This window comes from Urtica dioica, chromosome 3, assembly GCF_054948205.1.
Source record: "Urtica dioica subsp. dioica isolate 48M chromosome 3, U.dioica_male_clone48M_v1_H2, whole genome shotgun sequence".
NCBI lineage: Eukaryota > Viridiplantae > Streptophyta > Magnoliopsida > Rosales > Urticaceae > Urtica > Urtica dioica.
In genome coordinates this window covers 47684073-47749026 of record NC_142758.1, presented here as the reverse complement: position 1 = coordinate 47749026, position 64954 = coordinate 47684073, and the positions used below count along the sequence as shown (strand labels likewise).

Sequence of the window (64954 nt, the reverse complement as noted above, 5' to 3'; positions counted from 1 at the left end):
CTGAAAGGTTCAACAGAACAATTTTGGAGAGAGTAAGGTGTATGCTGTCTCATGCCAAATTGTCTCACTCCTTTTGGGCTGAGGCTGTTAAAACTGCCTGTTATCTCATAAATAGATGTCCCTCTACTGCTATAGAATTGAAAACTCCTATGGAAATATGGTCTGGTCATAAAACTGATTACTCTAAGTTGAAAGTTTTTGGATGCACTGCATATGCTCATGTGAAACAAGAAAAACTTGATCCAAGAGTCATCAAGTGTATTTTTGTTGGCTACCCGGATGGTGTGAAGGGATACAAGCTGTGGTGCACTGAAACAGGTCAAAGAAGGTGCATCATCAGCAGAGATGTGACCTTCAATGAAGAAGATTTTCATAACAGGAAAGAGTCAGACACAGACTCTTTCTATTCTCAAGATCAAACTCCAAATGTTCAAGTTCAGGTGGAGCTGCAACCTGAAGAAGCTCCAGACGAAGACCAACATGTCCAACAAGACCCTCACCCTGATCCTGAGTTATGTCAGGATGAAGATGCACAACATCTAGGTGGAGCTGCTAATGATCCATCAGACCAACCTCAAGAAAATGTGCAGTGTCAGACAGACTACAATCTTGTCAGAGACAGGGAAAGAAGAATCTCAAAACCAACTCAGAGATTTGGATATGATCTCACTGTCTATGCCTACATGATAGGATCTGAGATCCTTGAAGAAGAGCCAAGGAATTACAAAGAAGCTTGTCAAAGCAGGAACAAGGAAATGTGGAAATCTGCAATGGCAGAGGAATTAAATTCCTTGAAGCTAAATCACACTTGGACAATTGTGAACAAGCCTCTTGGCAAGAAAATCATTGGTTCAAGATGGATATTCAAGGTGTGTGGAAAAGCCAAGGTACAAGGCCAGATTGGTTGCCAAGGGGTACTCACAACAAGAAGGCATTGATTATAATGAAATCTACTCACCAGTGGTTAAGCATCGATCCATCAGAACTATCCTATCCCTAGTTGCTCATTTCAACTGGGAACTAGAGCAAATGGATGTCACCACAGCTTTCCTATATGGTGATTTGGATGAGGACATTTACATGCAGCAACCAGATGGGTATGAAGAAGGAGATACCAGATCTAAAGTCTGCTTGCTTCACAAATCTCTATATGGTTTGAAGCAGTCTCCAAGACAATGGTATCTGAAATTTGATGAATTTATGATTGAACACTAGTACATGAGAAGTGAATATGACTGGTGTGTCTACTACAAGCATGTATCCAACAATGTTATGATTTATCTTCTCTTATATGTTGATGATATGTTGCTAGTATGTCAAGATAAGTCTGAGATTTGCAGGTTAAAGTCTCAACTCAAAGAAAGGTTCAAAATGAAGGATCTTGGACCAACAAAGAAAATACTGGGAATGGAGATAAAAAGAGATAGGCAAGCACACAAGCTCTGCCTTTATCAAAGCAGCTACCTATCCAAAGTACTTGATAGGTTTGATATGGGAGCATCAAAACCTGCCACCATTCCTATGCCACACCACTACAAACTCTCTACCTCTCAGAGTCCAAGAACTGAAGAAGACAAAAAATATATGGCTAAAATACCTTATGCAAGTGTTGTTGGCAGTCTAATGTTTTCTATGATTTGTACTAGACCAGATCTAGCATATGCAATCAGTCTAGTCAGCAGGTTCATGTCTGACCCTGGCAAAGAACATTGGAGTGCTGTCAAGTGGGTCCTAAGGTATTTAAGAGGTACAGTTAACCATGGCCTTATATATGGTAAAAATGTCTCTAACTCAGTGCAGGTACAAGGCTATGTGGACTCAGATTATGCTGGAAGTATAGACACCAGGAAGTCTATAACAGGATACATCTTTACAGTGTGTGGAGGGGTTGTGAGCTGGAAGTCTACTCTTCAGTCAGTTGTTTCCCTCTCAACAATTGAAGCTGAATATATTGCTATGACTGAAGCCGTGAAAGAGGCTTTATGGATGAAAGGCTTGCTGTCTGAGCTAGGCTTTAAACAGGAACAAGTGACTGTCTTCAGTGATAGTCAAAGTGCACTGCATCTAGCCAAGCATCAGGTTTTTCATGAAAGGTCTAAGCATATTGATGTCAAGATGCATTTTGTCAGAGACGTGGTCAACACAGGAAGTGTCAAGGTTTTGAAGATATCTACTGAAGACAATCCAGCAGACATGATGACCAAGCCTCTTCCAAACACAAAGTTTCAACATTGTCTGAAGATAGTCAATGTTGAAGATAGCATCAAGGACGAGTAGATTGATCCGGGGGTTTATGATCTAAGTGACTTGAGATGATAAAGATCAAGGTGGAGAATTGTTGTTTGGTGATCTTATCAAGCAATGACGTGGAGGTGACGTGAGCGAGCTGGGCGAGCTAAGAAGTTGAGCGAGCTGCGAGCTAAGTTGAGCGAGCTGCGAGCTAAGGACAGCAGTGCGTTGGCCGTTGGATCTTCATGACGTGGCGTGCAAGCAATCTTCGCCCGGGTCTTTAAATAGGTCTAGACTTAGTGGTTTATGTATGGTGTTCCATTCCTCTCTTTCATATGTACTTGTAGTGTGAGAAAGTTCTTGAGAGAAACTAGTCTAGAGAGATAAATTGGTTTCGGCATAGAAAGACTTGTAATCTGTAAACTGCAAGAGATCTTCGAGTCTCATCGATAGTGAAAGAAACCCCCAAGGCTGGATGTAGGTCTTTTATGACCGAACCAGGATAAATCCGGTGTGCTCTTTTCTTTTTTCACTGTTTTGGTCGTATTGTGTCTATGTGTGTGTGTTGCTTGTGATGCAAGTTTCGTCTGGTTTTGAATTGTTTCTTCAGCAGACTTAAAGAATTCACAGGATTTTTATAACAGTTTCTCAACGGAAACTGCGGTGAGTTTCGACTTAGAGGAAACCCTCTCTTTCTACCTTTTTCCTTATTTGTTTTATTTATTTGCAGTTATTGAATAAAAGGGTGGTCTTCACCATTGTCATTGTCGTCATTGACGATATTAATCCATTGTCGCAATCGGTGGGTGTTTCCATCCCTGACAAGCCTAGAAGCTTAGTCCACAATGCTCCTTTTGTGTGGTCTCAGTGGTCGGCTCTGCTCGGCGATGATGGAAACGTCGGGTTGCAAGATGATGCATAGCGGAGGGTCTGATCGGCTGCGGGGTTTGCTTGGTGGTGGTCTCCCCTTTGGAGTCGAGAAGATCTGCTTTCGTTTCTCTCCGGTATTTTGGAGATTTTTGCTGATTATTTTCTTTTATCTCTCTTTTTAGTTGGTTGTATAATTTAATTTGGGATTGTTTGTTTGATGGTTTGATTTTGATGGGAAACGGATTAGTTGTCATCTTTGTCCCGTTATGGGTTTCCTGTTACATGTTAATTTATACAGACTGAAGATTTAAATTCTTCATGGTGATCGGACCTCGGTTGAATGGCTTTCCACCAACTATTATGAGTATAGTATGTTGAAAGAGCCGCATGAGTGCTTTAATGTTAATGTGCTATTCGGTTTTTCCATTGTCGGAAACGTGCACAAGATGAGCAATTATTTGTATTCACTTCGATTCAGGTCTTTGATATATTATGGAAGTTGTTTTTCTCTTGTAATCATAGCTTTGTGCATTTAAAATATATATATATATATATATATATATATATATATATTGACACGTCAGCACGGATAGAAGAAAAAAGAAAATAAAGTAGAGGCTGAAACTGAAGACTCAATGTTCTGTATTCGACCAAATAATACCAAAATTGAAATGAGAAAATTTCTCCGCCTTTCGTCCCTCTCTATTTTATTATATTTATTTATTTTATTGTTATTATAAGTCTGGCCCAAAATCATTTTACCAAAAGTCCAAAAATCAAGAAAAAGACAAATACATAACATGGCCCAAGTAATGGCTTAGTATCATGTGGAATAGAATGGTTTACAATTACATACACGCCTTTCCAAAAGAATACGTAACAGAGATGGACAACTTTTTTTTTTAATCAAAGTATGGAATTGGTTTACCAACCACCACCGAACCGCGTGACATGATCAATAAATATATGGTTAGTGACTGAAATTAACGTGCTTAATGCAAATCATTAACCAATAGTAATGTCGTCAAAGATCAAATCTTTGAATTGAGTCTATAGACTAAATAAATAAAAATAACAAAATAACTAGGTAACTAGTCAACTAAAATATTTGAGATTGTTATATAGTTAACGTTTTATAAATTTTAGGTAAATAATTATAAATATGACGTGATATTTTTGGTTTATTAAAATAAAATAATAAGGTATTTATATCAATTTACGCGTGTAAATACATAAATGTGATCGTTTATCTAAAATTTATTAAACGTTAATTATATATTTATATAGCAATATAAAACTGTATATTATTTTATATCTAAAAACAATGATTGATTTCTACAACTTTCCGCCGAAAATAAATTTAATAATAAAAAAATCACCATCACAAATCTTATAGATCACATCACAGGGACACTCTAACGTGGCCCACGTATCACTTCTATATTTATTCTTACATTTATTAATTCTATTATCACATTTCAAATGTCATGATACGTATATAGAAGAAAAAACAACACTAATAACTCAAAAGGCTATAAAATAAGCTATATATTTAATTAATCGACCGTTGAAGGGATCGGGGTAATAGGTCATATAGTATGTAATGATAATATTAATACATATATAATTTTTATTTATGATGCATTAAAAAAAAAAAAATCTTACCGACTTAGTTAACAAGCAAGTATTTAATTTGTTTTTTTTAATAACAGTTGCTCGAGGCTTTCTAATAGAATAAGGGCATGACGCCCAAAAGTACAAACATTGTACATCTTTTGACAACAAATGATGATACCTCAAGATAATGATGATTCAAGACTAGAATCGTGTGAACGCACATCGTGTGTGGACTTCCCTCAAGCGGAAGATTTATCACAGTGAATTTCGAGCAACTTAATAGCTCTTTCAACATTCCCTCAGAGGTTATTGGATAAACCAAAACGCTCGAGGACCACCGATTGTGGACAAAGACGTTCGAGAGTTCATACCACCAAAATGCTAATAGGAAACTCGAACTCCTAACCCGTAAAGATACTAAAACCTCTTCGGGACACAAAAACCACTCAACAAAAGTGGACATAACAACAAATTCTAGATAAAACACAAGTTCAAAGTAAGCTAGTCTAAGCAAACCAACAACCAAATAGAGCAGAAAAATTAAAAGACTACTTTGACTCAAACCATCTCATTCCCGCCCCAAACCAGCCACATTTACGAAGCCTTCAATGAGCTAGGAAAGGCCCAGTGAGAACCTCCGCCACGTCCGGAGAGGTGCGTCGTCGTGGACCTCCGTATGGACTGAGCACCAAAGTTTCAACACCTTGTTGGGAAGCAACGTGAGACCGAGATCGGCGCGGCAGACAAACACTCCGAATCTTCCTCCGGTGGGAGTGGGGCTCCCCACCGAAAACACCAGAAAAAACACAATGGCCACAAGGAGTGTTGTAAAGAGCCCGCCAAACTAATCTGAAAAGGATATCCACAACAACAAGATGCTTTCGGGCTCATCCACGAGGAGAGGTGCACAAAAACTCACAGATCTCAAATCTTGAGAGGGACACGCCGGCGAGTCAGAGCATCACCGCAATAACATAACTGGAGATCTGGAGAAGTTCAAAGGTAATGCCGACAGCACTATCAAGGAGGCAGCGGTGGTCATGGTCGGAGGGGTGAAGAAGGAAGCCAGAAGAAAATAGAAAAAAAAACCCAAATTTGTTTCGCAGGAAAAGCTCCGAGTCCGAGAAGCACCAGAGATGGACGAGGCTCCCTCAGGTTAGAGTGGCGCCGCTGACGACGCCGGCAACCTGGGGGAAGCGGCAGCCGAGCTCGATGTAAAAGGGTTTGAAACCCTAGTAAAACTAGATCTGGATTTTTTAGAGAGAGAGTTTCTCGATTATTTTTATTTTTTGATCTCGATCATTACAACAAGTAATTTATTAACGATGTTTTGGCGTGAGATTTGAAGAAGAAGCTTGGTTTGACTTTGACCAACTATTAAGTATTTGATTACATACATGTGGTTACGTGGTTTCTTATCAATTCATAACCAAATGGGATTTGAAAAAAATAGCATACTAAGCGAATGATTATAATAAACTTAAGAGAAAGTACCATTTTTTATATAGACAAAGTATCATATTTGGTTAATGTTGTCGTTGAAAATTGAACAACGTTAAAAATTTTGGACGGATCGATCCAAAATCGGGTGTGCAGAACTCAAAAGTCACGAGTGTCGCTCTTCTAGCTCAAGAACGTTTTTTGTTCGTCGCGGGGACCTGAGAATAAGAAGAAGAATAAACAAGCTAGAAGAGCACAGAGACATTGCATCTGCACGCGCTCCGACGCTCAACATTAGTCTAATTGCTGCGATTGAGGTACAAGCGTCGTTATTCTTTAAGAATATTTGAGAGAATCGAGCTCGATCAGAGTGAAAGAAAATACGAAAGGTCCTCGGCAACATTTCACAACTCAGGAATCGAGTGATTGTGTTTAGACTGAATTGTGTATTTTTTTTTCCTTTGGGTGAGAGATCTATTTATATTGAGGAGAGAGCTGAAAAAGTCCCCCTGGACGAGTGCATGGCGCGTGTCGTGAGACGCGTGCGATAGACCTTCCGCACGCGCGCCTTTTTATGGGCGTAGGCGCGTCGTGCGGGTGTTGTGCGTCACGCACGCCTTGCAATGAGAGGCGGACGATCGATCAGCTTGTCGATGCGTGCGCGGCAGGCTTTGCTCTGTGCGCTGGGCTCTTTGTGCAGCGCACGTGACCGTGACACATTTGAGCGCGGGCTCGACTTGGGTCCACTTTGGATGGGTTTTTGACTCCTTTTGTGTCTATGATAGATTTTTCCTTGGCTCGGGCCGTTGAGCTTTTTTATGCGAAATTTGTTGCAAGTCGCGACGAATTTATTATTTTCGATTTTCTGAAGAAAAAAAAACGATAACAGTTAACAAATTGAATATGATTTAACACAGTTTAAACCTAGAATATAATCAATAAAAAGATAAACTCATATTATAATCCTTAAAAAGATTAAATAAAAACTCAGATTACACTATAGAATATTTTTTTAAAAACGTGTTTATGTATGTAAAATGAAAGTATTATAAGATCTCTCGCTTATTTTCCAAGGCATGAAATTGATAAATAAATTAATTAATTATAACAATACGCTTCATAATTAAAATTTTGTTAGAATATATTATAATAAAGTATTTGTTGCTTAGTGCCAAAGTTTCATTTTATTAGAAAAATAATTTATCAGGTCAAAATTAATTAAATTAATTGTTCAATTAATCAAACTGTTCGGCATAATTGACTATTTTTTTTTAATAAAATGAAACTTGATTTTTTTTTTTTTTTTTAAAGAGTAAATTAGTAGGCTATTGATCTCATTGCTCGTCTATCATAATAGACCATTCTTCTTCTAGACGGCATATTAAATGACGGTCAAACGGGGTAGATTATCAATTCTAAAAAACAAATGGGCAACATTTATAGGTTCGCCAATCACCCATACTATTATTTGATTTGGGAGGTGAACGAGTTTTTGTAATTTTCTAAATTTGGTGGCCTTCTTATTTTACGCAGTTAAACACGATATATGTATGTGACACGCTTTGGTCGTGCATGAATGTAATATTGTTACTTGGTGACCACAACTATATTCTCGTTTTCATTCACTTACGTTGCATCAACGCGTGATAACTTTTTTTTTTCTTTTGTATTTTTCTTGTGTGGATTCTTAGGAGTGGAAAAATATAAGGCATTAGTTTAAAATAAATATAATAATATAATGCATTAAAAATTAACTATTTTACCCGAGCTATTTTCTATTGTCATTATATTTTTCATTTTTTTAGTTTTCAACTAGTTTATTATTATTTTTTTGTTTTCAACTAGTTTATTATTATTTTATAGTAAATAAATTAAAATTATGTTATAATATAGACCATGTGACATGTAATTATTGGATGATGAGACCGATGAAATTAAAGTAAAAAAATTATTCATAGAATGTTTTTTTTTATTGTAAAATGCGTTGATATATAGTTGGAGTGAAACTAAAATATTGTAGCGTATAAATTACTGTATTTGGTGTAAAAATCATACCGAAATAAGGTTATGATTTTTTTTCTTAATTTTATTTATTATTATCAATTTTACATATATAAAAAAAAGAAACTTTGAATTATCCCCTACAATAATTTTTTTTTCATATTAGCTCCCCTTATATGAAAAAATTAGGACGTCTAGCTGCAAAATCTTAGATTTATTGCGTTACAAACACTGACGTTGAGCGCGTGAAATTAACACACACACACACACACACACACACACACACACATATATATATATATATATATATATATATATATATATATATATATATATATAAATGTTTGATAATTTCCAAAACCATTGATGTAATGGATAAGGGTTACCCAGTTGGTAGTTTGGTTTGATAAGAGAACCTTCCAGCTTAGCACCAGCGCAAAATTCCTGGAAATTTAAATAAACAAACCATATCCTTTACATATACTTAATTATTTATAGTAAGAAAATACCCTAGAATTTTCACTGAATTACCCTTTATATTTTTTTTAAAAAAATGTTCACTTCACAAAAACATTCACACTCTCACAAATTCCAAATTTGCTACAAAAATTAAATGCACAATTTTGGATCGATCTCGATTTTGGACAATTTTTCTTTGAGGTCCCACTCTTAAAGTCCATTTTTTTAAGGAAACTGTACGAGACACGTGTCACAAAAAAGCTAAAATAAAATTATGCTTTATTTATTCGAGGCCCGAGAGGGAAACAGTAAATATTATTTATTGTAATTATTATTATTTTGATTGGTTTATCTAAACTCTGTTGTCAGAGAAACTTCTTTATCAACCGAACGAGAGATTCGTATTTTGTTTTCTTTTATTTTCCAGAGACCTCTTTAAACAATTTTGAGGTCTCTGGAAAGTTTCTGAAGAGAACATTGATTATAGAGAGACGCAAATCAGAGTGTTTTTCATCTTCTTTCTCTTTATAGCAATTTTGGTATAATTCTCCGACGAGATGATCAGATTGTGGGTGTTTTCACTGCAATTGACAGAGCTGTGTGTGAGCTCTCTGGTTCACATGCTCTACGGCTTCTACATATTCAGCTCCGCCGTGGCCGGAGATCTTTCTCAGTCTCTAAACGACAGTTTTTTCAGACCCAGCGCCATCGCCGATGCCAAAAACGACGTCGTTTCGGAGGAAACGGTCAATGCAGATGATCTTCCTCCTATCGTTTTGGTTCACGGAATCTTCGGTTTTGGCAAAGGCGTATGTGGAGTTTATTATTATTATTATTATTATTTTAAAATTTATTTATGAATTGGATATTGACTTCTAAATGTGGATTTGAACTTCAGAAATTGGGAGGCTTGTCGTATTTCGGCGGAGCAGAGAAGAAAGACGATAGGGTTTTAGTGCCTGATTTGGGGTCATTGACAAGCATTTACGACAGGTCTGTGTAGTGACCTAAATAATAAATCTTATAATGCAAGCAAAATAAGAAGAAAAAAAAGTGAGCAAATTATGACTTTTTGTATTTTTGGGGGTTTTTCAGGGCAAGAGAGTTGTTCTATTACTTGAAAGGCGGGGCAGTGGATTACGGAGAAGAGCACAGCAAAGCTTGTGGTCATTCACAGTTCGGCCGGGTTTACGAACAAGGTTCGATATCATAATCTATATTCTTGTGTATCTTGTAATGGATTTCCTAATTCGTCTAAAAGGCTTATGCTTTTTAAGTGTGGATTGAATTTCTCAGGGAATTACCCCGAATGGGACGAAGAACATCCTATTCATTTCGTAGGCCATTCGGCCGGAGCACAGGTCGTTCGCGTGCTTCAGCAAATGCTCGCCGATAAGGTAAAGCCCAACTTGTAATGCTGTTCAGAACGATATCGATTCGATGAAAGTAAAGCGTCGTGAATTATTGTTGTTTTATCCTTTCGGAATCCCAGGCGTTTAAGGGATTCGAGAACACTAACGAGAATTGGGTGTTGAGCATCACGTCCTTGTCGGGCGCGTTCAACGGCACCACGAGGACCTACCTCGACGGGTTGCGGTGAGTTTCGTAAAACATTTTGCGTAAATGCGAGGGAAAAAAAAAACCGAGAATCTGCTGTGTTTTTCTAGCTTTGTTTTGGATCGAGAAAAATAAGATTGAGAAATTTGATTTTTCACCACCCAAAACAGACCGTAGGAAAAAGAAAGAGAAGAAATAAGAGAGAAAAACGAGAATCTGCTGTGTTTTTCTAGCTTTGTTTTGGATCGAGAAAAATAAGATTGAGAAATTTGATTTTCACCACCCAAAACAGACCGTAGGAAAAAGAAAGAGAAGAAATTAGAGAGAAAGACGAAAATCTGCCGTGTTTTTCTAGCTTTGTTTTGGATCGAGAAAAATAAGAGAGAAATTTTGATTTTCACCACTTCCAAGATTTTCCGTGTCCAAAGAGAAGAAGGGTTGAATCATTTTGATTGTTTTTGGGCAGACCGGAAGATGGGAGGACGATGAAACCGATATGCTTACTCCAACTATGCCGTCTCGGGGTGATAATCTACGACTGGCTCGACATTTCGTGGCTCAAGTCGTACTACAACTTCGGGTTCGACCACTTCAACGCGACTTGGAGCAACGCGGGAGTTCGGGGCCTCGTGGAGTCCCTCTTAGGGAACTCGGGCCCGTTCGCCTCCGGCGACTGGATCCTCCCGGACCTGACGATCCAAGGCGCGCTCCGGCTCAACACCCACCTCGAGACGTTCCCGAACACGTACTACTTCAGCTACGCCACCAAGCGAACGAGGAGGCTCTTCGGGGCCACCGTCCCGTCTGGGGTTCTCGGCATCCACCCGCTCCTCTTCGTCAGGGTTCTTCAGATGAGCCTCTGGCGTCACCCGCCCGATGTGTCCCCGCCTTACAAAGGCTATAGGTTTGTTTGTTTGGGAATTCTCGATTCTTTGTTTCTCGTAATTTATAAGTGTTTTTTTTGTAATAAATAGTTTGGGTTGGACATTTTATAGCTAATTGCATACCCAAGCCTCCTAAACTTTTGAAAGTTAGAATTTTTGCCCCCAATTATTGCGAGACCATAAGTTTCAAATAGCTAGGATTGTCAAGATTACGACGCTTTAGATTCCGAAAATAAATAGTCAGGGTTTCACATCTTTTAAAAAAAAAAAATTAGTTGCTCGAGTGTGTTGATTGCATACTCAAGTTCTGGGCTATTTTTGCAAAATCATAAGCTTTATATGGCTAGGATTGTCAAGCCCAGGACGCATGAGATTCCGAATAGTAATAATGATTAAAATATTGGTTATGTATGTGCAGGGACGAAGATTGGCAAGACAATGACGGAGCGCTCAACACCATATCGATGACTCACCCTCGACTCCCCGTTGAGCACTCAAGCCGATACGTTGTCAACGACTCAGATTGCCATCCCTTGCAGCCGGGCATCTGGTACAAACTTGATTTTTTTTTTTTTTCATTTTCTTTTATCGAGGATTGAAATGTTTGATTTACGAGAAAATTGGGGTTGGATTTGGAATATGCAGGTACTACAAAATTGTGGAAGGCGATCACATACTGTTCATTGTGAACAGGGAAAGAGCTGGGGTTCAGTTTGACCTCATATATGACAGCATTTTTGAACGCTGTAGAAAGCATGCGTTTAGGAAAACTCCACAAACACTCCCAAACCAGACCCACCATTGATTTATGAATCTCGAGTCTATGAACTGTGATTCTCTTCTTGTCAAACTCACATCTGTAATTGTAAGGAAAGGACTTTGAAGAAAAAAGAAAAGAAAAAGAAATCATCAATGCAAAGAGAATCACTACCACCAAGGCACCAACACGTTCTTGTCTTAAGTCATGCATTGAATTTCAGAAGGAAATGTAACTATCCCTGGATACGTCAAACAAAGAGTCCCGTAACTCCTCTTCAAAAAAAAAAAAAAAAAAAAAAAAAAGAAGAGTCCCATAACTCAATTTTTTTTTTTTTATAAATAATATGGACTTTAAAAAACCTCCAGCAATACCCTTTTTAAATTGAACCGTAAAATAACATTAAGAACAGTAATTGTAATTGGTTTTGTGGATTAAAAGATTGTGTTGGTATTTGTAGAACCGAGTTTCAAAAAGGTGTTATACAAAATAATTTATTCTATAATTAATGGACTTACGTAGGAAGTTCTCATTGTGCATTTCGAGCAAGGATTGAAATTATGAAGATTTCGGACAAAAACTGGACCGAAATTCGTTTTTTAGAGTCCAGGCACCGGTATGTATAAAACCGGAATTTTTTTTGGATTCCGAGGAAACCCAGACATGAATCTTTCCATTTTTCGGTTTTCGACGTTTTCCGGGAAATCCTTCCACTTTACAACTGTCTTTAGGCAAATTCTCACTGCATTCCGACGAAAACTTACCGGTAAGTGGTCATATTCCGGAAATTATTAAAATCTGATGATATTTAGAGTTTTTCATTAAATTTGCTATTAGTTTTTTTTTATGATTTAGTTCAAATTCTTAGTTTATAACTCATTATTGGGTTTAATCGGAGTTTGTATCCAATTTTTTTTTTCTTACATCCCAAAATAGAGTTTAGATTTGAATGTGTTTTTGAGTTTATTTGTTAAATTAGTTGCATAATATGAAAGTTAATGTATAATTAGTTGATTTTTAACATGAATATTATCATTATTTTGATTTTGTACTTTGTATTGAACTATGTCATTAGGTTTGTGTTGAACTATTATTGTAGACTTTTTTTTTCCACTTCTATCATATGTTATGTATGAATTTTTTTAAATATTTATTCACTACATTCCTATCACTAAGTAAAGTATTTAATGGTATTTCTCAACGGTAACAATAACTTCGACGACACAGTTTACCCTCTACTTTCTGTATTTCACGATATACCATTGGCTTACTATCGGATACCAACAAAATCTGAGTCCCGAAATAGTAACAATATTTCGATCCTTGGTTTCGAGTTTAGTTTTGTGAGACCAAATGCTTCCATTCTGTTTCTACTCGATGGGTATTTTATCGTGAAGGGTTTAGAGTTTAAGGTTTAGGTTTTAGGGTTTAGAGAAATGTTTGACAGATGAAATGAAATAATTAGGAGGGAATATGAAGGAAAAGCTTATAAGGGATTTTGTATTTCTATAATTGTGAATGGTATGAAAGAAAGGAATGTATATGGGCGTTAAAGTTGGTTATATGGAATACGAGAAATGAGACCTCTAGTCCAATCCCGTATTTTTTAGGAAATGGGACTCATGGAACCGCAAAAAATGGTACCTGAAATTTCTAAACTATTTTTTACGATACCGAGATTTTCCGATACCAAACGGTTTGAGAGTTCAATATTTTATTATTATATTTATTCTTTATTAAATATTTCAATTTAAAATTAACTTACATGAGTATAAACTAAATATAAATTAAAGAAAACTAATATAGTACTAAATGGGTGTAACTAGGGATCCCAGTTCCGTCCCATTTTCCGGATGATACCAGGATAAAAATTCAGGTACCATATTTTAGAATATGATTTTTCCCAATTTTTCACATGGTACTAATAATACGGTATTTGGAATGGAATCCCATATGACTAGCTTTTCTGGATTAATTCAAGAAATAAATTTCTAACTTTTTTGTTTGTCCCTTTAATCTCCATCCAAATTTTGGCGGATCTAAAACTATCAATTAGGTTGGGTGGCCGATCAGCTTCTTGCCTTTCAAATGGGTTGGTTCAAACTAGGCCTAAAGCTAAGGCATGTCCACATTGTTGGAATTGATCTAGAGTTAAGAAAATATTTAACGCTTCGAGCAAGCGGCGGAATTTAAAAATTTTCTTTTAAACAACTAAAACGATACTACTAACCTAGACAAAGAGCAAGAACATGTTTATATTTAAAACTATCTAAAATCAATACTCGTTTACTAACCTTTGTGAAGCTTGAACGTTGAGAAGTCTTAGGAAGGTTGAAACGTTCGTCTCCCCACGCAACTCGTCTTTCTTCGTTTCTTCAGGAAAACTCGAGTAACCATGAAAGTTTCTATAACAAGAATCACTCGAGAAAGAAAGGAATTAGTGTGTGGACACTTTTAAACACGACGACTCAAGAACAAGTCTAAGAGTCGAAGAGCTAAAACGCTAGGTCAAATGTGGACCTAGGTGCCAAAACAAAAACGAAAAGAACTAGAGAGAGGGAGAGAGAGAGAGAGAGAGAGAGAGAGAGAGAGAGAGAGAGAGAGAGAGAGGGCGGCCACAAGGTCTAGAGAGAGAAGCTCTCAATCTCTAACTTATGTGAGATGGGAAAACAATGAGAATGAGGCCTCTATTTATAGGGGAGGGATTACCTTCAACAAAGTAGTTTCCTCTTCTATAGAATATCACATATTCATGAGCAAATATTGCATTTTCCTTCTCTCCCTTTGGACGTGCAAAGAGTTGCTTCTAGAAGCAAAATTGTTTCTTTTTTGATTGCCTTCTCTTGCCTTTGGCTGCCCACCTTAGTTTCCTCATAGAGGAAATTTGTTTCATCTTTTTCTTTTGGCAAGTATCTTCATGCATCAATGCACAAAATAATTTCTCTTTCTCTTGGGTTTGGGCGTGTACACCTTCTAGAAGGGGTTTCTAGATTTTTCTTCATTTGTTCATGACAACATAAGAAAAGCCCATTAAGAATTTTCAAGTAAAATTCCATGAAATGAAATTAATCCTCAAGGCCCAAATTCTTTAAGTTTGGCCGAGTGATATTTGTCATCATATGACAATGTCAAAAAATTTATTGACATTCATTTCATCCTATGTCCAAAAGGACAAAAATACCATTTAGACAATTTTCGTAAAACTTGTCTCGTTCTTGTTTTGACTTAGCTTCTGGTTTAACTATTTCTACTCGATATGATTTTTGACAGTGACCTCATGGATCCAAATGAACAAAGCTTGAGCTAACATACTTGGACTCAAAAGTTCACAAACCTTTTACAAGTTTAGCTTAATGTCAACTGACTCCGTTAAAGAGTTGACACTGAGAATCTCTCGGTTCAAATAAATTTATTTTCTACTCAAGAATTCAACTTAATTGTGATGAGTGGATCCACTGAATATTATCTATGCTTACCCTTCATGAATATCATCAGCTAGTCGGGATTTACAAAATTACCATTTTACCCTTCTAGCTGTTATTTCATCAACTCTTTTGTCGCTTGTGAATAAGTTAGAAACAATGTATTGACGAGGAGCTAAAAGTCACATTGATTCATCCAAAAGAGTCATGACTCAATTTGGACACTGAGTTCATTTATTTACATTCCAAGAAACAAAGCATGATGTGATATACATTGCATTTCAGCAATCTTGTACATGAATTCCATATCTATGAGATCATCGCAAAGTTACTCATGACATCTTCATAACTTAGTACTTCACCAATAGGTCCTATTCAGAATCACATAGTGAATCCGAACTTTGACTTTCTCAAATGAGAATACGTAAGCTATTAAATGACATGTCTCATTTTAGGATTGATGTAAGCATGATGCAATTCATACGTAGTGACTTCGAGACATAAGAGGTTAAATGGTTTGTTCTTGTCTCTAGAAGTGTACTGATAAATTCAGTACCTTCAGAAGATACCTAGAATAACTATAGTCTCCAACTCTCAAAGTCCCATAACCAGACATCATAGATTCTTCTAACAATCGTACTGAGATCAATAGTCTTTTGATCCTTAGATTGTGAATATGTAGTTTTAAGCAAACCATGAAGAGTTTGTTTATGCAAATCTACATTTGTCTCTTCATGTGTTGTTAGGTTTGTTTAAGGACTAAAAACTATAGATTATCATAAAGCTTCAAACAGACAAGGAAGAATGAATGAACGTTTCAACTTTTATTGATTATTCAGCAGTTACAAGCAAGAGTCTTCGTAAGACTATATGACATCAAATGTACATAAATAAACACTATTACTCTTCTTGTGGGCACCATTGACAACACACATACCCGAGCGCAGACATAGCCATATGATACATGTCGAGAACAAGCTTGACACATGCACACCATAGGACAACACGTATTCATCATTTTTTTTGTTTAACTTTTCCTTTTAGATATTTTTACCACGGAAAGTTTTTAACGAGGTAGTTAAGTTTTGTAACTTTTCTTATAACAATTGTCAATTTTTTTAATAAAAAATCTCGTAGTAAGTCCAAAAGAGCTCAAATATACTCTAAAAATGCCCTAAATAAGGCCCAAAACCAGATATAGACCAACTAACCAAGCATAGTCCTCATCCCAGAAGGTAACATGCTTGGGCCAGGCTGGGCCTAATGGTTCCAAATTTTACGTAGGCCCGACACGAGTTCATGGGTCAGCCAAGCTTACCACCGTGCTTTCCGTGGGAGTCCAACTGGCAATTATTGGTGGGTAAAAAAAATAGTGGGTCTCATGGATTTCAAATGGGGGAAGGGCTTAACTATGAGTGATTCAAAGAGAGTTTACAAAAATTTATAAAAACAAAAAATTTATCATACTATGAGTGGTCAAAGTTTGCCCCATCCGAATCAAAAGAGAGAGAAGAAAATATTTCATAATATAACCTCAATGGATATAAGCCCCATCCGAATCAAAAGAGAGAGAAGAAAATATTTCATAATATAACCTCAATGGATATAAGTAATTACATTTCTTTTATTTTCCAAACATGCACCAACCCAAAAAATACCAATCAACACCTAAAAGCCCTATTCTTTCTCCTCTATCACGCTTCACCCCTCTCTCTCTTTGCTCGGCAAGCCTTCTATCACTATTTTTTCCACTTCCCTTAGGTCTAGGGCCTCTCGCTTTGCTCGGCCAAAACTCACCGCCGCTCTTTCCTCTATTTTCTTTTCTTTTAGCTTCGTCCGACATCATTTTTTTCATTTTTCCGCGTTGACGGCTCTTTCTCTTTGCTCAGCCAGAACTCACCGCATGTCGTCTTCTTTTCTTTTAGCTTCGCCCTCGAACGTGTTGAAGTCTAGATCTCGTGGTTTATCTCGTGTTCATCACGTCTGCAAGAATACTTCCATACCAAGATTTATCAAGGTTCGTCTCCATTTATCCTGATTTATCTTTTGGTATTAAGGTTTGGAGCAATTTAAAAGATATAAGAATCTTTCTATCCTGATTTATCTACTACCCAAATAAAATAAAATAAATGTCGTCTAGCCTGATCTCTCTCAATTCTATGTAACCCATATTCAATTTACATAGTTTAGCCCCATCATGTAACCTGATTAGTTAAGCTCCACCATGTTTCGGTTTGGGTTCCTACTAATTTCTAGTTATCACTAAAACGATTGATTTAACGTTTAAGTTACGCCTTTGTAACTAAAACTTCAAACTGTGCCTCATTTTCGTTATAACGTTGTCACTAACCTGTATGATTTTACAGTTAGTAACAAATAGGTAACTACACGATGCACTAAACCCAGATTTATTTATTGATAAATATGTAGCTAAATATAAAAATGTCTCCCCGTTTTTAATGCCTCATATGTAACTAATCTAGAACGTTTTGATGTAATGTACTTGCAGTGATGAAAATAGATATTTTTACTTACGTCAAGCATAACGGTGTACGGCTCATAGATGAGTATTATCAGGCTGGTGTTACATATGCACTGCTTATACCGTTGTTGATCAACTTTGAAGATTTCATGAAGTTGTTGTTTGGTTTCTAATGGAAAGTTGAATCCAGAAACTCATAAGTTGGTGGTTATATACGAGACGGAAGGGGCGGTAAAATCAGTAACAATTAACTCTGACACGAGTTTGACATGTTATTTACATATTCGGAAAGAGAGACCGAATAAAATAAAACTTTCACTAGTTTTGGATATTTTGTCATTGAACCCAAACCCATCTTTTGCGCGAGATGGTTCAACTCCGAACACAGAGTGGTTGTCTTAGGACTGAACCAGCACAAGAACCGTCCATGCAATCTCATGTCGAGGAAGGTAGTCAATCTGATGCCACCAACGACGACAACGACTCTGTCACAAGCAGGAATGAGTCCTCATCTCTTTCTTCCAGCTCTGGTCCGAAATCCGGGGAACTGAGTAACAACCCTCCTAGTCACCCTACTACCACGAATGATGATTCCATCTGCCTTGACATTATGGATATTAATTCTCCAACCAGGATTTTTAAAGGAGGATTGTATGCTAACAAAGTTTCTCTGGATATATGCCATGAATGATCAAGCTACTCATGTACATATGAAAATAATTCCGAAAGTAGCATTTTGTTAAAAAAAATTCTGAAAATGACACTTAAAACAATAAATCCAAAAAGACTAACGGACTATATCGACTTGATGTGGCAGTCAAGTTGGTAACTCCACGTGTATATGAAGTGGCACTCTCTATATGAGTGAACACATACGTGCAAAGCACGTGCTTAACATGCTACTATATAGATTATTTCAATAAACAATGCTCTCAGCGGTTTTTATCAAACAATGTCAATCTCCTCAATAGAATCCATGATATGCGTTGTATTTTCCACATATACCTGTCTATTAATTTAGTTCTTTTTGTAGCACCAAAATCAATTAATATCCTAAAAACAGACGTCTCTTGGTTATTGGTATACTACTATTATTGACTTTCCTATATTTTATTCTATAAACCCCTTTTTCCCATCAGATAATATATTAACATTTACTCCTACGGATCATATTATATGCAGTGGAACAATGATATATTGGCATGATTGTAAGCTCTTTTGCCTAGCTTTGTTTGAAATGAGATATTAAATAATTGGCGACAAAATGATATTTATGAAATAGAATATCAAAGAAACTAAAAGTCAGAAGAAAAATCGGCTGTTCCATTACGTGAGATTCTGAACTTTGCGCACTTACATGATGCCTTATAATCATTATCACATGCACGATATCATGAGGTCGCACATGAATTACATGAGAACCATTTAGTGCAAGACATGGTCAAAAACCTTGAACATAAGGTTTTTGAATTAATTATAATAATATAGCTCTGTTGCAACATAAAGTATGGGTCGGCACGAAAATATTATTTATTTAGATATAAGTCAAAGCTTATAATCTTAGAATAAACCAATTCATTATTCACTTTCTAACGTAGAAGGAAGAGAGAGTGAATAATCACTTTGAACTTCGAAGACCTAGATAACTTAGAGTTAGTTTGTAAATCGTCGTAAAAAGCATTTTTCTAGCCATGTATCGAACTATCAATAATATCGAGAACAAGTGGTCGTAACATAGCAAAGAACACACATTCAAAATTGTTAGTACGTCAACAAATTCATAATTTGTTTTTGGATTTGTGACATAATCCACTTATAACATATGTTCTAACTATATTTTTGTTTGATTTTAGAAAAAAAATATTCAATTTTACTAATATTTTAGTCCAATTTCTCAACAAAAATAACAAGGAACACATGATATCATAATCTAGCTGGCAACCAATGTTAGAGTTTGGTCCTTAAAGCTCACGTACGTGCTAATGTATACATTGGCGTAACCAGAAATTGCATTTAAGCGGGGCGAATGTGATGATAAAAACTATTCTAAATTTTGTAAAAAGTGTGTAAGAATTTTTATTTATTTAAGCAGATATTATATATATATATATATAATTGATTAATAATTTTATGCTAAAAATATAAATATTAGAGTACACATTAATTTTCAAAAGCTCAAAGAGAGTATATTTCCCCTTGGTTCTTACGTGGCTCAGTGCACATATATACTGGTAAGCGGTTTCTCAACGCATATGTAAAGTGAAATTTTTGAAGTTGGTTGTCTCTTAACGCATTATGTAGTTTTCATTCCATCGATCAATACAATTATGACGATTAACCGTTACCGCCACCGCTCTTGTCATGGATCAATATAACTTTACATAATCTATATTGTTATGTGAAAAACGTATCTTTTCTAATATTTTGATCCTTATATTCTATGCATGATTAGAAATTTTGAATTGCGTAATTAGGATTATGATTATAATTTGTTTCATCTTGATCTATACCAAGGAAGGGGGAAAAAAGTATTTATTACTTGCTATTTAATTCTTGACGAAAAATCAATTATTGTTAGATATTCTTATTCTTGATGTTAATCCATACATCGAGTGTATATATATTCGACGAATCAATTACATCGAGTGTATATATATTCGATTGAATTAACATACACAAGATTTATAATCTCTATGTGATCAAATCCCGAGTTATCACGAATACTCTCACAAGTAATGATTTATTCGTAAATTAGTTATTTATGTTATTTATAAATTTTATATTTATTTGTAAATGAAATATTGATTTAACTATTTATTTATTTGTAAATCATGGCATATATGTATAAATGAAAACAAGATATGAATAAAACTCAAAGATGTATAAATGATATATATATATATATATATATATATATATATATATATATATATATCCTTTACAATAAATACAACTTAAATTTTTTAAGGGAGCATGTGAAAAAAATCTAAAGAGGGTGAATAAGAAAAGAAAAAAAAAACTATGTAATTCTAGATGATCCTGTTTTCATATATATAAAAAAAAAAAAATATATATATATATATATATATATATATATATATATATATATATACATTCTCCATGTTATAAACTCAAATTGGATTCTCCGAACTGTTTTGCTCACTAAAGTGGCAAAAGATAAGGACTGATTTTTCTTTGTAACATATAAATGGAAAAGAAACACCTTATTTACTATACATTGCTCTTTGTATCATTACCAGTTTACGAGACCTCGTTAATCTAAACCGCGTTATTAAACGTGCTAAACCAAGTTGATAAGATCCCTTTAAATGATTTGGATACAGAAACGGAGACATAAAAATACAACACGTAAAATGTACAAACCCTCTTATTGGCTTTAGTTTCCTTTTAGATCTACCTATTTATTAATTACCATTTCATTCCAAGGATTCTATGTTTAAATACCAAAGATAATACTTACAGATTTTTTTCTTCCGGTTATAAGGCTGAAAACTTTTTTTTTTTTTTCTACCTTTTATATTAAAAATAGGATAAGAACGCGTATATACACACACACACTCACACTATAATTAACAAACAAACAAAATCACCACAATTCGCTGATACCCTCCAATATCTATATATAAAAACCACCAAACCCCAAGTGCTAATCAAGATATTTTCAGAGAGAAATAAACCCAGCAAAAAAAAAAAAAAACCCTCCAGTCAAAAAAAAAGAAGAAAGAAAGAAAGAAAAAGAAAATGTGTGGCACTGAAAAACCATCTTCAAACCCAAACGATCTGAACAAAAGCTCAAATGGCATTGTGATCAGCAAAGAACATGTTGTGCTCAACCTTGACCAGTAAGTATATTTTTCATTTTATGTGTGTGATCATGATCATGATCATGATCATGACGATGATGATGATCAATATGTGTAGCGGCGATCCGACGGTGTACGAGGGGTATTGGTCGTCGGAGAAGATGGAGGACAAATGTACGGTTGTGATTAAAGGAAACGAGTTGATGGGCTACATCAGCGATTTCGGGAAGGCGTGTTGGTTCATGGAGACGGGGCTCGAGGCGGCGATTAGGAAGCTCCACCGCGTCACGGGGAACGCTACGGTGGACGGGCGCCACGTGGTAGTTGGGACGGGGTCCACGCAGCTCTACCACGCCGTCCTCTATGCCCTCACCACAACCACCACTAAACTCGCCGGAGACCGCCCCGTCAGCGTTGTCTCCGCCGCGCCTTATTACTCGGTACATACCTACATTTTTATTTAATTCATTAATTGATACTATTTTTTTTTGTGTGCTGAAAATAGTTTTTTTTTTTAATTATTACACAAGTGATATTTTAAATTATAGGGCTATTTTATTTATAAAAAAATTAATAAACATCAACTACTTAAGAAGCTTGAGATATATTCACGAACTTAAATAATTTGTTAGTTTAATATATATATAAAAAATACTTATTGTAATCCAATTTTAAAATATTGAAATAAAGATTAGAAAAATAAAAAGTTAAATCAATTTTGGATTGTTAGAGTAATATTGTGATTTGATGAAATGTATTTATATTATAAACTAATTATTTTAGTTTGTAGATATGTTTTAAGTTGTTTGAGTGTTAGATTTTAAAAAAAAATATGAAAATGAGTAAACATTACGTAACAATAATCGGATGACCATTTTACTCGCATAAACTCATGAATTATTTTCAACAAAAAAAAAAAAACAATAAAATCATGTTGATACTTGAATTTAGCACTTTTTATTTATTTATGTCAACTGGTTATGCTATTTTATTTGAATTCGAAGGAGGTGTAAGTTATTTTTTTAAGTATATGGGATTGAGACTATAGTCTTTATCTATTTGGGCAAACAAAGATAACTCAAGTGATATTAATCCAATGGGTTTGGCTGGGACATAAATGAGAGACGTTACATTTATTTTATTTTTGTCTAACCAATTTGGATCCAATGTGGGATTTCGAAACCAATCTGACAAATCAGTTTTGGAACAATACTAAGATTTTTTTTTTTTTTTTATATGTAGAACAATACTAAGATTCTAACTAGCCAATATTGCCTCTATATTTTTGGTCATTTGTAAATAATTAAACAAATACATCACATGCTTTTAAGCTAAAAATAAAATTTATTAATAAGGACGAATAAAAACCAAAAACAAAAACAAAAAAAAACCCTCCTCTGTTTTCTGTGCCTTAAACTGAAGCAATCTGATTGTGAAGTTGGCGTGGATTGCAAATTGGTGACACATTTATGAGACTGTCTTTCTAAACACAGACACACATGCAAATGTCTGCGCGGACAGAGCCACATACATGTTTTTCTTTTTCTTTTTTTGAATTCAAAATTTCCATTATTTTTTTTTTTAGAAAAAAGAGCATACATGTTTCTCAGGGAACATGTAACAGACACAACCACGTCCTAATCGATCATGTGTTTTGATTTTAGCAAAAATATTGCTTTGTGATTTGTGAACATGGCATGTAGATGAACATTATGATTTTCAACTAGTTGATTCATATTTTTTTATTTTACAAATTTCCAAGTAATTAAGTCTCTACAAATTTATAAATGATTAAATAGTTATGAAATATATATATAAAATTCGACCGTGTTAATAAAAATGCATGGTTATTTATTTACAATTAACGAAAAATTAGCTATATAACAATTTTATTATATTTATAGGGCTATTTTTCTAGTAAGTGCTTTATTTTATTTTGAAATTTTTTGCAGCAATTTCCAGATGAGACGGATTTTCTGCGATCGGGCCTATTCAAATGGGCCGGCGACGCTCACGCTTTTGACGGGGAAGGCCCGTACATCGAGGTGGTAACTTCGCCGAACAACCCCGATGGTGTTGTTCGCCGCGAGGGCGTAGTGAACAAAAAATGGGCCGATCAAGGAAATACCTTTTATGATCTCGCTTACTATTGGCCACAATACACCCCAATTACCCACGCGGCCGATTATGACATCATGACTTTCACATTTTCCAAGAGCACCGGACATGCCGGGTCTCGGATTGGGTAAGAACATAAACAATGAAAAATTTGGTTTTAAGTCTTTATATTTTTTTTTTAAAAAGGACCAAAAATCTAGATCGGACTACCGATGTTTTTAAATATTTTATATGTAATCCGATTACGTTAGATTTTTAACCAGTCTCAAGCTCAACCAGCCGTTTCTGGTTTAAAAAATTGAGAATTAGACCGAACCGGAGTGGTTCCAAATTTTATAATTTTTATAATCTTAAGGCATTTAAGTCGAACATGTGGATAAAATAGAATTTTTTGTGTTAATATTGCGAAATTTAATTTTTTGAGTTATTTTTCTAGTTAAATTTAGGATAAGACCATCTAAAACGATTTGGTCAGGTTGATTTGTGTTCTTCTTTTATCGTATCGGACCTCAAATTTATTTTAACCACATCTAAAACGCTTCAGTTCAGTTTGTAGACCTGTTTGAGATCAGACTGAGACTTAATAAAATATTGATTCGGAGTCTATGGTTTTGGTTTTTGAAGTTGGGCAATTGTGAAGGACGAGGAGATTGCTAGAAAGATGACTAGGTTCATAGAGCTTTGCTCGCTTGGAGTGTCGAAAGATTCCCAAACCCGAGCCGCTAAGATCATGGGAGTGATTTGCGACGGGTACCAAGATTTCAGCCTCAAGAGCCCCGAGAATTTCTTCGAACACGCTCACGAAGTCATGGCTGGACGATGGAAGAGGCTGAGAGAGGCCGTCGCGCAAAGCGGTGCCTTCACTCTTCCAAACTACCCCAAAGAATATTGCCTCTTCTTTGGAGAGTTTGCCGAGTCAAACCCCGGTACTAATTGAACTCTCCCCCGTTTTATTTTTTTTCTTTCGTATCAACATTGATTTCCGAAACTTTGGATTTTAATAATTAATTTTTTTTGTTGTTGTCCTTATTCCGAGAAAACAGGGTTTGCGTGGCTGAAGGTCAAAGACGAAGTGGAAGTAGATTGTGAGAAGCTTTTGAAGGAGTTCAACATTGTGGGACGGGGAGGGAAACGGTTCGGGGCTGATCCGAGCTACGCTAGAGTGAGCATGCTGGGCCGGGAGGAGGTGTTCGAGGCGTTCCTCGAGAGGCTTTCGGGGATCAAAGGAGTCGATAGAAATGGGCATTGCTGATTGGTTCACAATTGTTACAAGGGAATAAGTACTGAAAAGACGCATGAAATTCATTTTGTAGTCATTTGAGTTAGGTCAGCCCTGAGAATGACTAGGCTTTTTGTCTTAAGCCATTATCATTCATCTGGTGGTTGAATTTGGTGTAATAAATTTTTTATTTATATCTGCTCATAATAAAAGATTTGGTCATTCAGTTATCTTATTGATGCACAAAAGTGGTGGCAAAAAATAAATGCAATAATACAAGTGAAGTTTATGGTGTCTTTATATAACCCCAAATTACTTTCAAATACATTGGGACCAATGTAAAGAATGATAAATAAAAAATGAAAATAAAAATATTGATTACTTCGGAATTCAACACAATTGAATCTTTCTTTTCTGAAAATGAGAAGCTTACACACTCATGGATGATGTAGTCACGAAAACAGACGAGCAACAATATTATGTTCTGTAAAACGCTACCGGGAAAGAAATTTAAACACAAGCTCTCTCTTGTCAAAAGATTAATTTAGCCGCCATTTTTGTTCCGGACCCGAGTCGATCAAAGTGTAGATATATATAACTTGCAGAATTGCCTTTATATAAGTCGAAGTTCGTACTCGCCGGCCATTGTTATGTATCTCACCCATGGAAGAGCCTGGTATCCACTTTTCTCGATAATCTTCAGATAGCGAACCTGGAAGAGAAAAAAATAAAAATACCACAATTTTCACATCACATATCAGGCCATTTGTTCTCCACACATCTTTATTTATTCCCCCAATTTTATTTTTATTTGGACCTGAATGCTAAATTATCTTCCTCTTATCACAAATCACTATGTGCTTCCTTATTCATTTCTTTTCCTCTCTTTACTATAATAAATATCGTCTGATATAAGTTATAACTATGAAATGATTCCTTGCCAAAAACGAAATACCAATACTCTAAAATGCTGGCAAAATATTGCAACGAAAATCACGATTATTTTTAAGCGTACCTGTATTCCAGAAACAGTGAAATATGGAATCTCAAACTTGACCCGAATGGGAGCTTTCCTCTCGGGAGCACCTTCTTCTGCTGTTATGCTTGGAAGGCGAAACTCTGCTCTCAACATATACTCCTGAAAAAAAAATTACAAAGCAATTATAACTAGTAAGAGAAATAACACCGAAAAATTGATATCAGACGTGGCTTAAGAACAAAGTAGCTTCAAAGTTTGTACCTTTCCTCCAGGAAAAGATCTTATCTTCCAAACCAACGCATCGCTTTCAGGTGCATATGCTGCGGATCCCATTGATGTTCGAACATCTGGATTTGTGGCATCACACGGAACAGGTAATTCAATCTCGACATTTGTAGCAGTACTGCAAAATTACAAATCCATAAATAGCAAGTTTTAAATAAACAAAAAAGGACTTATAGACTATCTGGAGAAACAACGATCAGATTATATATAGATCTCTCAGTACCTGCGCTCCTTGAACTGGCTCCTGGCTTTTACCGTAATCTCAACACGACTCTTTGAATGCCTTTCGACTTGAGCTTCCACCCAAATCAGGGGTTTTACCTGCAAGTGAGACGATAGAGTTATAAAATTTTACTCGACAACAAACTCTCGAGAATGAAACAAAAAAGCACTGCCAGTGTAAAGGACATGTGTAACCTGAGTGCTGAGTCTATATGTCATGAGATCGAAAGCACCATCGGGTGGTACGAAGGATATCGTACGGTCATTTTCAAATCGGGCCAAACGCACGCACCTACAACCAGAATAGTGTAACAGAAATTATCTATTTTTAGAAAAACCCAAAACCGTCATTCAAGCAGATCGCAGATTTAAGTTTGCATACTGATGAAACTTGATGTCTTCCAAATCAATTGCCTTTCCTTTTGTCGCTCGTCCTTGGGCTTCTAGCAACACTCGATCATTGAGCCCAAGCTTGCATTCAGGCATACCACTGCAATGAATAAATTAACAAGTTCTAGTTTAGCCAGATGATAAGCCAGAAATCTTGTCAATGGGAAATGCTTTGGAAGTCGATTCAACAGCTTAAGAGTGCATTTTATTGGGGTTTAAGTGAGGGTAACAAGACTACATACTCGCTAGACCCATAAAATAATATTGAAAGCCTTAAACAGTTGGATGTTACAAACACTAATTATAGCTTTAAAAAAAAGAGCCGACAATATTAATTTGGACACACCATTTCTAGCAAAAAACAAGACGAACCAAAGTAGAGAGGTAAAGATATCAACTCACGTCAAATAAGTTCTCATCTTCAATGCCCCCACAACATCAGACCTAACTATCTGTCCATTACTGTTAACAAGGATATTAACGTTCTCAACCACATCCAAGAAAACCTGTTAAACAAAAGAATCTTATCAGCGCTTCACCTGGTTTATAATTACATAATTACTTTTTTCGGGTCAAATAAAAAAGAAAAGCAACTGACTTCATTTTTCTTGTAACGAATTCCTTCACTGCGCCAAGAGACAGCATTCGTGACAGCCATTGGGGGCCTCTGATTGGCTTCCAATCTATAAGCATCTGTTTTTATAAACTCACTAAGAATCTTCGCTTCAGTGAACTGAGGGTAACCGAAATCCATAATCTCATCAAGCAGCTCATACTGCATAGAAGAAAAATGACATCAGCTTGAATTACAAATTATTACAATAACACTTCCAGATAAACACAATAATAATGGGCTCAACCACATTCTTACCACAACCACAAAGTTATCCCTAAGGGATTCCTCTTCTAGCTCTTCAAAATAATGCTTGAAGACCTGCCAACAACAACAAAGTTACAATGGTTGAAAATCCGATCAATTTTAACAAAATGCTTCTTCTGGTGATCATAGAGGTTTTTCCAACACTAAAATACTACCAATCGTGCTTACATCGATCACACGGTGTAGAAAAAAGATAATGCTAGCAGCGTTGCAGTTCTGCCGGGACGCTGCCATGAAGAACACGTTGTTATGCTGTATAAACATGTACGATACGCCATTGTCGTGAACAATTGGATCTGCGGACTCTGGATCGCCCTGAACCACATTACATAATTGCACACATTGACACGTAAAACAAAAATCCAGACTTGTAAATGAAAGCTTAACTAATAACTCTTCCATTGCTAGTTTGTTCTTTTTTAATCATCTAATATACAAAAACAGAATATTATTAATAAGAAAGGCAAAAAGTTTTAACAGAATATTCATAAATTTCATCTCTTTGTTTTCTCCAAACTCGTTTTCTTGGGAAACCGATTACCCAAAACTTAGTCTGATTGCTAAATTCAGAGAAATGAAGAACAAAAAACAGCATTCCAACTTTTACTAAGCTCTAAAGATGATTCTGTAGATATAAGTCGAGACTTTGCATTGTTTTTAATCTCGACCACGATCATTTTATCATGGATTCCTAGCTATGAGTGTTGATTCCATGAATAATTGCTACGAGCAGACAAAAATCGCCACTCGAACCTAACTCAATTATGCAGAATTTCATTCCAGTAGAAGCGAAGATTGGTAAATCACAGGGATTTCTCAGTTTTAGACTCAACTAGTCGTCTCGGAACTTAAATCAATCAAACACCCAACCGGATCGGATCAACAAGTTCTTCCAGAAATCCAAACCGAAGAGAGCAAAACGAACCTCTTTTTCGATGAGCTTAGTGAAGAACCGCTCGGCCTGAACCGCCGTGACATCGCCGCGATAATCGCGCCAGATCAGGACTCGGCCTTTGATGTCGAGAAGGAACAGCGCTGAGATAGCTCCAGCCATCTCGCTCCGCCGCGTCGTCCTCCGTGAGCTTTCCGACGATCGATCAGATCGGCGTCGCAGAGATCAATAACAAATTTCAATTTCGATTTTAAAGATTTCTAGGGTTACGTCGTCAATGGACGAGTCACTCTGTGATTTCAATACTCTTTTCGATTAATTGCTCGTCTCTTTTTCTCTTCTGTCACAGTTTGTAAACGACATTTTCAGATTCAGAGCAACGGACTATGCTTTGGGGTCTTTATGATACGACGCCGTTTACGTGGTATGTTTCTATTTTTAATTTTATTTTCATTATTTTCAAGTTTTCATATTTATATTGGGTCAATTAGAAAAATATCAAACTTAAACGTTTGATATCGCTAAATAGCCAACATTTGGTAAATTTTAGATAAATACCATTTTCATATATTTACATAAGTAAATCTTAGATAAATAGTCACCTCTATATACTAAATCACGTCATAATTTACGGTTATTTACTTAAAATTTACTAAACATTGGTTATTTAGCAATGTCAAACGTTTAAATTGACTATTTTTCTAATTTTCTGTATTTATATTTGGCACTGATTTATATTTGTGGAATATATATTACATTCATGAAAGAAAAAAAAAATGAGCGTTTGAATTGAGCGTTTGAAATAGTGCATTAAGTTTCATTAACTTTATCTTTAAGAACACTCACGGAGGTGGGTCTATTGACAAATAAGACCCACATGCTCTCTCACAAGTCACATTAGCGTCGCTGATCGCTAATTTTTATCATTTTAAACATAAAAGTTAGGGCGTCGTAGCTATTTAACCAATTCAAACTTGATTTTAAAAACTAACCAACGTTCAGTTATTTTGGTAAATTAACCATTTACCAAAATTAACGTGTAAAAATTTTATGAACAATCATGTAAAATGCTACTTGATTAATGGCTAGATTTTAAACATGTTTAAAACGTTGGCTAAATTACAAATCTAATCTTTCAAGTACTAGTCGGTGAGATTTTTTAAAAGTTATATACATAACCCACAATGGAAAACTTGCATAACTTATTCCACGATAGGAATGATAGTGGAGTGTTTAGTTATATAAATTATGAAAAATGGGATTCTCTTATCTCATCTTATATTTTGCGGAAAAGTAAACTTTTGTAATCATGAAAATCATGCCATAACATTTCATATGCATTTTTCACATGACCAAGAATTTCCGAACCATTCTCCACCGTCAACTCCGCTGGCTCGGCACCTCCACTTGCTTCAGGCCCAGAAACGTCAACTCGATATGGCTCAAGCCGTTCAACAAATTCTCCGCTTTGATATGAACTCGTCAAATGGAGTTCTCTGAAGTTCAAATTTTTAGAGGACTGTCTATAAGAAAATTTTGATATAGACAAAAATTTTGTGCGAGAAAGCTTTCGAATTAGGATGGATTAAATGATGTCATGAAAAGTTGCACAAACCCCATCAATAAATTAGATGAACGACACAAAATCTTTAAACACACACAGTTTTTACAGGAGGGCTCGACTTTCTTATGTAGAAGATCTCTTAATCCATCATCGTCCACGCAATTCTCCAACGCTTCTCGTTAATCGGAAGCGTTGTTCCAAGCTCATATTTATCTCAATTACCTTAAAACTGAAAAAATGGAAGATAAATTTCTTACGAGGGTTTCGGGTGGTCTGAGACGGTTTTTGGGTCGGAGCCGATGCCATTAGACGATGGCCATGGCCAATTGCCTAAGAACTTCGTCATTGGTAGCCTGTAAAACCTAACAAAACCCTAACCCGCGAAAGATTCATCATCTTTTTCTTCTTCTTTTTTTCTTTTGTTTTTTCAAATCCGTGGATTAGTGTACCATTGGAATTCAATTACTCCTTTATATATATAGTTGCTATTACGTGATCTGCAAGTCAGTCTACATTGTATATTAATATATACATATTATTATATATATATATATATATATATATATTTAAAACTATACTAATATATAATAAATATAAGTATTAAGCTACTAAATAAATATAGTTTAAAGTAGTTTGAACTTTGAAATTTAAACAAACTTATAGTATGATGATATTAAGCTACTAAATAAATGATCGTCGTGATAAAAGTTCATAAAAAGGATTATTGACGATATTTAGTATGTGATTTTAAATATATAGTAGTTTTTTTTTTTGGGCCGTTAAATACTATATGTGGTTATTTTATAATTATTTTGTTTAGAATGAAGCTATAATTTGGGTTTCTCACTTTTGCAGCATCTACCTACTATTCAATATTAATAATTTATATCGGGGAATGAATCACATGATGATATTCAAATTAGTACCTCTACAAGATATATATCTATCTGTTAAATATAATAAAAGTACAATATAAAGAATCAGTTTTCAAATAAATAAGGGAAATTAATTCAATATTTTTTAAAACGACCAAATATTTCGTATTTTACGCTTATTTTTGGAATTTTTTACTTCTCTAATTTTAGAATTTTCAAAATGGGTAAAAAAAAAATTAAAATTTATTGTAGTGCTCTATAATCTAGAGTTTCTCAAGTTTGGTCAATAATTCAGTTTTAATCCAAGTAGAAAAATAAATTGTAACGCCAACTATATAAAATAAAAATATAAATAAAAGAAGTCCGGCTCAGATTCTATATAAGGAAACAATATTAGTGTACCATTTCAAACATTTGTGAAACGAAAAATTGGGAAAAAAAATGCCATTCCCATATCTACCACTTCTTTCGAGATAAAGCAATGACTGGTTACGTAACTCGTAACCATAACAACAAAACTAAAATTAGGACCCAAAAGCCTAATAATATACCAACGTAAATAACTTTTGTAACAAAACAACCCTGTCCAACAATTACCGCCTAAGATATTATGATCCAAAATAGGCAAAGAAACTCAACTCCTCTTGCGGTTTTGTAGAGCATGCCAATGAGCCAAAACCCAACCCAAAAAACCTAGTTTGCCTGCCAAATTTTTCAAGCTTTTTTTTTTTTTTCTTCCACGAAACGACATGAAGAAATGCCACGTAGTTCTTGCGGCGATCTTCGTCTTCTATTTGGCCGTTGTACCTTCTTCAGCGGTCTTGTTCGCCCGCCACAGGCATCAACTTCGAGTCGGATTCTACAACACAAAATGCCCTCAGGCCGAGTTAATCGTCTCGTCTATCATCTCAAAGGAGTTCATAAAAAATCCCAGCATTGCGGCTAATATCCTCCGGATCCTCTTCCACGATTGCTTCGTTACGGTAAATAACTCGCCTCGCTAAGACTATGTTCCGTAGAATGAAAGGAAAAATAGACAGAAAGAAAGAGAGAAATAATGACGGAAATACAACATAAACCATAGAAGATATATATTAGTCTTTTCTTTCTTTATGTCATGAAAATTTGTTATATGCATAATCACTACTATACACATAAACTTTAAAATTTTATAGTATTCATGCGCGTGCACAACCCAATTTTATAATTTAATTGGAGGGACATAAAAATGAGATCCCGAACATTTCAAGGTGGTGTAAGCTTGCTAATTTCGTGATCGAAATTAATATATGGTTATTATTTTCAGGGGTGCGACGCGTCTGTCCTTCTGGATTCGACGCCCTCGGGGGAGCCGGTGGAGAAATTCTCGGCGGCGAACGGGGACGGGCTGAACGGCCTGAACGGGCTCGGCGTGGTGGACGAGATAAAATCCCGGCTCGAAGAGCTGTGCCCCGAGACGGTCTCGTGCGCGGACATATTGGCCTTCGCGGCCCGAGACGCGATGTTCCACTCGGGCCTGCCCTTCCACTCGGTCCCATCGGGCCGCCGGGACAGCCCGTCCTCGCGGGCCTCGGACGTTTTCAGAAGCCTCCCGTTCCCGACCATGGCCGTCGAAGACATGATCAAGATCTACGCCTCGAAGGGCCTCGGGGTCGAGGACATGGTGGTCCTCGCCGGGGCCCACTCCGTCGGGGAAGTCCACTGCAAGATGTTCGACCACCGGCTCCACCTCAACTTCTCCGACACGCGGGTCCCGCCCATCGAGCCGGCCTACGCGGAGTTTCTCAGGACCAAGTGCCCGGCTCCGAGCCTGGGCTCGGTCGAGGAGAGAGACTCGGCGATGGTCAAGTTCGACCCGGAGACGCCGTTGACTTTGGACAACGGGTTTTATAGGGGCTTGTTGCGTGGGAGAGGGTTGCTTCAGTCGGACCAGGTGTTGGTCGCGGACCAACGGACCGGTCCGATCGTGCGCGAAATGGCTTCTCGCCCGTTGACTTGGGGTTTCAAGTTCACCCAGGCTATGGTGAAGATGGGGAAGATTAATGTGACCACCGGGCATAGATTCGGTGTAAGGAAAAATTGCCGGGTCCCTAACTAAAACAGATGAGCCTAGTGTGACTTTGTCGATAGATTTTAACTACATACTCTTTTTTTTTTTTTATGTATAGATATTGTCCGACAAAAGAACATTTATCGAACCGAACCGAGTTCCGGTTCAGAGTCGAGAGCTATAAAAGGGCCTAAAACCCGCCTCTAAAGAACGACTGTCTTTTCTTTAGTCATGGTAAATGCTTGGGTTTATACGATTTTATATAGACAGAGAAACATACTATAAAATGTTGACACGCACAACAAGTGCTGAGTAATACCAGACGGTTCACATCGCGTATTCACCTCCACCCATGTCGCTGATGACTCTCTCCACTTTAATTAACATATCTGGACACGTAAAAAGGTAAAAAAAAAAAATTAGCTGATTGTAATCAAGATATCAGAATAAGAAATGCGTTTTAAGGAGTAATGTTAAACAAATTCGCAACATACCGTGGAAGGAAGCGTCTTCCATATACTTCTGCGATACATAACAAGTTAAATATATCAATAAATCGCATAAGTAATTCGAAAAAACATAGATCAACTATATAGGCAGGTATAGAAAACGAGCTTTGAATAATACCGCGATCTGTGACTTGAGAGCGTCTTCCTCGGGAGCAATTTGGTATCCTGCAACTAATGTCACAAAAGCATCGATGTCGAAATCTATCAGTGTCAGATCGTAGATTTCTGTTTACAAGTACGGTGAATTCGATAACCGATTACCTTCCTCGGCAATCGGACAATAGTCAGTCAGCAACGAGGTGAAGCTGGGAGGCAAAGCGGCGAAGTTACTTTCGAATTTGGTCACAGGCATGGTCTCCTGGGTCAACGGAGGTTGTTCGGCTTTATAGATCAAGTTGGCGGGCAATTCAGGGCTGTAATCCGCAATGGGATTCATGGATCTCATGAACTCGGAAGCCCTGTAACACCGGAAAAAAAACTCTCTAAAACATCCTCTGAAGAGAAAGGACTAGATTAGGAATAGCCGGTTGTGTTTTATTACCCTGGAGACATGAAGTCATTCAGAACAGGTTTGTGCTCACTCTTAAAAGGCTTGACATCAGTCTCACCCTTGAAAATGTCCTAAAACGAATTTTCCAGAACAATACGAGAATGTCAAGATTAGCATAACTGAAAACCCTTGTAAGATGATCAAAACAAAGATTTATACCTTCAGAACATTGACGAACGCCTCGGTTTCACATATCGTCGAGAATCGGATGCCAAACTTCTGGTTCTGAAAAGAAAAACACCAAAACAAGGCTCGATTCAGTTTTCGAGGCCCTTTCTCAGAAACAGAAAATCAAGCCAAATGAATTTTATCCTACTTCTCCGGTGCTGTCTCTGTAGCTGACGAACAAGGCTCTGGATCCTCTTTCAGGAAATCCGGAGACGCACTTCACTTGCGGCCATGAGAAGTGAAGCTTCAAAACGTAGTGCTCTTCCTGATAAATAAGAAAAATAACGCATCTAAATGATTTTTCCTCCAACTTTCTCAGGAGCCAAACAGAATCCGAGCACAGTCCAAAAGAACAAAACTAATTAAAAGATCGCTAGGTTTAGAATCCTCTCACCAGCAAGTCTCCTCCGAGGCTGACGTCGAGAACGGCGTCGGCGCCGGCGCCGGAAGGATTGACGGCGAGGCGGAGCTGAGCCGGCGTCGACGCGGCGAGCCAGGTTCCGAGCGGGCCTCGGTCACGGATGTATCTCGGGAGAGGAACGAGATCGGAACAGTTCGGAGCCGCCGCCGGAGAAGGATAGCAGAAGAACCTCGAGAACTGGACCTTCCATTGCCCTCGACTGACCATCGACGCCTTCGTTTCTTCGAGGACTGGCATCACCGCGAAATTTCCCGCCATTTTCTCTCTCTCTCTCTTTCTGAATGAATGAAACAGTGAATAGCTTGAAAGAGAAAATGAAAATTTTGAAAAAGGCTTTTTCTGTACGGAATTTATTTCTGTACCGGTCTGAAATGGACCGGGTTTGCCACGTGTCATGTTACCGCGCGTTTATTTGGGTAACGAACCGGGCTTATTTTAATTAATTAAAATCATCGGATGAAAAAAACTATTAATTTCTTTTCTAAATCGGATTTGGATTTGGATTTGGCGAAGAAAGCGGGTAATTGCAAGAAAAGAGAAGACCGACTCTGTGAAGCGAAGAGAGAGAGAGAGAGACCGCCATGAACGCTCTTTTGGGCTCAGAGCTTTCTTCTCTGGCGTCCGTGTCTCCAATATGCGCGGGAAAATCGAGGAGCCCGAATCGCTCTCGATTTGGGGCGGCGATCGGTTTTCCGGCGGGGAATCGCGACCGCCGCCGGAGGTTTCAGGCGACGAGGGCTCTGATGGACTCTGCGACGATCGAGCAGCTAGGGCTTTCGGAGTCGGATATCAGGAACCCGGCGATTTCGACCTCGTTTCGGAGCGCGAGGTTTCCTAGGCCGAACCAGACCGTCCTCGATGCTCAGACTAGGGTTTGCACCGGACCTACCCAGACCAAGCCGCTTGACGAAGAACAGGCTTTCAAGGTTCTCGATACGATTCTGAGATCAGGTAACCATAGATTTCGCTTCCCCAGATTAACATAACGAGTCGAGATTTCATTTCATTTCTTGCTGGTTTTCTAGTCCGCGGAGAGCTGAAAGACGAAGAACAAGTTTCCGCGGCTCAGCTCGGCGCGTTTTTCGCCGGAATGACAATCCGAGCCAACGCTTTTCCGGAGGCGACTCAGTGGAGCGAAGGCGAGAGGCGAGCGATGAGCCGGTTTTGGCCGTTGCTCGCTCGAGCTCTTCCGCCGGACGTGGCCTTCGTGGCCGACCCCGAAGGCTCAATCATAGGATCCGCAAGCTCGATCGGACCGCATTTCGTCGGAAATTGCAGCAGCGAGATGAGGCTCGTCGGCGCTCTGAGAGAAGTCTTGGCCGGCGGTCACCTCGGCTTCGAGGAAGTCCAGGGCGTTCTGAGGGAAGTTCTCCCACTGAGAACCGAAGATTCGGCCCACGGCGGCGGCGGACAGAGCGAATCGCTGCTCTCCGCGTTTCTGATCGGTCAACGTATGAACAGAGAGACGGATAGCGAGTTGAAAGCTTATTGCCTCGCATTTGATGACGAGCTCGGTATCGCTTTTCCCGTTTTAAGAGAATTTCGATTTTTTCGTTTCTTTCGATGATGAGTGTTTTTATAGCTTCTTGGATTTACAGGCGAGACTCCGATCGCCGATGTTGGATCATTGACTCATTACGGAGAGCCTTACGATGGGAATACACGGTTCTTCAGGAGTACGTTGTTCGTCGCTGCAGTTAGGTCGTGTTACAAAGAATCTAGCTTGCTTCACGGTGTGGAATGGATGCCACCAAAGGTTTGGCTTCTAAGTCTCCGATCACTTCCTTTTTTCAACCTCACGTGTGATTAGACTATAAAACCCTAGATAGCTTGTTGATCCTGTTGATATAAGTCGACATTTGGCAATACTTTCGGTTAGATTTGTTACCTTTGGTATGAATTTGTTAGGACCTGGGATATTTGGGGTATTAGAATAATTAGTAGATAAGTGAGGGCAATACTTCCGGTTAGATTTGTTACCTTTGGTGTTAGGACCTGGGATATTTGGGGTATTAGAATAATTAGTAGATAAGTTAGGGCAATACTTTCGGTTAGATTTGTTACCTTTGGTATGAATTTGTTAGGACCTGGGATATTTGGGGTATTAGAATAATTAGTAGATAAGTTAGGGGTTGATGTGTAATATCTAGAAGTTAAGTTAGCCTATAAATAAGAAGAATTAGTTGTGAATAGATAGAAATAAAAAACAGTCTGAAAGTATTTTTGTAAGGAAGAAATTCTGATTTGGGGAGCGCGGATCTTTTGAATGTCCGATATCATTATCGAATACGTCGGGGCATATCGAATATTGGTGGGGATGTAGACTTTATTCCGACATATCTGTTATGACCCAGGATCTCATGATGGGAATTTGCCAATCTCTCGTAATGGGTTAGGTTTGTTGTAATTAATGAAAAAGTTAACCACGTAGAAACTTTTGTTCTTTGTTCAGGGAGGTATTACAGAAGAACAAATGCTGAAATTCATGGGAGCCAATACAAGATTATCCCCTGTGCAGGCTAAAGAACTTATCGAGGTCAGTGTTGCTCCACCTAATCATGATGGCTTGATTTAAGTTATATAATTATTTAAGTGTCTTTTGTACTTATTTTAGTCCTCAAACTTGTGATTTCAGGATGAAGAGGTTGGCTTTGCCTACGTAAGTCAACGTGAGGCTCGTCCATCTCTGTATGAATATCTAGCCAAATTTCTTCTCTTCGATAAGTGTATATCTTATGTTAATATGTTTGATGTTTGGGAAACAGTTTAAGTAACAAATTCAAAATAAAATGTGGTTAAATACGCGATCTTTGGATAAAACAGTGATTGTCTAATGAGAACTATTTACATGACTTGTGCAGTTATTCATTGATTACCTTAAGAGAACATATCAAAAAGAGACCACCGCTGGCAACTACAGAAAAGGTTCAGCAATTTGTTAAGGTGAGACACACGTTTAATGAATGAAGAGTTTACTTTTCTGCAAAAAAATTCCTTTTTTTTTTTGCTTCACCTTCAACTAATAAATTTATGACTGTATACGATTTCTCTCCCCAAGGCCCGGGGAAAGGAATCAATGGTTGCTGGATTTTATCATGAAGGTTATGAGGAGCCACTTCTGATGCTCATGAAAAGAAGGGGTGTTCATGCTGGCTTGGTTGTCAAGGTTAGTCTCTGTGTTGGTAATTTCAAATAAAATTATTGTTTATATTTAATTGTTTGCACGAAAAACCTATGATCAAGTTATTAAAAAATCACTTGATTAAAACTCGGGTTTTGTTCGGTTCCAAAGGGCGAGGAAGGGGCTCTGTCTATGACAACAAGATTGCGATCAGCGACCACGCCATCAAAAGGATTTCCCGTTAATTACTGTTCCGGTTTCCGCTCCTCGATCTCGGGAACTACATGTCATGTGGATGGTCCGTATTGTATACGATTTCTCTTTCCTTGGGTTATATATGCTCTTGAGAAACTTGATAACAATTCTCTTATATACGCTGCAGGAGTTTCACGTGAAAGCTTTAGTCTCGAGGTTAACGCGAAAGACTACGGATTTGATCCCAGTGATACACCAAGAACCGATAGATCGGTAACGTTTAACGAAAGACTTCTTCTCTAGTTTCTCTGAAATTTGTAAAATCGGAAACCAATGTCGATATTTTGACTAGCGCAGGTTGCGAAGAATATAGAGTTTGGTTTAGCAGCTCTTGGTGGCAAAAAAGGACCGGCTTATGATCGGATTGTGTTAAACGCTGGAATGGCTGATCACTTGCTGGGATGTGACGGTGCAGAAGATATCTCTGTCGCTTTGCAGAGAGCAAGAGAAGCCATTGACAGCGGAGAGGCTCTGAAAAGGTTGATGAGTTACATAAGGAACTCGAACAAATTTAGACAAAACTTGGCCGGCGTGTAACAGGTGTCTTTCGATTCTCAAACGTAACATTATACGGAATTGCATTACGGTATAGGAACAGAGTAAAAAAAAAAAAAGAAGAAGGAAAAAAAAGTTTTTCTGTAATTCTTTTGTTTTATTGCTTGTCGTGTCTCTGTTGCTGTAGTGGGCTTTGAATGGTTTGTCGATATGACAATAAAGCATTACCTCATGTTGAATATGGCAGTTTTTAATGTAGTTATTTTGATTTGACATTTGACATTCATATGGGTTCAGGTTCTTTGCAAGTTTCATCAACATTCTTCGGAAAGCCCTGTATTTTGTCCCAAATTTCTGTAATATATTCTCTTTTTTTCACTCAACTTATAACCAACACAACAAAAAAATCAAAACAAAATCTTTATTTAAATTTCCAACAGCAAAACTTACAAAAAAGAATGTGTGAAAAAGAAAACTCTAGTCTCAAGCCGCGAAATTGTTACAAGTTCTCTTATCAATTCGGCATGCTTTTTATTATTATTATTATTATTATGGAAACACAAAGGAAACGGGAAAGAAAAGCCGATATCTACTTCGATGATGATGAGAAGGATTGATTTTATATTTGAAGAGAAGCTGCTATGGAACTGGCAAGGCTAAGAACCTCAAACGGCGCTTTGTACATCACCTGTGGAACCGTGTCTGGGCACGAGTCGGTGATCCAGAAATAGGTTAGCCCGTTCTCCGGATGCCCTGTGGGAAACAAATCGGGGAAAAAAAATATAATTGAAATAAACATAAAAAGTTGTACCTTGAAAAATTTCCCAGATAAGGGAAAAAAACAGAGAACTTGCAACAAAAATGGATCACCGTAGAGAGGTATTACCTTCATTATCATGCTGGAATCGTTCCCACGATCTATTAGGAAATATTCCATGCGTTACATATGCACTGATTCTCGCTGCTCCGTGCTTCGCTAATACTTTCTATAATATATAAAAATCAGAAATCATATCAGTAGAAAAATAAATAGTTTATTTAATTTTAAATTTCATTTCACACTAACTCTTCTACACACTGAAATTTTTCAGTATCTTTTCTTAAGAAAAATGTTCCTTTTCGAATCAAGTAAAATTTTGAACCCGTATAAACGAAAGGGCACAAGAGGGATATTATGATCTTTTATAAATAAGAAAACATAAGCCCTTTTTCCGATGAGAGCCATATTGAACATTTGATTTGCTTACCTGGCATTCAAGCAATGTACCACCTGATTGGACTAGATCATCGACTATCACGACATGGCGTCCACTTGGGTCTCCTTCCTTGATCCGAACTATGCGCTGATCACCTTCCCGAACTTTAGCACAAACGATCTGAATATCAGTTGTCGAAAAGATTACAAAAGAAAAAGAATAGCGTGGTCGTTAAAAGTCTTAAATTTTATTCACTTCCAATGTAGACCAAACCAAGGTATTGGAAATAACAACTGAACGAATAAACGTTTTCAGATGAAGTACCGTTGGAAAATGTTGGAGTTGCTTGTGAAACCTCTTCCACGCACCGTCATCAGGAAAAGCTATGGAAATCTGTATCGGTGATAATAATTACAGATTAGCATAAGCATCGACTCCATCGAAGAAAAGAAGATATGTCATTGATCGAGGAACCACCATGATAACATATTATACATGTAGGACACTGGTAATTTTTCAGGAAATTAGGGACTTGAAAATGTAATGTTTGATAGAATACACCAAACGCATGAAAGTGGAAAACCAATACGAAAAATTAAAAAATTAAAAATAAAAATAATAATTTGGAGTTCTGATGATTCGAATATAGACGAGTCACCCGTAATAAGAACTCACATTATGCGAATCTGGGAGCTCCTGAAGCCTATTCAATAACAGAGGTATCCCACTTTCAAAGCACGGCAAAATATTGTCGCCGAAATAAAATCTCTCCTGCAACGAATAAAAATAAAAGAATGAAATGAAAAACGGTTTCCCTTTCATACATTCTAAAAAATTACATCGAAAAAACGAAGGGTTATATTTTTGTCATCTTCTCTGCTTAGTTCCTAAGTCTATACGTCGTATGATGACACTGACATAGTTGCACAAAAACAAAACATCCTTTTTTTTTTTTGTATTTGTTTTTTATCTTTCACAAAACCAGATTAGAACTCTAAAAACACGTACAAACATGATTAAACACCACGAAACCAAAGCCTATAAACTTGCCTAACCAAGTCACTCATTCTCTGGCTACTTGATCACCTTCCAAGCTAGGTCTCCGTATTCCTATAAGAGTTCAAAAAGGCTATAGGGACGGACCTGCAAGGCGTGGATGTCGAACGTGACGAGGCTGGTGGGCCCGCCTCTGGAGATGGGAATGTTGGAGAGGGTTCGGGCGAGAGTGAAGGCCGTCGCCACGTCACCCTCGTCCTCCATGCGCTCCGACGTTCCGGTCGGGAAGAACGGGAGGACCAAAGTGAACGACGATATGAACAGTTTTGGCAGAGCGTATATCACCGAAAGCTGCTCGAAGATCACTGCCGGGGAACTGAACGATGCCAGGAACGCCACGTGTTGACCGCGGATCCCCTGTGCGTTCGGAATGAATATATTGGGAAACCCGTCGTCGAATTTTCTAAGAAAACAGAAATTCAAGCTCTTGTTATGAATATGAATGGCTTTGTCTCTTCTCGAAAATTCGAAAAAAAAATCGGACGCTTCGAATAGTGAACTAGATGTGTGAAGATCATCTCGACGCAGATTCTGAGCAAAATTATAGAAGGAAAATAAAAAATAGCTAACAGTGACAACAAAATCAGTATCGGCTTTGTTTACCTGAAACCTAATTCTAAGCACGATTCTATGAAACAGAAATTCAAGTTTTTATCGTGAACAGCTTGATCTCTTGTCAAAATTTGAAAAATCTAATGTTTCGAATAGTGAACTAGATGTGTGTGTAGTTCGTTTCAACGCAAATTCTAAGCACAATTGTGAAAGAAAAATTCAAAATCCATCCTGAAAGCTAACAGTGACAACGAAATCAAACCAATCTAGAAGCCAATCAGTATAGGCATTGTTTCTTCAGCGACCTAATCGGCGTAAATTACTTGAAACCTTATTCTAAGCACTATTCTGTATATAAATTACAGTCCAAGCTCGAATTGGCTTCTCTCTTTTGGTTTCCGTAATCCTTACCTCCATGCGATTGAGCGAAGCTCGATGGAATCGGACTGAGCGGCGATCCGTTCGGCTAGAGACTTGGTCTCGGCGCAGTAGAAGAGGCAAACCTTCTTCGCGGTCATCGATTCCGCGGCGGACACAGAGGCGGCCATGGGAAGCGACGATGGAGGAGAATTTTCGGCGAACCGGAATCTCTCGGCGTCGACGGTGGTCCAATTTCGGGTATTCTCGAAGCTTCTGGCTTCGCTCCTGACCTGAACGAGGACTGCCTTGTCGTTGATATGCTTGGGAAGGTGAAGGTGAAGAAGAGAACGAAATGAGGATGAAGAAGAAGGGTCGAGAACTCTGGGAGAACGAGAGAAGGCATTGCTGGGATTTGAGGACAAAAATGACGGATTTGAAGCCGCCATTTTTGGCGGTCACCGCCAAAGCTCTGTCGCTACAACTCTGACTTTGGCGTAACAGATATTATTTGTTCCATTTTTTAAAATTAAATCCTTTTTTTTTTCGGTATGCTTTGTTTGCTTAGGTGTAACCACGTATCTATATGAAATCAATGTATTGTTAAGACTATATTATTTATACTTTGAATTAGAGTAATGCTATTCAACACGACTAACGATGTTGAACGCAACGCGACACGTGGATGTTCAGTGCCACGTGTCGCGTTATGAGTGGATCGTTCAATATCGTGAGACGTGTTGAAAAGCATTTCCGTTTGAATTATGATAATTATGGGTGTTCTTTTACATAATTACCCTTACAACACCTATATATAGAAAATAAATTTATCATACTCTAAAAAAAACTTAGGACTATTTCTCTCTAATCAAGTACCTATAACATAAATAATAAGAAGTAAGATCACTTTCAATTTTTATCCAGAAACCATCACGTGATTTTGTCAAATGGCGACACATGATAGCTTATGACTCTCTCTCTCTCTCTCTCTCTCTCTCTCTCTCTCTCTCTCTCTCTCTCTCTCTCTCTCTGAAGCGCGCTTGATTCAACTAGTCATGAAAAGATAATCTCGCCATACTGCTCAAGAGAGAATTTATCGAACGATAGTTTTCAAATATTTATCATTTTATTGTTGGGATTTCATGCCGAACCCCGCTCAAAACAGAAAGCGGAATAAAAATAATAGCAAATAAAAGACACAATGATTTATAGTGGTTCAATCTCAACATGAGATCTACATCCATTTTGCCGTTGCAAATCTACTGTAAACCTAAATCGGAAAAGGTGTTTACAAAACTCATTCTCTCTTTTATCTCTGTATCGACTCTCTCTATTTTCTTTTTCCACATATATGAGAGTGACGGCTACAACATACTTCAAGAGAAACAATTAGGGGCAACATACAGGCCTGAAAATACCCTAAAAACTCTTAACTAATTCCTGACCAAAAACGAAAAACATAATGTCGTATGATATCAGCTCGACGCGATATGCTCGTCGATCGATCCTAGTTCGGCAATCGACCTCGGTCTTCAGCATTCTACCTCGTCAGCCCAGCGCCGGTCTTCAACTTGTCAGCTCGGCGACCAATTAGGCTCCGCACACCAACATTTACACGGACTTGTTAGATTATGTGTAATTTTATACATAAAAATGAAACTTCTTAAACTATTTAATTTATGTACAATTATAATTTGTGCAATTAAAAAAAATCGTTAAATAGTTCAAGTTTAACATTCTCAGCAATTAAATTATTGACATATGTATACAATTTTTTTCAGTAGAAGTGACACTATTTGACAAGATTACATAATATATTATAGTAGTGCAAACGCAAATGACACTATTGACCAAGATTACATAATTTAGTACAGATGTATTAGGTTGAAAGAAGATAAATCTTTAACTTGTAAAGGGGCATGCATTTCTGTCGTTCAAGAGGTTCGAACCAAAGACCTCTCAGTCGAAGTATATGTACACAAAAATTTTATTGACACCTAATACTAATTGTTGTACACTCTATGATCATAAATTGAAATATTGATATTTGTTATCATTGATATAATCACGGGAATATATAATAAACATATTATTAACGCATGATTCTCAAACCATATGGTGGTGTAATTATTGTCGACTACAAAACGAGCAATTTTATATTTTATGAATTTCATATTACTTAATTATATCAATGTAACAAATTTGTCATTGTTGATTTACTTTCTATTTTCTGTCGTTATTTTTTGTGAGTTTATGTTTGGAGAATATCCCCATTATACAATGTACCCGCCACAAAATTTCCCATTGATATCTAATGTATCTTTAAAGTATTTGTTATTATCCGTTAATTGATATCTTTGTATCGAACTAAGATATCCCCTCGTTGACATTTTATTTTTTTTACTTTTCTTATTATTAAGGGTTATTAAGTTATATAGCCACAGAGTTATAGTGAATTGAGATATAACTCACATTTGGTTAATTTCTTGTAAATAGCCAAGTTAACTTATTAACAGATTAATAAAAGACTTATTTAACTCAGCCAAACATGTAAAAAAAGGTAGTTAATAGGTTGCCACGTATGCAAGTTGACTATTAACAAAGTATTTACCAAAGGTTGACTAATTTACAATTCATATAGTTTAGGTGGCTTACGTAGCCAATTTTTTGTATTATTAATTTATATAATTGTTGATACATGAAAATTATATACGTGATTATAAAATAAATGGACCGATTTTAGTGGAAATCAATCCAAATGAGAGAAATATTTAAGATACTATATACTTTGTTTTTTGTTGTAGTAGGCTAGTATTATTATTTTTTTTGTTGTAGTACACTACTCTTTTTTTTTATTCTTTTTTCTATTTTTTTTAGGATACTGCCCTATATGTTATGTTTGTAGGACTCTTTTTTTGTAGGAAATTTTTGTTGTAGGACGCTAGTACTTTACGTTGTAGGATTATTTCTTGTAGGAAATTTTTTGTTGTAGGACACTACCCTATGTTGTAGGAACCTTTTTTTTTCTATGGAAGCTAGTGCGTTTTGTTTTGATTTTCTGTGTAGATTTTGCTTGTTTGTGGGAGTGATCTTAACAACTGTTCTTTTTTATCTAGATCGAGTGAGAATGACTAAAGCGAATCGGACAATTGGGTATACGTCAAAAGATGAAGCAATTTCATATTCTTGTTATTTCCAAGTGGCTTGTCAAATATGAGTCAAACATTAACACAAACATATAATAGGCAATGAACAAAAAACAGAGGCATGGTCACGGCTGAGTTCCAAAAGTTGGAAAAAATCTTACAGTCCGATTTCTAAATATATAAAAAAGGGTAAACTAGCAACGTAGCCATTTTAAAACATGGTTTTTGGAATCTAGCCAACGTTTGGTAAATTTTGCAATCTAGCCATTTATTGAAATTTACGGATATAAAATACCTAATTTACCATTTTTCTTATACTTACTTGATCAAAACACTAGTCCACGTTTGACCGGTTTGAATTGTATACATCCAATTAATTTCAGATTTTTTCGTAATTTAATTGGATATTTAGCTAATTTAATAGGAAATTCGGTGATGTAATTAAAAGATAAAATTTAATGCAATAAATACACAAAAAATTTACCATAATTAACAGAAATTAACAAATCAGCAGAGATTAACAAAAATTTACAAACATTTACACTGTATTTGCTTACACGGCTATAATTTCAGCAATTTAATTTTAGCTTTTTGAATTCATAATATGATATTCGGTGATGTAATTAAAAGGGAAAGGAAATATTTATTTGATTGAATAAGTCAAACAAGATAATGAATACATGTAATTATGATAAAATCTCGTTCAAAATTAGAAAATAAATTTGAAAAACAAAAATACCGTATTAAATGCGTATTAAAGGAAATGGAAGAAATCGGCTCTACCTGCACATATGTAAATTTACCATAATTAACATAAATTAACAAAGCAACGGAGATTAACAAAAATTTACGAACATTTACACTGTATTTGCTTACACGGCTATAATGTTCATTAAAGAAAAAAAACGCTCAATAACCAACTTTGCCAAGTATAGATTTTTTTTTTAAATTCGAAATATAAACCGAATATAACAAATTCGGCTACAAAACCAAATTTCAAAACGTGGGCTAGTATTTTTGAAACCAAACCAAGGCTAATACAGTAAATACCATCTTACATAAATATGACTCGTCATCAAATTTGGCTAGATTCGAAAATTAAACGAAACGTTGGCTAGATTACAATTGCAACGTTTGATGTGGCTTAGATCGACTAATTTATCAAAAAAAAAAAAAAGAATCCAGGGACTAAATTTTGTAATCTTCAACATATGCATACTAACCTGCTTATGTTCTTGATGATCAAAGAAATTAGAGTGAATAGTATGATTTTCAAGTACATATATATACACACATATATTACTTGAGTACTTTTGAGATCCCTTAAGGCGGTGGGAGAGCTACTGCAACGATCCCACTCAATTACGTAAGCTCTTTATTATATGTCAAACTATATACATATACCTATACAATTAACTTCACAAAGGCAGTGGAAACTACATTCAACAAATCTCCTATGTGACCCTTATATACAACTAAGGCCATATGGGACCCACATACACATTGTACATTTGGAATGTTTTGTTAACTTTGGAATGTTTATACAGTTCAATTACATAAGGGCCTACACTAAACATATGTTGATACACATATGGGGCTTATACTACATAAATTAGTGGCTAACAAAAATTATCTTCATACAAGAAGATAAAATATGGTCATTCACAAACATTCACCTTATTAATCATTGGGATCAAATTTTCTTAACATGTCAATAATGCCTCACACATGTAAATTATGGTATTTACAATGATATGCATCATAAACATTCAGAGCCGTGCACACAATTCGTTCATAGGCTCATCGTTGAAAAAAAAATCCTTAGCTGACCAATAATGCCTCACACATACAATATTATATGATGTTTACAATTATATACATCAATTTTTCATGGGCTCCTATCGACCACAAATTTTCAATAATTCTCTTTGGCCAAAAACACATTACCAAACATACGGTCTTGAACTCAATTTTTAGGCTCGACATCTTGGTACAAATTTGCCAAACATATTATCTTGACCTAAACTTTTGGGCTTGACATATTTGTACAAAATTCAACATTAAATGCTTACCAAACTCCAAAAAAAAAAATAGCACTTTGTGTTTTAAAGTCTAAATTTATAAAATATCGACTTTACGACACGAGGACAATTGTTGATACATGAAAATTATATACACGATTGTGAAATAAATGGACTGATTTTGGTGGAAATCAATCCAAATGAGAGGAATATTTTTAGATTTGGAGTGGAGTGTTTTACTATTTTTATAAATGTAATTATACATATCTAGGAAGGGTAAAATTGAAACTCGCAAATAGTTTTTCAATAGAAGGGAAATTCCATCATTTGCAAGAACAAGAAAACAACAACAACAACCAGAGAAAAACAAGAGAGAGGATAAGAACAAGTCTCGATCTTGAATACAGAAACATAAAGTTCCGATAAAACTCTTTTTCGAAAGAATCGGTTTCCTCCCTCTTATTTACAAATATTATCCATCTTATCTCAGATTATAAACTAAATTATCGTCATACCTTGACCCACTTATAACAATAATTAAGTGTGAAATACAACTTACGAATTAAAAGTGAGTAGACAAAGACGAAAACTGCTTATATAAACGCTTATACCAATAAATTATGTGGACAAATGTGCCTCATATTTTTATGATTTTATGCCATTCATTGAGTTTGTTATTAAACAATAATCAAATTCAATGTTAACTTATTGTAAAGGTGTGGTATTTTTTCTTATTTTTAATTTTAAAGATTACAATTTTTTTTTATAAAGATTAAATAATGAAGACAAATGTTGTCTCATAAATTGAAATCTATGTTCTCACGCAGTAGAAAACTTCATTGACAGCAGGTAATACCACCCAAACTAGATTATTAGAGGATAAAAATAAAGTATTAATCAATAAATAAAACATAAAAAAAAAAGATAAAAGTATATTACTCTAAAAAATTGTAATATGTAAAATCCATGAAAGAAGGAAATGACATGAAATAAGGAAATGTAAAAATGACAAAGGACAACAATTAAGTTTTTTTTGAAAAAAAGGATCCTTAAGAATCGGGTCAAAGTTTACTTTTTATTCTTATCTCTATCAAAATTAAATCTATAGCCCTGAATTAAGTATTTTCCTTTAAAGTAAAAAAAAAAAAAAGAAAAAAAAAAGAAAAAGAAAAAAGAAGAAGAAGTTATTTTCCTTTATGAAAAAGTATTATGTGATTATCATCCACTTAATGATATTTCATAAAACATCATGGTTTCATAAGAGTTATCTATCCATAAAAACTTGAATATGAAATATGTTTGCATCAGTTTAAGGACAAAAAAATAAATTTTTGACTATATATTTATCATTTTCTTCTTAGAAAATGTAAAACAAAACCAATGAAAGTATGTCAACGACAACATTAAGAATAATATGACGTCTTTGAGAAACACGACAATAACGGAACATTGTCAAATGAGAAACGACATTCTCTTAGATATCACACACGAAATTATAATTTCAAATATAAGTACTTTCAAATAAAAGTACAAAAATCCAAAAAACGTTCAAATTATTGGTTTTATTTGCAATACATCTCTTCAGTCTTCACAAGTAGTCTGCGTTTATTTACATTTTGTTCCACCACTTGTGCTTTTTTGTGTGTGTGGAGGACAACATTGACAAGTCAATACTTGGCATTTGTCCATCTAATAACATATATTATTATCCTAGTTTTTTTTATTTATTTATTAAAGTTTATAACTAATTAAGTCACTTCAACCATATCGATTTTATTTTAGATAATATTTCAATTTTCTTTTAAATAGCTTTTAGGCTGACATGGCCGGCAAATTAGCATGCAAAAATTCCATTTTTAACCTTTCTTATTTCGTTACACGCTTTTATTTTAAAATTCAAAACTAAATATTTTTGTTTATAAATTTATCGTAAAAACTTTATTTGTTTCCACATTGGTAAAAAAAAAAAATCAACATATTTCTTAATTAAGTGATATTCATGAAGGGTCCAACGTTTAGTTTTATTTGGTCTTTAAGTTTTTTTTTTTATTATTCATATTTTTTCCATATTATACTCGTGGTTGGTTCATCTTGGACTAAACCTGGCTTGGCGGGAGGTACCGCGACTCCCGCTCCCGCCAAGCCCGGACTCCCGTTACTTGGGCAAACGGGAGTCCCGTCCCATTAATGAACGGGCAAACGGGAGTTCCGTCCCGTTACTTGGGCAAAAGGGAGTCCCGTCCCGTTAATGAACTCCCTAAAACAGCTCTTTTTTTTTTTGCCGTTGGATCTTTGATCCAACGGCCGAAATTAAAAAAAAAAAAAAAAAAAAAAAATCTTCACGGGACTAACGGGAGTCCCGGTCCCGTTAGTCGCACTAACGGGACTCCCGTCCCGTCCCATTACCAGTAACGGGAGTCCCGCTCCCGTTACTGTGCCTAACGGTAGCGGGGATTCCGTCCCGTCCCGCTACCGTTAGGCCAGGTTTATCTTGGACCTTGTTCGAATCCATGTCTATGTTCTAGAATTGGGTTTCTGATTTTTAATGTTATAAATCGTGTATGGTTAATAATCAATAATAATTGTCAATAAATTATTGGGTTTTTGGATTTTTGTCGTAACATTTTTATTTTTTGTTTTTGTAAATCGCGTATAGATAATAAATGCTATTAATTGTTGTCTTTTTTTTTAATTGAAATTAGTCAAGAAGGTATTTTGTTCAGTTTATAATTTAAGTGGCTAATTTTCAATTACTAATCAAATATTGGCTGAAATGCAATTTTCACGTTTTAATAAGGCTATTTAGCTATAATATCCTTGTTTGTTTAAGCTTTTTGGCGCAAATATAACCTTTATACATGATTCCTAATTTAGTCCATAACTTTTTTTTGAAATACATTTTATTCTCTAAAGCAATTGATATAGTATCTTTTTTTGGCTCTTTTTAAAAATATATTATTTTAAAAAATTTAACACCTAAAATATTTTATTCCATCTCTCCAACAACTAATTAAGAATAAATTATTTGATTTTATTTTCCTTATTTGTCTCTTATTCTCTAGTCCGCTCCGCACTCTTTTTTTTCCCCCTTAATTTGTAGCTACATGTATGTTTATAATTATATTACGGTTAGTACTTTTGTTATTAGCATATATTTGACGTAACTTCTTTGTTAGCAATCATGTGCAACATATTATTTACGAATAACATGTTCTCTCTCTTTTATCTCGACAACATTTTTTATGAATAAAATATTTAGACTATTTTTCTTGATTCTCTGCCCCGAAACTTGCTCTATTTGTTTTTTCTTTAATTGCTAGCTTATTGATATGATCATAAGTAATTATCGCGATTGATATCACAATTATTCTAAGGTAATTATATTTTTTACACCATCAAACTTATTAATGCTGACATCGTTTGGTATAGTTTTACTTAAAAAAAAATATCTTTATATTATACTTTAAAAAAAATTATTTTTTTCAAAAACCGCGGAAAATTTGTTTTTCTATTTTCTTCTATATTTTACAAAAGCACTATTTTACCAAACACTTTAAAATGATTGATGTTTTAGAAAAATCTAAAAATAAGTTTAATAAACTAAGCCAAACACAACCACTCATAACATTTGGTGTTCATAATTTTTTTATAGTAGTTAATATAACACAAGCATTAACATAAATTCGAAGAATGAAAACATGTGTGCTTTATTTTTCAGGAAAAAAAACTAATTACACAATTACGGATATTAATGAGTGAATGAAGATTACAAATCACAATATATATACATATATATATAAAATTAAATAGAACCATTGCTTGATTATAATCACACCATATCATTACCATAGGGTCACAAGTCACACCAAGAAAAACAAGTGCAAAATGACTAGAGCTACAAATGAAGGCCGTAGATTTATTGATGATATCAACCACTGCATTACCCTCAATGATATGATAATGATACAAATGTGTCAAGAACCAAAATTTATTCAAATAAAAAAATAAATAAATAAACCAAATCCTCTCAAGTCTCAAGTCTCATTATCTACCAAGAACTTGGCAGTTTGAAGCTGAGCCACACTTTCCCTTGGCGACCTTTATTATCCATTTTGGCTCAATCTAATTGGGAAAGGCAAAAACAAAGAATTCAATTTCAGTGGTTCTGGTTTTGCCAATGAATTGGGTTTCACACGTAAAGCCAAACAATATCAGCATGAATAATTTTCTGTTTATTTTTTTTTAATATATATATCTTAGAAAAAGAAAAAAAAATATGAGTGACAACAGAGTAAAGGGAAATAAAAAAAAGGATTTGGATTTGGATTACAATATTTATATTTGTGTGTCAGACAATTGGCAAGAATAATATTCCCTCAACCTCAAGTCTCTCTGTGTGGCAGAAGAACCAAACTCCCACCTGGGCTTGAAACTGAAACTCAGCTTCTTCTTCGCTTCGCTTTGGATTTTGACCAACCCGACTCCAAAGGTGAATCAATAATTAATTTAATTTACTAATTATATTAAAGCCTCAAACTTTTTCCCTGTTCATTGATTTCCATGGTCATTGTTACATGTTCAAAAACTCTCTCGGTGAGTTTATTAAATGCTATAGTCAGATTCCAATAGATTATGGGTCCGAATTTGATCAGAATCGACAAAAAGTTTCGATCTTTTTCACACAGTCATTTCATAATCGTGGTAAAATCCTGTTTTTTCTACAATGTCTCTCAGTGCAGGGTTTATTATTTAGTATCACTCTTTTCTAAGCCGATCCTTAATGTTCCATTTCTCCTTATCGGTAGTAAGAAACACTTGTGATAGTTTAGGGTGATTCTTATACATTATGGGTCCGAATTTGATCAGAATCCAAAAAAGATTCGATCTTTTTCACACTGTCTTTTCATAATCTTTGTGATATTAAAATTTTGTGCAATGTCTCTTTAGGTCAGAATCTGATTATTGTAATTATTATTTAGTATAATCAAACAGAGGTGGTAGGTCAAAATCACGATGCCTAGGGCTTTAGACCACGAGTTGATCAACGAGAATGTGAAGAAGACTCAATACGCTGTCCGTGGAGAGCTCTATCTCCGAGCCTCCGAGCTTCAGAAAGAGGGAAAGAAGGTACCAATATTAGAGCTCTTCTAATTTTTAAATAATTTTTTTAAAAAAATTAATTATTGTTTTAAATTCACTAGTTCAATGACGATTTATGTTCGTTACGCAGATCATCTTCACGAATGTCGGAAACCCCCACGCCCTCGGCCAGAAGCCTCTGACATTCCCTCGCCAGGTACATCACAAGAACTCGCTCGCTTCAATTGTTTTTTATTTTTATATTATTTTTGTATTTACAAGTGTTTAGAGGAAAATGAATGGACAAACGAACGAACTAACCAGCGTTTAATTAATTTATATGTTTATTTTTTTTAAGGTGGTGGCTCTGTGCCAAGCTCCGTTTCTTCTGGACGATCCCAACGTGGGTTTGCTATTCCCGGCTGATGCGATCGCTAGAGCCAAGCATTATCTTTCACTCACTTCCGGGGGCTTAGGTAACACGATTATTGTTTTAATTTAAAAAAAAAATAGTTTGAGTCAAGTCGAAACTGAAAATTCTTCGGTGATTTTTATATTTTATTTTTAGGTGCATACAGTGACTCCCGTGGACTTCCGGGGATAAGGAAAGAAGTCGCGGAGTTCATTGGACAGCGTGATGGATATCCGAGGTCGCAAACGATGCAAAGAATTGACTTTTTTTTTTTAAAATAATTAATTTTGTTGTGTTATATGTTTTGTGACTGAATTGTTTGTTTGCGGATTCGACAGTGACCCAGAGCTCATATTCCTCACCGATGGTGCAAGCAAAGGTGTGATGCAGATGCTAAACACTATCATCCGCGGCCCAGGAGACGGGGTAATTATAATAAATTTAAAAAAAAAAAAAAACTAAACAAAATCGCCAATCTGTTCTATGGTGTTGCTTTTTCTTCTCTTAAGGTGTGTTTGGAACGGGTAAAATAGGAGGAAAGAAAGATAGAATCCTTTGTATTTTCCCAGTGTTGTTTGGGTCGAGGGAAAATGAAACTGAGGAAGGAAAATATGAGGGAAAATGTATATAACTAAAATCGGTGATTCCATTTTACACTTCCATGACTTCCAAACTTCCAAACATAATAGAGAATTCTGATTTTCCCTCTCATTCTTCTTTTCCCTCGCATTTTCCGGGTTCCAAATGGATCCTTAGATTTGAGGAAATTATAGTAATAAGAAGATAGTCGGGGGTTAAATAGAGGGTACTTAGAAGTTAGTTAGCTTATAAACAAGAGGAATTAGTAGAGAACAAATCATAAAGAGGTTTATGAGAGATAAGTAGGAGGAAGAGATTCAGTTCATCATATTTTCAGCAATAAAAAAAAAATACCAGTTCATATAAAATTCAGGGAGAATCTAAAAACAATGTGGTCCAATGAGGCCTTTTGTTCTAGATAGGGCTTTTATTGGTTTAGGATTTAGTATATTTCTGTTTAATTAAATCTCTCTCTTTTTTCCTGGCCAGATTTTGGTTCCGGTCCCGCAATACCCGCTCTACTCGGCGGCGATAACTCTTCTCGGCGGCGATCTCGTTCCGTATTACCTCGAAGAGACCGCAAACTGGGGCCTCGATATCAACAATCTCCGACAGTCCGTCGCGACAGCTCGTTCCAATGGAATCACCGTGAGAGACCGCTTATCTTTTTTTTTTTTTTTTTTTTAAACAGAAGGTTTAGTGAATAAGTTAATTTCTTTGTGGTAGGTGAGAGCGATGGTGATCATAAACCCGGGAAACCCGACCGGTCAATGCCTGAGCGAAGCGAACCTGAGAGAGATACTGAGCTTCTGTTTCCACGAGAACCTGGTTCTGCTCGGGGACGAGGTTTATCAGCAGAACGTGTACCAGGACGAACGCCCTTTTGTCAGCGCAAGAAAGGTGTGTGTGTGTGTGTGTGTATTGTAGAATCTTAATCTGGGTCGTTGGATTTCTCGATTCTGATGTGATGAAACTGGCAGGTTTTGATGGACATGGGACCGCCAATGAGCCGCGAGGTTGAGCTCGTCTCATTCCACACCGTGTCGAAAGGATTCTGGGGCGAGTGTGGTCAGCGCGGCGGTTATTTCGAAATGACCAATATTTCTCCACAGGTTTGGATTATCTTATTACGTGTATTTTTGTATGTATAGGTTTGGTGCTTGACACTATAGTGGTCTTTCTAGTGGTCCTAGAGATACAAAGTTATTCTTGTTCCGTATTTGAACTGAAAATTTTCGAAGAGAATTGTGGATCATATGGAATCAGGATCTTTTTTTTTTTTTTTTTCCTTCTGTGCCTCTCTGATTAAATTGTGCATGTCATTCGAAGATGACATGTCATAATTTAATCGGAGAGACAAGGAGGGAGACGTAAAAAAAACAAAAAAAAGAACAAGAGATTCAAATTTTTATCATATGAAGGTTCTAACGCAACATCTTTTTGTTCATTAATATTTTCCTTCTTTGCAAAATGCTCTTTCCAACTTCGAGAGTGAGATTCAGTGTAGTTTTTCTTTCATCTGATTTCACGCTTTCCCAATAACAGACCGTGGATGAGATCTACAAGGTTTCATCTATATCGCTGAGTCCAAACGTGCCTGCACAAATATTTGTAAGTCAAGACTCGGATAATCTTTTTTTTTTTGTCTGTGTGTGTATCACATAGCTGGACTTGAAACTATAGTTCGCTTAGAAATTTCATATTCATAATTTCGTGAAATCTCGCAGATGGGATTGATGGTCAACCCTCCCAAACCCGGAGACATTTCTTACGAGCAGTACATGAGAGAGAGGTATGCCCGCCCGGGACTCCATTCCATCATTTGTATAAGAAGTCTTGACCCAAATGTGATATCTATCCACTTATTTCGTCTTCGAAAAAAGAAAAAAAAAATGAGCTTTTGATGAATCTATGGCGGTCATCGATTACATTGCAGCAAAGGAATTCTTGAATCGCTGAGGAGGAGAGCGAGGATAATGACCGACGGATTCAACAGCTGCAGAAATGTTGTGTGCAACTTCACCGAAGGTAACAATTTTTTTTTTTTTTTTTTTTTTTTTTTTTTTTTTTTTTGGAGTTAAAATTTTAAAAAATAAATTTATTTTTTTGAAGGTGCAATGTATTCGTTCCCTCAAATTCGGTTGCCGCCAAAGGCGATGGAGGCAGCGAAAGCGGCCGGGAAAGTGGCCGATGTTTTTTACTGTCTCAAGCTGCTTGAAGCCACTGGCATTTCCACTGTTCCTGGCTCTGGATTTGGCCAGAAAGAAGGGTAATAACTACTATAATAATAAATATATACAAAATACCTCAAATTTTTAGCAAAATAGCTGAAGTTGCACTTTTTTTTTTCTTTTTTTTTTAATACGTGTATATTAGACATTTACCCGAATTTAAAATAGGGTTATTAAGTTATATAGCCACACGGTTATAGTGAATTGGGATATAGCCCATCTTTCGTTAATTTCTTGTAAATAGCCAAGTTAACTTATTAACAGATTAGTAAAAGACTTATTTAATTCAGTCAAACATGTAAAAAAATATAGTTAATAGGCTGTCACCTATGCAAGTTGGCTATTTACAAAGTATTTATCAAAGGTTGACTAATTTACAATTCCTATAGTTTAGGTGACTTACGTAGCCAATTTTTTGTTTAAAATAAGCGTCGACTATTTTATCGATTTTTAGATAAATTTTAACTATTTTGCAAATTCATTGCTTTCATTTTAGTTCCTAAAACTATTGGTTAGAAAAATAATTTAAGGACCAAAATACTCTTAAAATGTCAAATTTTAAAAATGCTATTTTACTGATTCCATTTTCCAATCTCAAATGTAAATTCCTTATCAGGTCTATCTACTTTATATCCTAACTTTTCAGAATCTTTTTTTTCTTTTATCATCATTCCTTTAAGAATATTGATTCTAATTGTCATCCACTAAACTGACACTACTTTTCTTAGATTTGTACTTCGTTACATCGACAAAAGTTTTTTCTTACAAACCAGCTCAGAGTATACCAAATTAAAACAGTTCTAACTTTTATTTTTGTTTTTTTATAAATAAAAAAGGATCTTTCAACTATATAACCATTTGACTTATAGCATTTTATATAATAGCCATTTTTTTTGTTAATTTTCTATAAATAGTCATCTCAATTTATTTACGGCATTTAAAAAAACAAAAAAAAAACTCAAAATAAGCGGGAATGTTTTTGAATATTTTTGTCTTTTTTAGTGTCGTAAATAATTTGAGGTGATTATTTACAAAAAGTTGGTTATCTAGCGATTCTTAGACTTTCGGTGGTTTATTTGGCTAATTTTTTGAATAAAAAATGTAGGGTGTTTCATTTGAGGACTACCATTTTACCGGCGGAAGATGACATGCCAGAGATAATGGCGAGCTTCAAGAAATTTAACGACGAATTTATGGAGCAATATGAAGACCATAGAGGCTATTCAAGAATGTGAAAGGCGATTAAAAATAAAAATCCCTCGAGAATTCATATCAAAACCATGTATGATATTCGTAGCTACTTTGATTTTATACTTCTCTCCGCCCTCGTCAACAATTAGGATTCAAACATCCTTCATGGTCAATGATCATGTTGAAGAATGTTCCTTCCTTCTCAAACTACTCTCTTTCATCCATCTATATTGTATCTCATTCTTAATTAAGCACCTATTAATTGAATAAGCTTTTCGACTAAAATTCTAACAATTATATACCTTGAATCTTGTTGAATGAATTAACAAAAGAAAAAGAACTAAGACAAAAATGGCATGTATATCTAAAGTACTATGGTGTCGTTTTTCTACTGTGGAAAAATGACAATCCAACTAAAAAAGACTATGAAGACCCGAAAGCAAGAGATTGAGTCACTAAGCCAAAGAAACAAGAAAGGCAAGAAAATAACACCCAAATCATCACACGTTTGTGACAAGAGGCGCACACGACACAACCTCATCCTCGATGGGTGCACGACAAGGACCTCTTTGGCATCGTTCGCACGCATGAACATGTTTGTCTCTGCAGTACCCGATCGTGTGCAACGCAAGCCCCGCGATAGCCTTCTTCTTGTGCCTAGTCTTCGTGGTACATCCCATACGTCAGATTTTGTCCATTCGGCGCCTAATTATGCAACAAACCCTTGTACACGCCACATGACCATCTTGTGACAAGTGCAGCCGAGTCATCCCGCCATCCAACCCATTTCCCGGTGTCTTGATCGGGCATTACTCATTTGCACCATGGCCATACGTTGAAGATCTTGCGCCTCAGCAGACCAAGCCACTGTTAAGATTCGACACACAAATCAGACCTAAAATCATAAACAAATTCGCAAAGAATAAAATTAGCACTCAGATTTATAGTGGTTCGTTTTCAATGCGGAACCTACGTCCACTTTGCCGCTGCAGATTCTCACTAAAAAAACCCAAATCGGGAGAATAGGTGTTTACGATTCTCTTGCGATCTACAAAGAACATTGGCGCGTAGGGTATTTATAAGGAACACATTAAGGCTAACAGACATACCTGGGATTCCAAAAATACCATCAACTAATAATTCGCAAATCATCGTCGTAAGGTCTTCAGTCGTCATCTCGATGCCGAGTAGGCTCCACAACTCTAACAACCATGAGGTATTCTATCACTCTCGACTCCTCAGTCTACGTCCCTAGCTCGTCTGACTATCACAGATCGACCCTTCGACGCACAGTCCTGCGATACACAACATCCATAGCTCGGTTAAGGCCTCGCATAAGATCTACACCACCCTTCTCACATACACTTGAGCCATCCATCTCATTCGATTTGCCCAACTAGCCCGTGAAACCTCCCATAAAACCTCCCATATGCAATGGCTAGCATCCACACGACAAGTCCTTGGCCATGCAACCCGGCCTCATGCGATGAATCCATTTTGCCACCTACCCCTTGCCACATGGCTCCTTTAAGCCTATTTTGGGCCACTCTCTCGTAGGCTCGTGACTCCAGTATGTATACCAAACGACAGAGAACCAAAAAAACTATTTCAGGCGAAGAACAATAACGAGCCCTGAAAATCTCTCTCTTGCTACTGTTTTTGGATCCAATCCTCAAGTGCTTCGTGCGTTATTGAGCGTCTTTAACCAAAAAAGACATATTAACGTATGACCTCGACTGATCTCCTCGACTGATCTCGAGAATCTTTCCCACAAAACAACAACTCAAACAAGTCACAATGTATAAATAATCAAATTTGTCGTTGTCATGTGTGCTCTAAATGTGGATAAGAAAATAGTACTTATTAAGGAATGAACTTTAGTCCTCCATATATTAAATGATAATTAAATAGTAAGGGTGAACTTTCTTTGTCCACATTATTTTTGGCTTTAAGAATATTATTTTCACTAGGCTTACCGAAGAATTTCTCTTGCTAAAGTTTGCATCTTTATTTTTTCTTTTTCCTTTTTTGTCATAAATAGTAAGAAAAATTAAAAGCAAACCACATCTTCCTTTCTATCGGTTACATGAACTTAACCCTCTTCTTTGTCCAAAGATTCAAACAGAAGAATATAAGAAGAAGATAAAAATACAAAATACCCTTTAAAGTATAACTCTTTTTCACATGAAGTAGACTTTCTGCTTGGTCCACCCCAGAGACATGTTTTTTTGTTCATAATAAAATTTCTGAAACAATCAAGTTGAAATGAATAATTAATGCAATAACACTTTTTGGCACACATCATAGAACAATTACAAATTCTTTTCATTTTTATTAAAACTGAACTATTCAAGTTCAACCATGAAATTACAGTGACTGAAGCCTGAACAGGACTACAGGTCTAGGCAGATCTTAATTTATGAATCGATGTACCTTTTTTTTATTTTTCTTTTGAAAAATATACAGATAAAAAGCTGAAACATTCACTTTCACATGAAATACATCTGTCAAAAGCAATGCATGACAAGCTGACACATACCATATATATACATATATCTTTAAATTTGTATATATCATTAGATTTTGTGATCTAACGCATGATGATTTATGGGACTGCAACGAAATCTAAAAATTAAAAAGCATTGAAAGTAAAAATCAATATTATAATGCGGTATCAAACGAGGAAACATATTTTCTATTTCTTTCTTAGCTCGTGATCATTAATATGCTGTTATGATATGATTGTTGAAGATATTATTAGGAAGGTACATATTGCAATTTTTTTAATACATAATTGATAAAAAAAATAATATGAAATGTTTTGTGTCACGTGACTACGTGAGGCTTAATAACAAGATAAAGATCTCCTTAAAGCAAAAAAAAAAAAAAAAAAAAAAAAAAAAAAAAAAAAAAACTCCTCGTCTTGCCTCTTATTGTTTTCCTATTTTTGGCATTATCGTGTCTTTTTTTAAATCATTGGTGTAATAAACCATTTTTAATCTAAAATATATTTTGACGTGTTATATGCACGTGTTTTTTTTCACACCAAATAACATTTTTCGGAAGCATGTAACGATAATTAAAAGTTAAAACGACATTTATATTATTATTTATTCTAGATGGAACGACCGCGAATATCTTTTTGCCGTTACTATTTCACCAAACGAATAAAGTTAGTTACACTCTCTAGATTAAAATCACGATGTAATTAATTATGTATCTGTTTGTTTGTTGAGAGTTCAGCTGAATGTTTTTCGGAAATAACATTTTTCGGAAAGTATGCTATTATAGATACAAAACATTTTTTTTTTCTTCTCCTAGCTGGAAATCGCAAATAAATTGGAGCCGTTATTATTTCACCCAACTTATGTAGTTAGTTACACTCTAGATTGCAAAACCATTTCATTGTGTTTTTTTTTTCAAGTTAAGCTGAAAATTCTCACAACACAAAATCCAGCTTAAATAAAAGTCAGGTTAATTATTTTTCTATATTGGAAAGAAAGATATCTACAGCTTTAAACATGTTTCTGTTAGGGGAAATTTAAATATGTTTCGCATTCACTGAAGAAATTATTGAAACATGTACTTTCTATAAATAAAATAAAAAAATTAATTGGATTTTGTTAGAATACTTAAGCTCTTAACATTCAGATTTAAATATAATATATCATAAATCCAAATCGTAACATTTTTCTATCTATTTTTACGCATGAATAACTATAGTAAATAATATATTAAAAAACACGACAGTAAATCCATAAACATTTCACCAAATTACTATATAAATGAATAACAAACTATATTTCAAGAGAGCAACAACAATAATAAAAATAACATAAGGACTACTTTATTGAATATGTATACGGTATTGTCGCATTTTCAGGAGTAGTCAATACAGAATCTGTATCTTTTAACGTTGAATCAAAGGTCGATCACACGAGAAAAAAGAAAAAAAAATCTTTATATATAAATATAAATTGTATTTTTCTTTAGTTAAATAGCACTAATTGAATAGCTATTTGAAATGAACTTGTAAAATAGCTACGGATTATTTAAAAATAGTAAAATAATACAAATGTGGAAGTAGGACGGAGCCAGATAAATTTATCATGTGAGAGGTTAATTTGAAAAAAAAAAAAGTTCAAAAAAGATTAATTTGTAAATTTTTAAGGTAAAAAATTATAAATTGAGGGGGAGCTTGAGCCTCAGTCTACTGTAAATCTGTTTCTGTATACAAGTATCGAATTTCATGTGATAAATTATTTATCTAAATCATAAAAAAAAAATATTGCTGAAAGTTTAAATTTTATTATTTTGTTAATTAATAAGGTACAAATAACTATTTTGTATCATTTATCTTTTACGAAAAGGAAACAAAGAAAAAAAAAATTTAAAGCTGAGGTAACTTAAAAAAAAAAAAATCGTAAACGTAAAAGGAAAGGAAAAGGAAATTACCCAAAAGAAAAAAAAAAAAAGAAAAAGGAAGCAGAAAAGGAATACTTAAGAAGTGTTTGGCGATCCCCAGACCCTCAAAACTAGGCGCCAAAAAATCCAGGTCAGTCTTCTCTCTCCTGCCCGCGGTCAACTATATTTTCACGGTCAGCTCTCTCTCTCTCTCTATATATAAATCACAGACTCTCACCTGTGTCACGCGTTTCCTCGGGTTCTTTTCTTTTCCCTTTTTTTTTCTCTCTCTCTCTCTCACTCGCTTTCTTTCCTTTTTTTTTCACTTCACAATTAAACCCATATCTCAGTCGAATCACACTTTCGATCGTTCGATGTTAATGGGACTCTCCGAGAACAAGAAGAAGCACCGCCGCAACCAAGCGGCGATCGAAATCGACTCCGACGCCGCGGCGGCGATCCGGCTGATCGCCGGAATTCCGATCCTGAAGCCGGTATACACCGCCGTTGACCAGTCAACGGAGAGATCGGATCAGGAGTGCGTGACTCCCAAGGGAGAGGAATCGAGGATTCCTCCGGTGCTGACGTGTCCTCCGGCGCCGAGGAAGAAGAGGAAGGCCTCGAGAAAGTGCAAGTGTCATGACGTCACCGTTGTCAGAGAGTTCTTCAGTCTTCCGGCGGATTGGGAAACCGTATTCACTTCTAATTCTATACGGAATCACGACCTTCAAGTTCAAAGGGCTCTATAGTCGATTTTAATTTTATTTTATATGATCATAGGTCACTTTTGAATTTTTTTAGTTTTATCATTAGCTGATTTGATTTTTTTTTTTTTTTTTTTTAGAGTTAGCTTAGATTTTTCTTGCTACTTTATAGTGATGGTCTGGGAAGTTTATTTGTGTTTATTTATTTGATGTATATATAGGTTAAATATATGATGATTAATAATAGGACAATAATTCTCCATATTGTGTTGATGTATATTTCAAACGTAGCGTGATTTTGATTTGAGATTTTGATCACACACACACACAAAAAAAAAAAAAAAAAAAAAAAGAGAGAAAAAGTACAGGTACTAAACTATTCATGGTCATGCGTAAGAGTGTGACATAAATTATGTTATATATGAATTTATAAGAAAGCCAAATCATTTTTCAAATATGTAGAAAAGATAAAGAAGGACGATGTTTATCGTGAAAGTTGAGTCTTTTCATTGATTACTCATGTAAGCTTTCTTAAAACTAGTATTGCCTCTCTCTCTCTCTCTCTCTTTTTTTTCCCCTCAATTATTATTAATATTAAAGTCTCTTCTCAAGAACATTATTTTAGACATGAACATTTTTATTTTATTTTGTTCTTACCCTTTCAAATTTGTACATCATCACCACCCACCCTCCTAGGACGGTCATGAATCACAGTGGGAAGGTTCTTTAAAATTATTTTTATTTTAAGGTCATTTTTTATTTTTTTAATTTAGTAATTCAAATTTTTGTGTGTGACGGCTTATATATGGATATAAAAAAGATGACAAAATGCATGTGATACAGGGAAAGATTAGAATCCTATGCCCACTTGAATGGTCCTTATTGTGTGACACTATTTACACTTTCCAAGTTCCAAGCTTTTGCAGTGTAGAGCCAATAATTGACAAAGCTACTTTGATGAGTGATGAGTGAGACAATTACTATAATTATTATTATTATTATAAAAGTATTTTAAAATCTTTTGTGACATGCATAGATCTAGCTATATCTTATTATGGAATATGTTCATCCCATATAGAGAATGTGCTATCACGGCCAAAAAAAAAAAATTGATGGGTGAAAGAAGAGTGAGGTATATAAATATGACCGAATCTTTTATATATACAAAATATATATTTCAATCAACTATACAAAAATGTTGTCCTTGGGATCGGTGCCTGTCTATCAAGCAATAATACCTTTACACAGCTTTTAAAGTCTAATGCTAATCAATCCTAATTGGCATTTAGTGGGTCATTTGGATTAGGTCAAGTTTCTAATTAAAAACCCTTTTATTCTTTTTAATTGTCAAAGTGAAACCCCATTATCGCAAAAAACATCACATGGAAGTAAGTGGTCTCAACTCTTTTAAATTCATAAGGTTCCCTTACACATATGCATATCCATATTGCTTTGAGTTATATTTTTATCATCTGAGTTAAACATGCATAGCGTTGTTGATCTAAAGAATATGCTAGTAGTGTGTAATATATTATATGCATATATATTGGGTGTCGTGTGGTTGACAGCCATTTTACGTAATATTTAAATAAAAAATGAGATGTAGGAATCTGATCATCTCTCTAGAATCAAAATTGATCGATCACACAGAGAAGATTCTCAAAAAATGCAGACACATATAACCCTTCAGCTATAAATTTAAAGTTTTTAATTATAATTTTTAGTCATGATTTTTGCATATATATGATCTTAAATAAATTTTGAAAAATGATGAGTTTAACTTTTAATTTTCAAAAATATCGAGTTTGTACCATCTATTGAATTAAAATGACGAATTTATACATTAAAATAAATAACAGTGTCACAGATATTTTTTTTATTGAATTTTCATTGATATTGACTCTAATATTTATATGTAAACCTCAATTTACCCTTATTCATACTCATTAAATTTACCTCAATTTTCATTGTACCATCTATTGAATTAAAATGACGAATTTATACATTAAAATAGATAACAGTGTCACAGATATTTTTTTTTATTGAATTTGCATTGATATTGACTCTAATATTTATATGTAAACCTCAATTTACCCTTATTCATACGCATTATATATATAATTTTATTTAAAAAAGAAAAAGAAAAAACAACAATCACTGAATAATGGAGAATAAAAACAGAGAAAACGAGTAAAAATCGACAGTCTATAGTCATCAAAATTACTTATTCAACCATCAAATCCAGGACTCGGAGTTAGAATTCGAACATGGAAGAAAATCATCTCTTGGAAAGTATGAGTTTCATTGGTCTATTTCGATTTAGGGCTATTTTTATTTCAAAATTGGAAATTTAGGGGTTGGGGTACTGGTTTTGGATTTGGTTTAGTTTCTTATCAGAGTTAGCAATAATAAAAAAATCAATAAAAGAATATTTTTGGCATTGTTATCTATTTTAGGGTATAATTTCGTCATTTTAATCAAACTGAAGGTGCAAACTTGACATTTTTGAAAACCAAAGGTTAAACTCAACATTTCACTTAAACACATAATATGTATATGTGTTATTTTCCCATAAATTTTTTCTAACATACATACTCCACAAAATTTAAATTTTTGTTTGTCCCCCTCCCCATTGTGAATTCTAGCCACGATGTCAATGAACATATCTATAAATATATACATACATATATATGGTAAAATAAATAATTTTGGTCAATGATTGACTGATCGTATATCAGTATTACGCCGAAACTCAAATTTTACGATTATACCCAATGCCAAAGAAGTTTACCGTGATTTTTAAATAAGAATGGTTACATGTATGCTGGATAAATCGCTACATATAAATAAACAAATGTGTTTTCCTTAACAAATAAATATATATAAAAACAGAGTTCTAATAAAATCAACAATATTTCCATTCCATTAACACAATATACTCGAAAACAAATAGTATCAACTGAAACCAAATAAAAGAGTTCAATATAAACGAAAAATCAAAGAAATCAAATGATCACTACTCTTCTTTGATTATAACCTGATATATACTTAGATTATGAAATGTGCGAGATTTTTCGTTGATTAATGGACAATACTCATACTAAGTCACGTAATATGTACCCATATGACAGCCGTATAGTTCCATCGATCGAGGCCTAAAATAGATAGAGTGCAAGTGATAACATGGTTACTCGTGGATTATCGGTGTTTTTTTAGGTGTTTCTACCCAGTGACGGATCTAGGTGGGGACTAGGGTGGGCCAATGCACCCCCTCAATTTTTGAAAATTATTTTTTTAACCCCAAATTTTTATACTTTTTTATAATTTTACCCCTAAATTTTACTACTAATTATGTTTTTGACCCAAATTTGTAAGTTTTTTTTTTCAATAATGCCCCTCCTAAAAAATATTTCTCAAATTTGTCCCTCCGTTGATTGAAATCCTGGCTCCGTCACTGTTTCTAACGGTAACGATGACCGAGATGATTGAAA

At 35.5% G+C, this 64954-nt stretch overlaps 8 protein-coding genes and 1 pseudogene across 9 annotated transcripts; 6 read left to right on the top strand and 3 right to left on the bottom strand.

Moving 5' to 3' along the window:
* Window positions 1-8975: 8975 nt before the first annotated feature.
* LOC149403288 (alpha/beta-Hydrolases superfamily protein) lies at window positions 8976-11990 on the top strand. Its single transcript, XM_089609652.1, has 8 exons — window positions 8976-9425; window positions 9515-9609; window positions 9712-9815; window positions 9913-10013; window positions 10109-10212; window positions 10640-11077; window positions 11476-11607; window positions 11703-11990. Exons 1-8 carry the CDS (start codon window positions 9174-9176, stop codon window positions 11860-11862), a joined length of 1386 nt encoding a protein of 461 aa, XP_089465778.1. The 5' UTR covers window positions 8976-9173; the 3' UTR covers window positions 11863-11990.
* Window positions 11991-21309: 9319 nt separating this feature from the next.
* On the top strand, window positions 21310-24981 carry LOC149403287 (L-tryptophan--pyruvate aminotransferase 1). The gene is made up of 5 exons (XM_089609653.1): window positions 21310-21581; window positions 21661-21982; window positions 23495-23787; window positions 24285-24586; window positions 24704-24981. The coding sequence occupies exons 1-5, from the start codon at window positions 21481-21483 to the stop codon at window positions 24910-24912; spliced, it is 1227 nt and encodes a 408-aa protein (XP_089465779.1). The 5' UTR covers window positions 21310-21480; the 3' UTR covers window positions 24913-24981.
* A 178-nt stretch (window positions 24982-25159) lies between these two features.
* Window positions 25160-28904, bottom strand: LOC149403286 (AP-1 complex subunit mu-2). Its single transcript, XM_089609422.1, has 11 exons — window positions 28561-28904; window positions 27804-27950; window positions 27627-27689; window positions 27354-27530; window positions 27158-27261; window positions 26748-26855; window positions 26561-26657; window positions 26367-26464; window positions 26120-26261; window positions 25895-26017; window positions 25160-25591 (listed from the first exon to the last, which is right to left on the bottom strand). The coding sequence occupies exons 1-11, from the start codon at window positions 28687-28689 to the stop codon at window positions 25493-25495; spliced, it is 1287 nt and encodes a 428-aa protein (XP_089465548.1). The 5' UTR covers window positions 28690-28904; the 3' UTR covers window positions 25160-25492.
* A 2811-nt stretch (window positions 28905-31715) lies between these two features.
* On the top strand, window positions 31716-33064 carry LOC149403285 (peroxidase 5 pseudogene; annotated as a pseudogene).
* On the bottom strand, window positions 31734-35007 carry LOC149403284 (poor homologous synapsis 1). Of its 2 annotated transcripts, XM_089609873.1 has the most exons (9): window positions 34638-35007; window positions 34392-34508; window positions 34235-34300; window positions 34067-34146; window positions 33787-33983; window positions 33644-33696; window positions 33511-33538; window positions 33336-33405; window positions 31734-31825 (listed from the first exon to the last, which is right to left on the bottom strand). In XM_089609873.1, exons 1-8 carry the CDS (start codon window positions 34920-34922, stop codon window positions 33344-33346), a joined length of 888 nt encoding a protein of 295 aa, XP_089465999.1. In that variant the 5' UTR covers window positions 34923-35007; the 3' UTR covers window positions 31734-31825; window positions 33336-33343. The 2 variants fall into 2 exon arrangements, with proteins under 2 accessions (XP_089465999.1, XP_089465998.1); XM_089609872.1 differs by lacking the exon at window positions 31734-31825 and having other exon boundaries at window positions 33139-33405.
* Window positions 35008-35148: 141 nt separating this feature from the next.
* LOC149403283 (anthranilate phosphoribosyltransferase) lies at window positions 35149-38849 on the top strand. The gene is made up of 10 exons (XM_089608959.1): window positions 35149-35615; window positions 35690-36178; window positions 36263-36420; window positions 37117-37200; window positions 37300-37352; window positions 37526-37607; window positions 37723-37830; window positions 37957-38083; window positions 38168-38253; window positions 38338-38849. Exons 1-10 carry the CDS (start codon window positions 35246-35248, stop codon window positions 38575-38577), a joined length of 1797 nt encoding a protein of 598 aa, XP_089465085.1. The 5' UTR covers window positions 35149-35245; the 3' UTR covers window positions 38578-38849.
* A 90-nt stretch (window positions 38850-38939) lies between these two features.
* Window positions 38940-42270, bottom strand: PRS3 (phosphoribosyl pyrophosphate (PRPP) synthase 3). Its single transcript, XM_089608960.1, has 7 exons — window positions 41751-42270; window positions 40875-41190; window positions 40407-40502; window positions 40056-40124; window positions 39783-39911; window positions 39422-39521; window positions 38940-39288 (listed from the first exon to the last, which is right to left on the bottom strand). Exons 1-7 carry the CDS (start codon window positions 42143-42145, stop codon window positions 39155-39157), a joined length of 1239 nt encoding a protein of 412 aa, XP_089465086.1. The 5' UTR covers window positions 42146-42270; the 3' UTR covers window positions 38940-39154.
* An 8818-nt stretch (window positions 42271-51088) lies between these two features.
* Window positions 51089-56640, top strand: AOAT2 (alanine-2-oxoglutarate aminotransferase 2). Its single transcript, XM_089608933.1, has 14 exons — window positions 51089-51352; window positions 51843-51990; window positions 52094-52159; window positions 52301-52418; window positions 52511-52592; window positions 52693-52780; window positions 53423-53581; window positions 53660-53833; window positions 53914-54045; window positions 54479-54544; window positions 54661-54725; window positions 54870-54961; window positions 55046-55202; window positions 56270-56640. The coding sequence occupies exons 2-14, from the start codon at window positions 51877-51879 to the stop codon at window positions 56397-56399; spliced, it is 1443 nt and encodes a 480-aa protein (XP_089465059.1). The 5' UTR covers window positions 51089-51352; window positions 51843-51876; the 3' UTR covers window positions 56400-56640.
* A 4370-nt stretch (window positions 56641-61010) lies between these two features.
* Window positions 61011-61749, top strand: LOC149403280 (cyclin-dependent protein kinase inhibitor SMR6-like). Its single transcript, XM_089608934.1, has one exon. The coding sequence runs from the start codon at window positions 61134-61136 to the stop codon at window positions 61506-61508; it is 375 nt and encodes a 124-aa protein (XP_089465060.1). The 5' UTR covers window positions 61011-61133; the 3' UTR covers window positions 61509-61749.
* The last annotated feature ends 3205 nt before the right edge of the window (window positions 61750-64954 follow it).

Excerpts from the sequence above, each read along its gene's own strand:
- LOC149403288 (XM_089609652.1), top strand. The coding sequence starts at position 9,174 with ATGATCAGATTGTGGGTGTTTTCACTGCAATTGACAGAGCTGTGTGTG. Across the intron at positions 9,426-9,514 it reads TCTTCGGTTTTGGCAAAGGC|AAATTGGGAGGCTTGTCGTA; the intron begins GTATGTGGAGTT and ends TTTGAACTTCAG. Across the intron at positions 11,608-11,702 it reads CCCTTGCAGCCGGGCATCTG|GTACTACAAAATTGTGGAAG; the intron begins GTACAAACTTGA and ends TGGAATATGCAG.
- LOC149403287 (XM_089609653.1), top strand. The coding sequence starts at position 21,481 with ATGTGTGGCACTGAAAAACCATCTTCAAACCCAAACGATCTGAACAAA. Across the intron at positions 21,582-21,660 it reads GTTGTGCTCAACCTTGACCA|CGGCGATCCGACGGTGTACG; the intron begins GTAAGTATATTT and ends CAATATGTGTAG. Across the intron at positions 24,587-24,703 it reads GTTTGCCGAGTCAAACCCCG|GGTTTGCGTGGCTGAAGGTC; the intron begins GTACTAATTGAA and ends CCGAGAAAACAG.
- LOC149403286 (XM_089609422.1), bottom strand. The coding sequence starts at position 28,689 with ATGGCTGGAGCTATCTCAGCGCTGTTCCTTCTCGACATCAAAGGCCGA. Across the intron at positions 27,262-27,353 it reads TTCGTTACAAGAAAAATGAA|GTTTTCTTGGATGTGGTTGA; the intron begins GTCAGTTGCTTT and ends TTTGTTTAACAG. Across the intron at positions 26,658-26,747 it reads GAAGACATCAAGTTTCATCA|GTGCGTGCGTTTGGCCCGAT; the intron begins GTATGCAAACTT and ends TTCTGGTTGTAG.
- LOC149403284 (XM_089609873.1), bottom strand. The coding sequence starts at position 34,922 with ATGGCGGGAAATTTCGCGGTGATGCCAGTCCTCGAAGAAACGAAGGCG. Across the intron at positions 34,301-34,391 it reads ACAGAGACAGCACCGGAGAA|AACCAGAAGTTTGGCATCCG; the intron begins GTAGGATAAAAT and ends TTTTCTTTTCAG. Across the intron at positions 33,984-34,066 it reads AATGACTTCATGTCTCCAGG|GGCTTCCGAGTTCATGAGAT; the intron begins GTAATAAAACAC and ends CCGGTGTTACAG.
- LOC149403283 (XM_089608959.1), top strand. The coding sequence starts at position 35,246 with ATGAACGCTCTTTTGGGCTCAGAGCTTTCTTCTCTGGCGTCCGTGTCT. Across the intron at positions 37,353-37,525 it reads CGTGAGGCTCGTCCATCTCT|TTATTCATTGATTACCTTAA; the intron begins GTATGAATATCT and ends TGACTTGTGCAG. Across the intron at positions 37,608-37,722 it reads AGGTTCAGCAATTTGTTAAG|GCCCGGGGAAAGGAATCAAT; the intron begins GTGAGACACACG and ends TCTCTCCCCAAG.
- PRS3 (XM_089608960.1), bottom strand. The coding sequence starts at position 42,145 with ATGGCGGCTTCAAATCCGTCATTTTTGTCCTCAAATCCCAGCAATGCC. Across the intron at positions 41,191-41,750 it reads CTTCGCTCAATCGCATGGAG|AAAATTCGACGACGGGTTTC; the intron begins GTAAGGATTACG and ends CTGTTTTCTTAG. Across the intron at positions 40,125-40,406 it reads AGCTCCCAGATTCGCATAAT|ATTTCCATAGCTTTTCCTGA; the intron begins GTGAGTTCTTAT and ends TCACCGATACAG.
- AOAT2 (XM_089608933.1), top strand. The coding sequence starts at position 51,877 with ATGCCTAGGGCTTTAGACCACGAGTTGATCAACGAGAATGTGAAGAAG. Across the intron at positions 51,991-52,093 it reads TTCAGAAAGAGGGAAAGAAG|ATCATCTTCACGAATGTCGG; the intron begins GTACCAATATTA and ends TTCGTTACGCAG. Across the intron at positions 54,962-55,045 it reads TGTGTGCAACTTCACCGAAG|GTGCAATGTATTCGTTCCCT; the intron begins GTAACAATTTTT and ends ATTTTTTTGAAG.
- LOC149403280 (XM_089608934.1), top strand. The coding sequence starts at position 61,134 with ATGTTAATGGGACTCTCCGAGAACAAGAAGAAGCACCGCCGCAACCAA.